Genomic DNA, 72,089 nt, shown 5'->3' on the forward strand with positions numbered 1-72,089 from the left:
GTATGTAATATATCATTGCAGTACATAGTAAACATCTTAACAGATAGCTAATGTGTGTATTTAATTCAGTTCAGAATCAGGTTGCTATCATTGTATCTAATAGCATGCAGCCACTTTCTTTTTTTTAGTCTTCACTGTGATGTTAAAATCACCAAGGTAGATGCAAATAAGCAACAAAGTCAATCAATATGGAGAATGAAATACAGTATAATACATTCCTCAGCAGCAGGAGCACACTGTAACCTTGGTAGCAGAGATGACTGGGAGCTTTGGTCCCACAGGGCAGCTAGCTCAGAAAAATAGAAAATCTCCTTCTGCAGCTGCAGAAATGTCCACGGGGGCCGAGACTGCAGCAGGACGTGTCATACATCACATATGTTTCATGGCCTGCTTGGATTGGGTCTAAAACATTCAGCATGCTTGTACACTGTGTAGGACAATATATAGAAGCAGTGAATGTGAGTTTGTCTCCACTTAAGCAGAGATTCTGTTGCACATTAAGCATAATAATTAAACATCTCTCATGTAATGTTGTTTCAGATTTCTTTTTAGAGTCCACTTTGAGCTCAGATGTTTAGTTAAAGTGTACGATACTGTGGCCTGTTAATGTGGGAGCATGGACATCACCAGAGCAAGTGAGGGAAATAATGAGGCTGGTGAAGGCTTGGTGTCCTCTGCTGGTGGTTTAGCATAGGCCTAACTTTATTTTCAGCTTTGGAGTAGACCTCTGCTGGGAACTACTCAATTTGTCATTTCAATAAATCAGATTCACACAGCAGATCTGTAAATGAATAAAATTGCAGTTTATCACTGATGGTTTTAATTTATTCGAATTGTATTTAAAGGTCTCCTCCATACATGTATTAAGACTTACAAAAAATACTCTGCTTGGAACAATGTGTTTGTGTTTCAATCAATCAATCAATCAATCAATCAATCAATCTTTATTTGTATAGCGCCAAATCACAACAAAGTCATCTCAAGGCACTTCACACATAGAGCATAGAGTCTAAACCGTACTCTTCAGGTTTTAATTTTAAAGAGACCCAACATTCACACATGAGCAGCACCTGGCAACAGTGGCAATAAAAAACTCCCTTTTAACAGGAAGAAACCTCAGACAGAACCAGGCTCAAAGTGGGAGAACATCTGCCTCGACCGGTTGGGGTAGAGAGGAGAGAGAGGAAGAATGGAATCTGTCATCCAGACGTCTACAGCCCCAGATTACCTGTGAGACGAGAAAGCACAGACAACTCCAGGGAAGAAGTTTAGGTTATTGAATGCATTAATAGTACATGAATGTTATTGGATATAGATGGATGGATAGAGTTTCCACAAAAAAGAAATATTGTCACATTATGGTTCTTATAATGGTACCTACTCCTTCTCCCTATTATTTTTTTTAAAACATATTTTTGAGTGCAAAGGGACTTTAAATACATGCACTATATTAAAGAAATAAAAGTAATGGTCCCCCTAGTATTTGGGGAGCATTGTTTTTATTTCTTTAATATAACAGCCTCCACTCCTCTAGTTTCAGGCTTCCCACCAGATGTTGGAAACTGGCTTCCGCATAAAAGTGAGAACAAACTTGTCTTTATTGAGCCAGTTTTGTGCATAGCAGCAATGTCATGTTGAAACAGGAACACAGCAAATGCAAACTTTTGCCACAAATCACAAAGAATAACCCCAAACCAAAGGCTTTCATATGAAGTAATGTATTGTGCCATTGATCAGCATCACATGGCAAAGCACCTGTGACTGACAATGCCACTGTTGTTGCATTGAAATCATTCTGTGGTTCTAGATACTTACGGGGTATTCACTTTATTTTTGATTGTTTTGTCAGCAGTCGGGTGAAAGAGGCTTTCCTCACTTATAGATATATAATTAATTAATAAGAATTAATATTAGATATTAAAAATATCTCCTTCAAATGTGCTTTCAATGTTCAGTGATGGAGGACTGTATCCACAGTGAGTCCACACAGTCATTTAAAGTAGATGATCAGCTTCTATTGAGCTTCATCAGTGTGAGTTAATATCAAGTGATATCTGACACATTTACAGACTTTTTAGCATCAGATTCCAAGAGGGTCCAGCTGTAGCCACTTTGGTGCCCCCTGCACTACATTACCCCACCATTACTGCATCATCATCACTCGTTCACTCTACGGTAAAAATATGAACAAATATTCGACACCAGAATGATTTTTAAGACAGAAACACAGATTTGTATTTTTTAGAAATAAAATGGCTTCTCAAACAAATAAACCATGTATCAAAGAATAAATAAATTGTTAAATATGACCAACTACCTTTACTGGTTATTATATCCAAGCCACTGGCACTTGGTTATCAATAGATGAACGTACACTTTCCACAATGTCATGTGCCTGGAATATTTGAGACTGTTCTCAGGGGTTTTCAGTATGTCACTGCAATGTTTCTGGTCATTAAGTCCATTACTGATTAGTTTGTAGTTTTTTAATAAGAACAGCTTGCAGCAGAGGAGGTAAAGAGGTAAAAATAAAGAAATACATCTTGGAATATACAACCCAGCTTGTCTTGATTGTCTTTCCATTCACACATTTTCTGTCAAAGTAGTGTTGATGGGAACTTCTCCCATCCTCTCCTTTTGGAAATGTAGTCTTATTTGACCTGCTATGGCCCTCTGCTGAATGACTCTGTTCTCACCATGTCAGACAGGGCTTGTCAGTCAGAAGGATCTATAGATGTTGCCTTTATGGACTCACATAGTTCAGGAAAAGTTCCAGTTGATGGATTGTCGGCAGGCTGTAGAGGAGTAGCAGTGTATGTTCTCCTTATATATGCTTCCTTTAGGAAATATTATTCGGAAACACTCAATAAATTTTCATTGTTATGCAGATGACACTCAATTATACCTATCAATAAAGCCTAATGAAATCAACCAGTTAACTAAACTACAAACATGCATCAAGGACATAAAGGCCTGGATGACCTGTAACTTCCTGCTGTTAAACTCAGAAAAAACTGAAGTTATTGTGCTTGGCCCTAAACACCTCAGAAACACATTATCCAATGATATAACTACTCTGGATGGCATTACTTTGGCCTCCAGTACTACTGTAAGGAACCTAGGAGTTATATTTGACCAGGATCTGTCCTTTAATTGCCACATAAAACAAATTTCAAGGTCTGCCTATTTTCATCTGCGTAACATTTCAAAAATCAGACATATTCTGTCTCAAAATGATGCTGAAAAACTAATCCATGCATTTGTTACTTCTAGGCTGGATTATTGTAATTCATTATTATCAGGCTGCCCTAACAAGTCTCTAAAGACTCTCCAGCTGGTCCAGAATGCAGCTGCACGCGTTCTGACAAAAACTAGAAAGAGAGATCACATTACTCCTATTTTAGCTTCACTGCATTGGCTTCCTGTTAAATCAAGAATAGAATTTAAAATCCTTCTCCTCACTTTTAAAGCTCTTACTGGTCAGGCTCCATCATACCTTAAAGAGCTCATAGTACCTTATGTACCTACCAGAACACTGCGCTCCCAGAACGCAGGCCTACTTGTGGTACCTAGTATCTCTAAAAGTAGAATGGGAGGCAGAGCCTTCAGTTATCAGGCTCCTCTCCTGTGGAACCATCTCCCAGATTCGGTCCGGAGGGCAGACACCCTCTCTACTTTTAAGAGTAGGCTTAAAACTTTCCTTTTTGATAAAGCTTATAGTTAGCAAGCTCCTAGTTTATGCTGCTATAGGCTTAGACTGCCGGGGGACTCCTACCTCCATGATGCACTGAGCTCCTCTCTCCTCCTCTCTCTCTCTCTCTATCCATCCATCTATATCCAATAACATTCATGAACTATTAATGCATTCAGTAACCTAAACTTCTTCCCCGGAGTTGTCTGTGCTTTCTCATCTCACAGGCAATCTGGGCCTGTAGACGTCCGGATGACAGATTCCAGTCCCGGACCTTCTAGCTTCAATGTTTATTTTCAATGTGCTACTCTCTCTCTCTCCTATTCTTCCTCTCTCTCCCCTCTACCCCAACCGGTCGAGGCAGATGGCCGCCCACTTTGAGCCTGGTTCTGCCTGAGGTTTCTTCCCGTTAAAAGGGAGTTTTTTCTTGCCATTGTCGCTAAATGCTTGCTCATGTGGGAATGTTGGGTCTCTTTATAAATTAAAACTTGAAGAGTACGGTTTAGAACCTGCTCTATGTGTAAAGTGCCTTGAGATAACTTTGTTGTGATTTGGCGCTATACAAATAAAGATTGATTGATTGATTGATATGTTGTGCTTATTGTTCCTTCACCTGCAGGTAAGTCTAAACATACATACAAATAAAGTTATTATTCCTTCAGTAAGGATATAAAATGATTCATACATTACAATACATCAGGCAATAAACACAATTGAAGCATAAATGAACGGTTGACCAGTAATGTTCAATAACATCAATGAAAAAGGTCAAGAGTCCAGGTTTAAATGATTTTTAGTGATAAGTGGTTCTAGGTTTAATGTGTCCTGTCCACATCATCAATTCATATAGTTGGTTCCTGTCTAATATTGCTAATTGTTAAGTTAGCCATGTTCCCTTTAATAATACATATATACAATATATTTGATTGTATATGTATTCAAACATACAGTACTGTACATCCATACTGTTACCTACATTACCTGAGTGTATCTGGACAGTTATAGAGCAGATATTAGTTTATTACAGGGAAGCAACTGCTACAGCCTGGTGCACCAGCTGTAAGGAAGCTCAAACTTAACATCAATTATTAATACATTGTGATTTATGCATTATTAAAATAAAATTGGTTGCACCACAGAGATAAGTTACAACTTAACTAAATAATTACACACATGACCCTAGGGTAGGTGTGAATCATAAAATGTCACAGAACTCACTAATGGTAAAATGACAGTCTAATGTTACACACACAATGACATTTAATGTTAACTTTAGACAACATACCTCTATACTGGGCTTTCATTTGCTCTTCCTTTTCTCTCTGTTTTCTTCCTTGCCCACCTGAAGGCCTTTTCTTATTAAATAAAGTGTGAATATCTGCCTCTTGACATCTCGTCACAGACTTGGGCTATCATGCACATCATCCTTCTTTGTCAGTGAGCACAGTACAGGTGCAGAGCAGGGCTGATGATAAATTGGAAAGAACAGGAGTGCAAAGAGCATTTGTTAAATGTTTTATTATTTTCTTCTTTTTTTTTTTTTTACCTGGAAGCAGAAAATGAGGAAAGGCACCAGCGAATTTTGATTTATATACTTCAGACTTTATTTTATTTTTTCCTTTGAGGGCATCAATGCCCTCTGGGTGACCGCCTCTATGGCCTGTGCCTTTAGCCAACATGTGTTGTGTCAAAACCTGCTCCCCTGTCAATATGTTTGTCTTTACTTCAACATGCACCCAACCTTATCCCTAACCCCAACCTGTCTTATTCTGAGGTGCTTAACCCCAAATCAACCAGTTATCTCTGCTAAACCCGACCATAATCAGAACTGTTGAGGTGGTGCTATGGAAAAAAATTCAGGAAGGGAACAGGAGGGGAACATTATTTGAGGGAGGAACAGACTTTGACACAACACCAGCCCTGGAGGGACTTTGGCACTAAAAAGACTGCAACGTTGTAACTAGATAACTTTGTATTAGCTTAAGATACATTTTTAAATACATTTCCCTCAGAGGAAGGATTTTGTCCCCAAATCACCTTCTTTGGTGTCCTTTAGGGGTCCTGACTTTTGTTTTAACACAGACTTCAAAATTGTTAACATGTCCTTTAATTGAAACTCTTTCCATGATTCAGTACCAATCACTTAGTCACAATCCTCTTGAGTTTACATTGAATGGAGATATATTGTTTCAAAGAGTCACTGATAATGACCAACAGGAGAACTGTGTGTTACTTTGTGCTGTCAGGCAGTAAAAACATTCCTCACTACCACATTTTACTTCCCCAACTACACAATCTATCAGTCAGAAAAGTACGATCAGTAGAAATGTTCTTTTCCCCATCTATCGTGTTATTATTCAATCACCACTGACATGGTGGTAAACAAACTACCGTGGGAAATTCCTACATCATCAGGTGAGTCAGTCAGGTGACACAGACACATGCAAACAGAACATTTCCTCATTCCTTCTGACTCGCCTCAGACAGATCAGTCCAACTACAGCAGCTAGATAAAAACACATGTTGAGATGTGACGTTTAAATCTGTAAACTAGTAGTGGTTGTAGGTATTAGAAACATGTCATTTCACACTTAATACTAGTTTTCTTTTGTTTCTCTGAATATGGCAATTGCAAATGTATTCTATAATGCTAGGTTATCATGTACTATACAGACCTACTGGGCCAACTTCATATATATATAACTGTAACTTCCTGCCAGAATCAGAATCAGTTTTGCAATGTCTTAGATGGATAGATAGATAGATAGATAGATAGATAGATAGATAGATAGATAGATAGATAGATAGATAGATAGATAGATAGATAGATAGGTAGATAGATAGATAGATAGATAGATAGATAGATAGATAGATAGATAGATAGATAGATAGATAGATAGATAAACAGATAGATAGATAGATAGATAGATAGATAGATAGATAGATAGATAGATAAACAGATAGATAGATAGATAGATAGATTGATAGATAGATAGATAGATAGATAGATAGATAGATAGATAGATAGATAGATAGATAGATAGATAGATAGATAGACAGACTATACTCCAACAGTGTTACAGCATTATATCAATGACGTAGTGAAGCACAGTAGTTGAGTAACTGTAGTGAGTTACCTTCTACCAAATGCGCATTTACTCTACAGTGATATATGAGGTACTTTTTTTTATTCCTGCATGTTGTCTTTTAGATGCTTTATAATAAGGTTGCAAAACACATGCTTGAGTAATGCTAACCAAATGTATTGTGATGATTTTATGAATTAATAGGATACCTTCCTGTTGCTCACCATTAAGAAATGATTAGTTCATCATGACTTAATATCATTAGTTAATGCTTAATGGAACATCATTTAATGAATACTGATTTCCATTTACTTTGCACATTCATTTATATGCCACCAAATGAGTTAGATTTGAGAGAAGAGCATTACAGATCATTTCTCTGAAGAAATATCAATCAATGTTTTAACCAAATGAGCTGGTCAGATGCCAACATTAATTAATGCATTAAGTCATCATTATTACATCATGCATTACTTGTGTTTTGTGACCTTATTAGAGAGTCTTGCAGGATTTTCTATAATATATTCTCTGTCAGACGCATGCTGGTGGTTTTGTCTCGCATTGTTACAGCATGTTCACTTTGCAGGAAATGTTCAGAAACTCAGTTAGACCTCAGTGGGTCTTTAGGTTTTTGCAGCAGTCAGCACTTTCCCATGAGAGGGGTTTCCAGTGTGGGCGGGGCCAGGCTGCGGAAACACAAAGCAGGAAGTAAGAGTCCGCTGTAGTTTCGGAGTTTTTTTTGTTTTTTTTTGACAAACATGTTCCAGTCTGCTGTATAGAAACGCAGGGCATGTGAGTGAGGCTGGATCACTGAATGAAACTCCACGCTGCGTGCTGAACAGGACAAAGTTAGTCTGTGTGTGTGTGTGTGTGTGTGTGTGTGTGTGTGTGTGTGTGTGTGTGTGTGTGTGTGTGTGTGTGTGTGTGTGTGTGTGTGTGTGTGATGTCAGAAGCCGTGCTGTTGGATCTCATTCACGGCTTCTGTCCAACATGCTGCGCGTCCCTGCTGGAGGAACGCGCAGCAGAGCCGCGTGTGTTCCTGCTGTGTGGACATGATCATCAGAACAACAACAGCTTTACTGACGCGTCTGTGCTCTCGGGCAGCAGCGTGCAGGTGCTGGACTCCAGCTCCACCGCGGAGTGTTTGTACCGGTTCAAGCAGATTGTGGACGGGCTGAACCTGAGCTTGGTCACGGTCCTCACGTCCCCGCAGGGCAGACAGGTGCTAAGTTTGTACCAGGACCTGCTTTTTACAGCCGTGTACACTTTTGACTACACAGTGAAGTCAGTTGACAGCACCTGTCCGAGCTGCAGAAGCCTAGCCCACAGAGATCTACCTGGTGAAAGAGTCCATGAAGAAGTGTGTGCGTTCCTGCAGCAGCTGCCTGCTCTACAGGGTGACGTCAGGACTCTGGCGTCATCACTGATTCCAGGTGGGTTTAAAGGTCCAGTGTGTGGGATTTAGTGGAAGCATTCAAATTCAAATTCAAAATTCAAAATTACTTTATTTATCCCCGAAAGGAAATTCAATTAGTCTGTTAGCTCTTCTGTAAATTATTGAAGAATTAAACAGCCTGATGGCTGTAGGAGCGAACCCAGATAGCAAAGAGTCATTGAAACAATGTTAAATCAACATTATTTTGTCAACGTTAAGTCATTGAAACAACGTTGAACTCTGATGTTGATTCAACATCATTTTGAACCCAAAATTAATATTGAAACAACGTTGATTTTCTAACTAAAGATCAACGGAATTTCAATGGTATTTCAACTAACACAAATGTTGAAACAATGTTGAAATTTCAACCTAACTATAGATCAACGTGCTTTCAATGATATTTCAATATTAAATATAATAATATTAAACCACAATTACTAAATATGCCTATATAAAAATAGGCTAATAATACAAATTCTGCTTTATCTACAGTCAGGGTGTTATAGACATAGGCCTAAATATGATAGGCCTTATTAAACAGGTTTTTATCTAATAGCAAATTACAAATCCACACAAAATATTTTTTTAAACAAACATTCATTTATTTAATCAATAAATTTCACCAAATTTCAAAGCTTTTAAGGGCGTCCAATCCCTCCTGGCTGGTCTAGGGTGTAATGCAGCCATTTCTGATCTGCCTGAGAAAAGGCAAATTCGTTTGCAGTCCCCATTTGTAGTGTCAGGGCGTCTAAAACAGAAAACACAAGCAAAACACAAACTGTCAGTTAAATAGCTATTACATGCTATTGTGCAAGTGTGCAGATTAAAATATTAAAAAGGAACACAAATATGGCATAACATACTTGCTTACTTGATAAATGATGAGGATCAATGAACTGTAAAAAGGACAAAAAGAGGTTAAGTAAACAGCAATTTAACTCACAACCAACCACAGTCCTGATAACATTACAGCAAAGATAAGAGTGTTTCTGTAACCATAGAAACACACAGTGTGTATATGTCAGAGTGGATTTGGTGTGACTGAATCTGCTGTTACAGTGCATCTATTGTGACTTTATCTTTATCTTATAATATTCAATAAGTAAATGCTCACATCAGAAGAAAAGTTAACGTATCTTTTGTAATGGCTCTGTAATTAATAAAATGGCTGCAAATTGGTCATATTGCTTTTAAATTGATCGAAAATATGGGCTGTATGTATCCTCGACCGCTGATCCTAGATAACATTGTCCTCATCTACAGTTAACAAGGCAGGCTATCTTAGAGAGCTAATGCTAACGCTAACGCTAATGCTAATGATAACGCTAACGCTAACGCTAATGCTAATGATAACGCTAATGATAACGCTAATGCAGGGCTCTCAAGTTTTGAAGTGAGTTCAGAGTGAGATTTTACCAGCGGCAGCGGGGATTTGGTTGAGCTGGGGATGGATGTCTGACAAATGACGCATAACGCATAAATTCATTCAAACAAAACTATTTATTGACTTCAGATTAAACTTTGTGAGCATTTTACTGCGTGTGTGTGTGTGTGTGTGTGTGTGTTACAGGGATGTCACGGTTATAAATCTTCTTGGCACAATTATTGTCAAAGAAATAATCACGGTGTTAAGATTATCACAATTATTATGCAGTAATTAATTTCACAACAGTATGAATACGTAAAATCAAATATAGTCAAAATATAATTACATTACTCCTTGTATATATTATCTAATATGACCAATTCTTAATCCCCAGGGGAAATGTTTGAAATATTCAGATCATAAATTGTCATGTATACCAAATGTTTGCATTTATTTTAATCGTATTTTGTTTTGCTTTTTTTTTTTATTAATAAATGACACGTTAACATTTAAATTCCCACCAATTCAATGCTACGTTAGTTAAATGGACCAGTATCTGTGCATTTACCTTTATTTTTGCACACATCTGCCGATATGGTTCCAACATCATCTTTTTGTGAAAGTAACAGTATTTAAGAATCTTTACGATTAATTAATTGTGACGTTTAATACCACAATTAATTGTGAAGACAAGTAATCGTGACATCTCTAGTGTGTTATTTTAGTGCATGTGTGCGTGTGTGTGTTGTTTATTGTATGTGTTTGTGGCTTTCTTTGAGGCCTTCAGGACGGGGGTTGGTGGCTCCCACTTGAAACATTGTGGTTCCACACCAGCCATTTTTACTGTCATGACTGATGACAGAGTGCCATCAAGTGCCAGACTGTTTCAAATGCAAAAATTACTACTATGCATTGTCTGGATAAAATACAATGAAATATTTGTCTCACACACACACACACACACAAACACACACACACACACACACACACCAGAGATGGAAATTAACTTTTTTGTAAATTTAAAAATCTACCTTCCACTACCAGCCACTTTTATACTCAAGGATTGATGTGTGCATAACAACCTAGAAACTTTTTTTTGTGCAAGACATGAACATAGTATTCCCCCATCAGTACTTGTTACCATAACGTTAGCTCATTTACATTATTATGCCATACCAATAAGGCTAGGGGGGATCTTAATCTTGCCTTGACTTTAGTTCATGTAAACTCCGACAAAAAAAATAGCTCCTCCTGCCTACCTTTCTTCTTGCACCTGAAAAATACTTTTTACTGGATCTAAATAGATTTGTAGAACCCAGATCTGACTGGAATAAATTAACCTAATCTGCTGCTAGCTGCTAACTACTAGGCTAACTTCCATCCCTGACACACACACACACACACACACACACACACACACACACACACACACACACACACACACACACACACACACACACACACACACACACACACACGCTCCCACTGCTCTGCCTGGACAAAATATTCATAGACAGTATAAAAGAGACTATTCCACAGCAACAAATAAATGATGACGTGACTTACTGTAATCATTTGGGTCTTTCTGTCCTTATGAAACCACCTGCTTCATTTCGGCGAATGTCTGGATGTGTTTAGTCCGTCTCTCTTTTTTTTTTTTTTTACCGCGGAATATCAAAATACAGCAGTGCTACTTTCTGATTGGCTGTTCTGTAGATATAGATTTATTTGATTGGCTTGCGCGTGGCACGCGCACGCAGCTTCTGATCTCTCGGGGGAGGGGGAGCTTGGTTCCTACCTGTTGTTAAAGCGGTGCGGGTGCAACTTGGTGGACGTCACCGTGGTAATTTAAATGCGTGAGAAATGCAATGTGTGAGCGTGTGAACTGGTGGGAATGCGTGTGTCACACGCCAAATGCGTGAGACTTGAGAGCCCTGCTAATGCTAAGGTTATGCATACACTTCATCAATATTTTAACATTCTGTTTATTTTTAGCTAACAGTACCACGAAATAAACCGGTACACAAATGCTTGCTTTATAACTTCTGAGTGTTTATGAAGCGCTTGAATGAACTTGCTGTGGTGCTGCAACAAGTGTGTATTATTCATTTATAAATTAATCGTAGAAGTTCTGACAGCACTCGACTGACTGCATATGCTGCACTATGTAAATAAACTATAATGTTACACGTTTACGAACATCAATTGGGTACAATTCAGCATTCAAACATTAGATAAATGTAGATAAATGTATGCTTACCTGATATGGATTCAGAAATTAGATGTGCGGAGTGCAGAAACGTTGGTCTAACACACGACGGTCTCCCGGTCAACTATAAATCAATGACTTTTCAATCATCTTTCCCGGTCAACTATAAATCAATGACTTTTCAATCATCTTTCCCGGTCAACTATAAATCAATGACTTTTCAATCATATTTCCAGGTCAACTATAAATCAATGACTTTTCAATCATCTTTCCCGGTCAACTATAAATTGATGGTTTTTCAACAACATGTAATTTCCCGGTCAACTCTAAATCAATGACTTTTCAACATCAGTATCATCACATTGTCAACCAGGAATCGATGCTCAATCAATTATAACCATAACTGTAAATCAATGTTATTTCAATGTCGCTGTTATCAACGTTGGGTTTCATCGCTATTGTAACAGTGATTCAACATTGATTTAGCATTGATATTTCAATATCAACCATTCTGATGATTCAGATGGAAAATCAACATTGTTTCAATGACTCTTTGCTATCTGGGAAGGATCTTTTAAATCTCTCTGTTCTGCAACGGAGAGAGAGGAGCTGTCCACTGCTGTTTTTTTGGTCCATAAAGGTGTTGTGTAGCGGATGATCCGGGTATTTCAAGATTAGAAGAGCAGGATAGGACGTCACTGACACAAATGACTTTCTATTATGAATTTTTGATCCATTTTATATTTCCTTGAGTCGAGAAAAGTGATTTTATCATCTGTGACGTCATCAGAGTGTTAACTCATGGGCAGGTGGTGGAAACTCACTGGGCCAGCGGTGGAAACTCACTGGGCCACTTAACACGGAAGCAAACCCAGAGGCTAGAAATGTTAGTGTATGCCAGGCGTGGAGTCCCGGTCCTCTGAAATGATGCCAACGCAGAAGTAACTTAGAACTGCATTCTATCAAAAGGCCACCAGGGGGCGACCGTTTTGGTGTCAAAAGGACTTCCGTCTCTATACAAGTCAATGGAGAATTCACCAACTTCTCACTTGATTTCTAACCTCAGTAAACGTTTTCAAAATGTGTTTATGGTCTCAATCGCTAGTTTAAAGCCTTCTTCAATGCAGTATGAGTCCCTGATTTTATATGTGACGATAAAGCAGGGTATGCTTTAGGGCGTGGCTACGTGGTGATTGACAGGTTGATTGGTTCACAGGTTCAGGAGGGCGCCTCATGCTCCTCCTGATGCCCATATAAGTAGAATCCATGTTTTTATTTTTCCCAGCATGCACCTGAAATTTTCAAGATGGTGCTGCCCAGATCTGAAACTATTGGCTTCCGAGCAGCAGTGTACAAACCAATGGGTGATGTCACGGATGTTACGTCCATTTCTTCTATACAGTCTATGGTGTATGCACCAGCCAAGCAATTCTTATTGGACTGAACGTGCGCCACGTTTGGTCCGGTATCCAGCTCTCGTAATACATTCATGGCTCGTTCCCTGTGTAGATATAAAGGGCTCAGTCTAATATTAGAAAAACACAAAGATTCTTATTTTCAGGGGATTATACAACAGGTCTGTTGGAACACATTGTTGTTCCCCAATTGTTGAGCTCTAGTGGATGGAACAGACAACAGCCACATGCTAATAGTGGTATTGGCAATGCATAAGCCAGTGTATACAGTGTGTGGTACATACTGTTAATAATAGACTAAATTTGAGCATGAAAAATAATGTGAATAATAAGGTTTGAAATTTGAATTGGATTATAGAGGTAGATTGACAGCACTATTATACACTAATTAAAATACACTCATTGATATTTTATTCCATTTAGCCAAGTCCATTCCACTAGATTTCACACACTGTACCTTTAATGAAAAGACACACTATTTATACAGCTTCCTTACCACCAACATTGATTATTTGGCTCATGAAGCCTAGCAGACATTTTTATTTCATGAACTTTGAGTCATAAATCAGAACAAGTAATGAACAGTATTTGACAGGGTGGTGCTGTAAAAGTGCAATTATGCTCAGTCAGCTCACACCTTTATAAGCAGTGTCAGAAGTATTCAGATCCTTTACTGCAGTAAAAATGCAAATACAGCAATGTACAAATAATAATTAAAGTATTACAGTAAAAGTACTGCAGTATTATGAGTGATGTAGTATGCAGTATTACAGTAAAAGTACTGCAGTATTATGAGTGATGTAGTATGCAGTATTACAGTAAAAGTACTGCAGTATTATGAGTGATGTAGTATGCAGTATTACAGTAAAAGTACTGCAGTATTTTAAAAGCTTGTTATATTATCCATTGTGTCAAATCTTCATTTGAAAAGTAACTAAAGCTGTCAAATAAATGTAGTGGAGTACAATATTTCCCTCTGAGATGTAGAAAGTAGCATCACATGGAAATACTTGAGTTAAGTACAATTACCTCTAAAATGTACTTAAATAGAATACTTGAGTAAATGTATGAATACACGTTAAATACGTCTGTTACAACCCAGCTCGTTAAATGAAGGAAGTAACATAAAAACCAGATGTTAAGGTTTAAAAGAAAATCATTTATTAACCAAGGGTAACTCACACCCCTACACAGAGGGAAGTTTACAGAAACAAATACAAGGGCCGATTGATGCTGCTCAAACAAACAAAAGAATATAACCAAGAGGACTCCTAAAACAGAGCTAACAAATCTGTCTAACGTAATAAGAGTAAAAGAGGAACAAAACCTACCTAAACCTCTAGTAAAGATTCATCAAAAAAGATGAGCAGCACCCCTACTCCTAGTGGAACTAACACAAAGAAACAATTGATGTGTGTGTCAACAATAACTAAACCTGACCCATATTCAAACAATTCCCAGCAAAAAACACAGTATAGTGCAGCAGTAAGGCGAGGCAGACAGGCCACAAAGATCCAGCCGCCCTGAGTGAAAGGCTGCAGATCTTTTAAAAGGTCGGACTCTGATTGATGGATGGGGATTGGAGCACACCGAAGGAAGCCGCACCAATCAGGAACCAAGGATGGAGCTGGAGCCAGGGCCGGAGGCTGGCTAGGCAGGAGAGGAGGGCTCCAAACAAAAGGAAGAGAGAGAACACATACACACACCATACACACACATGCAGGGCCGTAACAACGTCTATGTTCAAATTTCTGATGAGCAAGTTACCATGAAATTGCCAGTTTTGAAAATGAATGTAAAGAAAACCAGAAATCACTTGCTGATAATTTCTCTCTCTCTCTCTCTCTCTCTCTCTCTCTCTCTCTCTCTCTCTCTCTCTCTCTCTCTCTCTCTCTCTCTCTCTCTCTCAGACTGTTTCGGTCATGGCTTCAGTACTCGTACAGGTGGAGTGTCCTACATTCCCACCCTGTCCTCCTTGAATCTGTTCAGCAGCAGCAGGAGGAGAGAGTCCGGGGCTGTGGTGCAGGAAAACAGACGTCGACTGGCCCTCCATGCTGGTTTTCACCCTCAACCACTTCACTTTGTCAAGGTACAGAACTGTCTTCACATGAGTTATCCTGCACAACACGAAATCAAACTGCAGCAGGGTCAAACTACATGGTACAGTACAGCACTGCTGCTTCACACGCTGCATACATCCATCTGAGTCAGTTGATTCTTCCTCTACTGTTATTTTTTCATTATACAGTGCATGCAGAAAGTATTTAGACCCCTTCACTTTTTTCATGTTTTGTTATGTTGCATTATATACTAAAAACATGTCATCTCATTAAACCAAAGTAAAAACTGAAATATCACATAGATTTTTGACCTTTAGTCAGTACTTAGTAGGGATGCACTGTATTGTTTACATTGTTTAGTTTCAGTTTGTTTATTGATGCGGATATATGCACATATTTGTATCCACCTTGCAGAGGATTCTATTAGTCATGTGATCATAGAAGTATGATCAAGAAAGACAATATATGAAGGAAGAACACAAGAAGATTGGAGTTCAGTAACTCACCATTTAAACTTTAATGAAGCTGCCAAGTGTGTTGAGTAGCATAGTTTTCTTTGAGTTTATTAAACAGACAGGATTAATGGGGTGAGAGGTTAGAGGAGGCTAGCTGGCTATGCTTCCCTAAGCTAACGCTCTGCAGGCCTCCCAGCTAGTCCCAGCTCTCCATGTGGATCCATATCAAAATGATCAGGCATCCCCAGTACTTAGTTGAAGCTTCTTTGGCAGCGATTACAGCCTCAAGTCTTCTTACAGTAGGTATGACGCAACAAGCTTTTGTAAAACCCACAAAAGTTCAAAATTGTCCAACCAGTGTGTGAGGAAGTGGGCAAAAGACAATAGACTGTAGCTCTTTGTAAGAAAATACAATATTTTATAAATTATAATAAATAAAAAAAGCTTAAAACCAGACCAAAGCCAAGGGAGTCAAGAGTGAGTTGGTAGAGGAGACTAAGGTGTGTGTGGATAGGTGCGCTCAGCTTGTCATCCTGGCGTGTAATAGAGCCAAAGAGCCTTACTAAATGTTACTAAATGACAGAATTGAGCTGATTAAAACCCTAACCCTAACCCATGAAAATGTTGCTTTCCATATGTTTTGAAACATGGTCAGGAGCTTTTGTCTTGTTAATCCTGTAAGGACTTTGCAGCTCAGAGCCTCCTGCACTAACCTCTTTAATGTGTTTGCTTGTTTGTTGCAGGTGAACCACGCCAGTGATGTCTGGGTTATGGGAAAAGCCGAGCCAGAGAGCTATGATGCGATTGTAACCAATCGGAGTGAAGTGGTTTTAGCAGCTCCAGGGGCAGACTGCATGCCAGTCCTGTTTGCTGATCCGGTGTCAATGGTCATCGGAGCGGCTCACGCAGGTAGATGTTTCATTCATTTATTTTCATAAAGCGTGATCCTGTGTTTTGAAATGAGATGACAGTTAAGCCTGTGGGCATACTGATTACCAGTAATAAAAGGATGAAAAAACGAATGCATTTTAATTGTGAGAAAGAATATTTTATTTCAAAATGAAGAATATTATTATTTCATACTGTATGTGAAATCAAACATAGATGTAATGTTGCAGAATTCAGCCTCCATGCTCCCTTGTAGTACATTTATTTATCCTGACAAACTGCTTGTTTTCTACTTGCCTTCAGGCTGGAAAGGAACCCTGATGGGGGTTGCTACGGCAACGGTAGAGGCCATGGTGACAGAGTTTGGTTGCCAGGTGAGCAACATCATTGTGGCCATTGGACCATCAGTGGGGGCTTGTTGTTTCACTCTGGGGAGAGAGCAGGCACTCGACTTCCATCGCATCCATCCAGACTGTGTTCCTGATCCACAGTCAGCCAGACCACATGTAAACATCCGCCTCGCCAACAGGTACAGCTGAGCACAATAAAATATTATATATAATATTATTTATAGTCAGGTTTTACCTAATATTTAATATTGAAATGTGAAAAAAAACTGCCATTCCTATACAACACTTTCTATCCAGACTGAAATATCTCAACAACTATTGGATGAAATTTAGTACAAATGACTCGTAATGTATCCGATGGTCCTCTGAGTTTCTATTTCCACTCATCCAACACTCAGGGCTGGGTGTTGAACCTCAGTATCTTTCAAAACAGGTCTTTAGCACCAAATATCAAAAACTACCCACAAGTGCTGCTACTAAAATAATTGTCATTATCAATTCATCTGAGTTTATTCTCCATTAATCATTTTGTCTATAAAATATCAGAAAATACTTGAGAGACAGATAATCCTGTCACAGTTTCCAAGAACCAAAGGCGATGTATTAACATTGCTTGTTTTTCAAACCAACAGACCCAGAGATATATCATTTAATGAAGCATAGCGTTAGTTCATGCAGGACAGGGAAGTCATATGGCCCAGCTGTAATCAGCTGACAGCCACTGATTGAATCAGCACACCTTATCAGTCACATACCAATCACAGCCATTCTCACAGCAAGGATATCCCTTTAAATATGACTCCCACCTACGTTGATCTAGCTTCACCATTGCTCACACTGTTGCTGGCAAAGCTTGCCTCCACCTTTCTGGTTCAGGGTCCCATCATGGCTCTAGAGTCAATCTGCAATTCATGTCTTGCTTTCCGAGGGGGTTTTGCATTGCGCTCCCTGTTTTTAGCTCAGCATGCTGCTGGCTAATCCAGGGAGCATCTTAGAGTGGAACCTTCAACAGAAACTGTAATAAATGGTTTAATCTATGACGAGAGTGTTCCTGACTGAACTATCATATATGATAAAGAAGAACATCACATAAAAGGTGGAATGAGAGAATATTTGGCATTTTTGTTGGAAAATGACTAAAACAATCAATTGAAACAGTTGTAGATTTTTTTGACTGTTGATGGACTAATGAATGAATCTACTCATTTCAGTTCTGCTGTTAAGTATTGAAAGTTAGCATTGAGTGCTTAAACAGGTAGTTATTCTAGATAGTTCAAAACATTAAATGTAGTTTGACTTTTCTCTCAGACATTTATGATCAGATAAAAAACATTCTCATCTTTGGAGTAAATATAAGGCTACAGCCAGCATCTGGTTAGCTTAGCATGTGTTCTATAAATGAATGATTAAATGGAAGTGTGGTCTAATCAATCACTTTAAAACATATAGAATGAAAGGAAAACTTCAAAAAGGACAAACCAAGCTGGCACCCCGAACTGAAATACAAATGATTTAATTTACTTTTTAATGTTTGTCACTTTCACTAAGGTTGTGAAACTGAATTAGCTTACTTAAGGGTTGCATTGTTTATTACAACAAACAATACAAAATGAGATTAAAACATTGTATCTGTTCATGTCTACAAATTACAATGTTATACCACTAAATAGTTCTCCCAATTACGTTTCATTGGCAAATACAATCACCACCTGGATTATGTTTACAGGCAACAGTTTTTGAACAAATAAAGGTCTACATATATAGCACACTGAAGTCAGTACTGAGAGAGCTACTGTAGAGAGAATGAATGAGCTGTATCAGTGGCTGAAGTAACCTTGGAACATCTGGCCCAGGTTCCAATCAGTCAATTGCAGAGCGAGGAGAGACACAGGTTAGTAACAGATCACACCATCCCCCTACCCCAATTAAGACAGGGTTCTAACAGGATCACTGCAAAACTAATTATGTAACAACACCACAATTAATCAAAAAAACAAAAAACAATCCCTCACTGTAATTAACCCACTGTGGCTGACTAACCAACCCCATTTGGAACGAAGAGCTTGAGCAGCAGCTGGAGGATTTAGCAGCCGGTGACAGATCCTATCTAGCAGAGCTAGATGAAAGCAGAGTGTGGACAGGTGTTGGACATGGCACTGAACCAGCTAACAAACTGCCCAGATTGCACAAAGACTCACAAACAACCCAAAGGAGAGAAGCTACTACAGCCTAACAGGGAAATCTCTGTGAATGGCATATCAGGAGGGTAACTCTTAACTGAACTGCAGATGACAATAAAACACCAGGTCAGAAACCATTGCTTCCTGCAAAAAACACATGATGTATCTCCCAAAAAGCAAAGACCCAAAACAGCCGTGGTGACAAACACGCAGCCTAAAAGCGAGCATGGACCAAATCACCTCATCAGCTGCACAACCACACCATGGCCTCTACCGCTACCTGAGGCACAAAACAAACTAACCCTAATGGATAAACCCCCTTTTGTTATGACCTGGACACACCAAAAAGATATTTCATTCAAACTAAATTAAGCCAAATATGTAAAGGGTGTGGAAATCAGTAATTAATAGTGTGTGAGTGTGTGTGTGTGTGTGTGTGTGTGTGTGTGTGTGTGTGTGTGTGTGTGTTGTGTAGGTGCATAAAAGCAAAACACTAAACTAAAGTAACATAACCAAACCAAATGGGTGCCTGTGGGGGAGAGTAAGAGCTGCAGCAGTGGCTTAGGTTACAGGCTAATTGTGTACTGTAATGTTTTTTTTTATACAGCAATAAAGTTACATTGTCTTCTGTGTTGCTCATTAAATCAAACATTTCATTTCCCACAACAGAATTCTCCTGGAACAAGGTGGGATCCTGCCTGAGCACATCCATGACGACATGATGACAGACAGGTTTTGTGTGACGCCCTGCACCTCTTGTCACCCCGAGGCCTTCTTCTCCCACGTCAGAGACGGGATCAACTTCGGCACCCAGGTGGGCTTCCTGTGGATCAAGAAAAACTGGAAAACAGAGCCAACCCTCAGCAGACAAGATGGTGTGGAACTGACAGAATGAGCGGTCGTCACAGATATCATCTATCTGTGTTTTTGGGACTTTATCCTTATCCTCCTTCATTTAATGAATAGGTCAAAATGCCTGAAAACAGCAAATCAACAGAGAAAATAAATCCCTTTTACATTTTATATATATATAATATACATATTCATAGTCAAATATTGAATATAGCCTCTCCTGATGAATAATGACTGCTAAATCTGTACTCTTTGTTGCTCAATTAGTATTTTGTGTTCTACTGTTTCAAAGCATATTAATTTGAATGTAAAATCAATCTTACCTGCACTGTTAAAAGTTCCAGCTGAGTGGATTTTTTTTAACAAGTGCAATTAAGATCAGCAGCTGTTGTCAATGTGACTTTAATAAGTTGTCAAGTTGCAGGCAGGAGCCCAAGCGATGGCTGCTGTCGCTTTATCAGACTAATGATAAGCTATGTGGTCGAGTGCTTGAATGTTTCTCTTGAAAAAGGGATCACAATCTCAACTACCTGATTAAATAAAGTTTTAAAAAATGATGATGTACATAAAGCATGTGCCTCAGTCCACTCATGCTTCCACTGAAGAGCTGAAAACATCAGATCTGTGTGGAGCGATGAGGGGACTGTTTAATGGCAGTAACTGGAGAATTACAGTCACCATCTGTTAATGATGCCGTTTACTTGACCAAAATGTAACTATTTCATAAATTCACTACAATTGTTGACATCAAACAGGAGTCCATTCCTTTGTTTTGAGATTGAGGACCGTCTCACCAGCTATGTGGGAGGCTGGCAGGCTGGTGAAGAAGCAGAACTTTATTGGTACACATTCCCTGCATTGATTGGTGCTCTGCAGATAGAACCTCAAAGAACCAAGCCAGACAATGACTTTAGAGATACAAACCATTTCTTGTGTTCATATTTTAGGGACATTAATGAATAAATGTACAGTCAAATTCACATAAAATGTTGATAACTCATAGAATATGGTCATGTAAACCGTATGCTATAATATACATCAATCAGCCATGACAATAAATCCAGCTGCCTAACATTGTTTAGGTCCCCCTTGTGCCACCAAAACGGCTCTGACCCAATGAAGGATGGATGCCACAGGACCTCTGAAGGTGTCCTCTGGTTTCTGGCACAAAGATGTTAGCAGCAGGAACTTTAAGTCCTATAAGTTGTAATGGGTTGAACTTGATTTTCCAGTACATCCCACAAATACTCTGAACAAAGAGTTTGGAGGCTAAGTAAATACCTTGAACTCCTTGTCAATGGGATTCAATTTCAATTTTATTCATATAGCGCCAAATCACAACATGGCACTTTTCCCATGGAGCAGGTCTAGACTGTACTCTGTAATTTAAAGAGACCCAACAGAGACGGCAGCAAGGGAAAAACTCCCCTTTAACGGGAAGAAACATCAAGCAGAACCGAACTCTAGGTGGGCGACCATCTGCCTCAACCGGTTGGGTTGAGAGAGAAAGAGAGAGAGAATGTGTGAGAGAGAGGAGTTCCTCCCACACTGTGGCAGGGCACATTATCTTGCTGAAAGAGTCCTGCCATCAGGCAATACCACTGCCATGAAGTGGTGTACCTGGTCTGCAACAATGTGTAGGGAGGTGGTACGTGTCAAAGTAACATCCACATGTTGCCAGGACCCAAGGTTTCCCAACAGAACATGACCAGAACATCACACTATAGCCACGGGCTTGCCTTCTTCCCATACTGCAGCCTTGTGCCATTTCTTCCCCAGGTAAATGATGCACATGCACCAAATCATCCACACAGACCAGGCCCCTTCTTCCATTGCTCCGTGGTTGAGTTCTGATGCTCATGTGCCCATTGTAGGCTTTCTGTGGTGGGCAGTGTTCAGCTTGGGCACTCTGACTGGTCCACAGCTATGCAGCCCACACACAGCAAGCTGCAATCTACTGACACCTGTCTGTCATAGCCAGCATGAACTTTTTCAGCAGTTTGTGTTACAATAGTTCTTCTGTGGGATTGCACCAGATGGGCTTGCCTTTGCTCCCCACTTGGATCAATGAGCCTTGAGCACCCATCACTCTTTCGCAAGTTCGCAGGTTCTCCTTCCTTGGACCACATTTGGTAGGTACTGACCCCTGTAAACCAGGAAGACCCCACAACACTTGTTGTTTTGGAGATGCTTTGACCGAGTCTTCTAATCAATAATTCACTTTGCCTGTCAGTGGTTTTAATGTTGGGAATGATTGGTGTGTACATTTTTATAGAAAATATTCAAACGTATCAATAAATGTAAAGTCTCAGAACATGAGCTGTAGAAATATTCACATTTGGTTTAATATATTTATGTAATATATGATTTTAATACATGTGTGACTTGTGTTAGTTATAAATAAGACAAACAGATGGTATACAGACAGAATTTATTTTGATAGACAAATGTCTCAGAATTGTGTTGATTTGTCTTTAAAAAGCAGCCCTTTATTTAAAACATAAATCCATACATAAAAACAACAATGCAAAGTGTTTCATAGACGGGACGATGTCTATGTTCCTGAACAGCCTTGGCACTGCAGAACAGGAACAGGAATCCCTTGAATATTTGTCCAAAGAAATATCTTCAGTGTGCATGAACTGAATTCCACCAATGTTGACTTTTCAGATTTTATTTCAAACAAAATCCTCCAATCAGATTTCCTTCATTGTGTGCAACCTCAGTCATCATATTAAACATGTAAATAACCAATCTAATGAAAACACAATGTCCTACGCTTGAAAATGCCCTTTAAAACAATCAAAACTGAAGTGAGATGAAAGTACCTGTTCTCTACCTCAGTATGATGCAGTGACACAAAGCTCTACAGTACATGAATCATAACAGTGATGTAATACAAATGAACCAGCAGGGAATGTAGCTTCTGACATCCACCTTCCACATTACTGACAAACAGAAACATTTAAACAGAAACATCTTACAGAACATGGACACACATAAATGACAGACCTGATGCTAAACTGCAATTATGGGTTTTAACAAATAAATTACAACAACAACAACAACAACAACAAAAAACACCTCTGGCATCCAGTCACACATGTGTATTCTCTTTATTTCCATGCAGCCAAACAGAAATGTCCTTTAACATTAAGGCCGGTTCTTTTGGTTTAGTGCAAACACTGAGCAGCACTGTTTCATTCCAGAATACAACAATCAAGCTGCATGAGTTAATAAGCGCCACTAATGGTACACAGTTTCAGTCACTGGGCCACATGATGAGCCAAATATGTGGAGAATTTATAAATGAATGAATAGAGAATAAAACTAAATCAACCCTTTACTCCATCTAGTCTAATAATCAAAGTATGAAATCATTTGTTACCTTTGTTATGTCTGATTTGTCCTTTTTAGTCAGAGCATAAGAACACAATATTTGACTTCAATAAAAGTAGTAATATCCCATGCTCAAACTAATCTACTACAAATGATAGTCCTGCACTGGACATGTGGTCAAGTGTGTTGTGCAAAGGTATAAAAAGTAAATGCTGGAAAATGGTCCATTAGTGTCCTACTGTTACATATTGCTGATGCATTAATATGTAAGTAGGATTTGACTGTAGTAGAGTTTATTTGATCTACGGTTGGGTTGTTTACAGCACCTATGAAAAGTATTCAGTCCCTCTGACATTGAAAGGCATTTGTTTAGATCACAACACCTTTCAATGTCAAAGTGAAGTGACATATAACTGCATGTTTTATAAGATCTTACATTCATTTGTAAGTGTAGCTACCAAATAGATGAATTGGAGTGGAACTTGTTTAAAATGAAGAATAAATGTTGGAAGTCCTGTCAGCACCCTCTAGAGGCTGCAATGTTCCCTACACAGCACACAGCTTAGCTCCAGTACAGCCCACTTACTGTTCCTTCACTACCTTTGTGTGTCTGGTGCATTCAGGGTGAGCTACACAATCAAATGATGTGATACAAGTTTGTTTCATCACTTAGTATAGAAATATTCCTCACACACTGTATTCACATTCTTCTATTCACTGTGGCAGAGTGGGCCGTGTTGCTAGCAGAGTAAATGGCTCTATTATGTTAGTGAAAAAGAAAAGATAACAGTGTTTCTTACAACTTGTTACATCTTATCTTCAATCTCAACTATCTCTGCAAGCAACACAAGTGATAGAAGACAACTCAAAGTGACTGAGATGGAGACAGGTTATGAATGTGCTCAGTATATTTTACCACTGACTGCCAATTAGATTTCAAAAGTGTTGGTGTAATTGTGTCACTACAGGAGAGTGAGGGGATGATCCAAAATATTGTGATAAATCCTCCGGCAATCATAATTAGTGTCAGATTATCTCACAGAAGTCTGGCCAAAGGCTTTTGAGTTTCATTGACCTGATAGTCAACATCTAAACACTTAAACATCTTCTCTAGGAGCGCCTTGGTAGTCCAGTGGTTACTGTGCATGCCACATAATGGCAGCCTCCCCCTCGCTCTCTCTACCCCTTTTTTCCTGTTACCCAAAAATAAATCTCAAAAAAACAAAACAACTAAAAAACATCCTTCTCTAAAAGCCATATACTGAATATTCATACAGATTTGTACTGTTCAGAAGCTACAGACATACAGTATGACCAACTTCAACAGAAACATTAGAACAGAGTCAGAAAACACCTGGAACTGTGGAACAACATCATATTTCAGCAAAGAAGATGACGTGTGTGTGTGAAAATAAAATGTCATGGTCCTCTTGTGTTTCAGATTATTTTGTCACACAAACAGGAATTTTTTTAAATGTTACACTGATATGAAAAAAGATGAATATCAATAGCAGCTGCCTGCCATCATACTGTAAGCTGTACTGACAGTGTGTGAAGTAGCAGGAAAACATTTTTACCTGGTAACATATCAGCACTTGAATCATCTCTCCACTCCGTAATCACAAAAAAAAAGACATTGTTCCATCGTACTCAGTCTGTATGCAAAGTTATTAAAATGACAATTGGTTTAAAAGAAAACTTCAAACTCTTTTATACAAATTATAGTTTCATATTTTGGCTACTGACATAATGAAGACAACATAAAACAGCTGAAATGAAACTCTGGCATCATGCTGAGTGAACACAAACATAATCATAGCTCAGCCATAAAGCTGGAAAAACTGCAGAGAAAGAACTCACTTAGTGTTCAAGTCTTTGTAGAAACCAAAAATTTCCTTCAATATAGACAAATACAACATTCATCTTAAATACACCCAAAAATGATTTAAATGATATATTTACACTCTGTTTAAATAAGCCTTTTTGATATTAAGCACCATTGGATTTCTGCTGGTGCTGTCCTTCAGTGTAGTTTCCCCCACATCACTGCAGCACCAACATCAAGTTTGTCAGTTGGACAACATGTGGATAAAGTTCCCACTGGTTTCAAGTGCAAGCAACCGTAAAAGCAGCCAAACTACAGCATCCATCACTCCAACATAGATGTAGCCAGTCTCCTGATGGTGTAGGAGGATGGTGACCTCCAGTGGTGTCCAGACAGAAAACATTGTACTTTTGGTTTTCAGGTATCTGCTGCTGACACTTCTGCCATCAACTTAGTCTGCGGCGCTCAAAGCATTTAAAGTTGACAGTAACTTGCCTTTTCAAGAAATAATGTCCTTATTACTTGCCATACATTACAAGTCTCAGCAGCTGAGGTCTCTGAGCCTGGTAGTTCTCATATAGGACTATCATACTACACACCCCAGTCTGCACAGACACTTTATAGAAGCCAGACATTACAGTTGCTCATGTGCTCCTAACATTTGTAACAGAGAAATGGAGTGTGTGTGTTCAGTGCAGCCATGGAGGATTTCTCCATGAGCACAACAGTGCTTAGGGTCCAAACAATGGATGATGACGGAAAATGAGTTTAAACTTCACTGGTGTAAGCCCATGTTCACATAGAAATGTTCTGTTTATGAACTACAAAATATAAAGAGAAATACTGTATCTTAGAGTTCTGATTACAGGGTTTGGTGGGCAACAAAGATGAGTCCTGTGTGTCTTGCTTTGTTTTCAGACATGGTTGAACTAACCACTAACAGACTCACTCTTTGTTGACCTGTGATGTTTAAGCCATGAAGGTTTGTGAGCTTGTGGGAAATGGGGTTTGTTAAAGGCTACTAGACCCAGAAATATTGACTAAACAACAAAATGACTGGAGATTGTTTGATGAAAAACGATGGTCCATATCTAAACATATGGATTGAACCATAACATGCTGTACAGTAAGGTTATGTTTCAAGCCTGGATATCTACTCAGTGTCGTGACAAATGTCAGTGAGATTCTGAGATTGTGGTTTCCACCTGAGCTGCACATACTTCACCAGAGGAGGTTAAATAAAATGGGATGATGTCACACAAAAGGCTTTGACAGCTTCCTCCATTTTGGATTCTACAGGTTTGTGTTCACAGGTCAGCACCGTCAAGACAGCTTGCAGTTGGTCTGTGCACACTTATTTCTCCCCTACATCACTACAATTCCACTGGAATGAAGATGTATCTGTGTAACACGCTGGTGTGACCAGGCCTTTAATCAGTAAGTAGTACAGCACTGACCAATGCTTTGTATGTGTTCTATTAGTTTTAACCCTGTTTTTTATATTCATCATAAAAAGAAGTCACTAAGAACGTACATATTTTCCACATTCTTCTTGTAACTAACTTTATTAATGCTCTGTGTGACTTAAATGTCAGGAGTTTGAGAGATGGTTATTACTAAAAACCAAAAACTATCCTCATGGCTAGAAGGAAAAGAGGAGAAAATGAACATCTAAATCTTTAACACTGCTGCAGTACCACAGCAAATATTCCTCCAAACACTAAATGTGATGTCCTCCAGTATTGGCTCAGCTCCAACTTCCTGTTTGGTCACTGAGATCTATAAACAATCTTTATAGGGGGGAACACTGTAGTTATAAAGACAAAACTATCTTCCTTTTTCAGCATGATGGCTACACTATCATCATCATAACCATCATCATCATCATCAAACTATGTCTTGTTCACGTCTTCATTGGTGGAAATCAGAAAACCTAACAGTGTGCAATGATTGACAGCAAGCAGGCGTTCCCTCACATGTGTGCATCTTCCTCATCTGAACAGTCTGTCACTCCATCTTGAGCAAGTGCAGCAGGTGTTCTGATAATGTCATAACACATTTAATCCTAGAGCAGACTGCACAACATTTGCCATGATTTTAGTCCCCCTTATTTATTTTACATCTGGGACAAAAGCCCTCGAGTTGGAATCTGTGCTGTGCCTGTCATGTCATATTTCATAGCTGCGAGAACTAAGATGTGCTTGTTGTTAGTCTGGATGCTTTCCATTCAGAAAATTCTGCTTCCTCCTTTCCTTGCTCCTCTGTCCTCCAGCCCATGACCCGGAAATCCATCCTATTCAATTCCATGTCCTGTCAGGATGTTCTAGTCCCTTACATGAGGAGTCAGTAACCACAGGTAAATCTTATGTGGACATTTTTGTAATGGCAACAGTCCTTATCCTAAATCTGTTTAGTGATTGGTCAGCTGATCTGATGGGCCAGTGAAAGGAGCAGGAGGCTGCTGTGGAAGCAGCTTAATTGTAATGTTACTGCAATACAGCAGGTTGGGGAAGAAAGCCTGTGGAAACAGAAATACCAGCACTAACTGTGGCTCTATTGTTTATCATGTTTGTTCATAAAATACATGATTAGATGTGTGTTTAAATTTGAACTATGTGAAGGAGTATCAGAGACTATGATACGAAAATAATGACAATTTGACATATTTTGAGAAAAAAAGAAGGAATATTACTGGAGTACAGATGCAATTTCAAGAGGTTAAGGTTATGGTTTAGTTGTAATATTTCAAGAATAAAGTTGAAAATGTAAAAAAAGTGATATTTCCACCAAAAAAAAAGTAATGTGTCAAAAATATACTCTGTGGTAGTAAACAGATGAGAGCAGTCTGAGTGGTGCTAATAACCTGAAGTTACAGGTTTCACCAATAACCTCATGTTATTATCAGAGAAAGCCAGTTCCATGATGCATGAGTGAATACATGAATGTGTCCTGAAGCAGCAGCTGGAGTACAGCTGAGCCACGAGCGCAGTCATGGCATCAGGAAATGACTGTAGCTCAATGAGCTTTCTAACATTTAACTTGTATTTATGCTGTGCTTTCTGCTCTTGCTCTGAGCTCTGCTGATCTGGAAGTATCAGACTGACACAGCGACACAACCATCCCACAGACACGTCTCTCAATGATAAAGTTGAGTTAAACAGCTGTGTGCTGCTTTTTAAAATCAGAGAAGGGGAAGACAGTAACAAGACACATCTTCCAAACCAACCATGAGTCCTCATCCATAATATTTCTCTTCAAATAAACTGCTTGAAAACACAAATCTCACCTTTGTGCAGGTGACTGTCTCCAATAAACTGCAAAACACAGTTTTTTTACTAGCCATCCAGTGGCAAGCATCCTGCAGAATGGAGACACACACAGCGAGGTACCTAAGCCACTGACACACTGCAGTCCAAGTACACCTTTATACAAGCTTAAATAACTGCCGGCTACAGAAGCCTGTGGACTGTCAGCAGATGCTAAAACATGCTCATGTAATACAATCAACCTATGAGCATCACATTTGACACTCCACGATCAAAGCAACATATTCTACTATGGCTTTTTTTATTAAAATATTATGATGTACTTCTCTTAATATAATGGCTTCATTCTGGAAATCAGTGGCTTTTATTCTTTTGTTGTAGAATAAGATTTAAAGATTTAAAATGTCTATCTAAATATTTCTCCAACACAGCCACACAGTTGTAGTTATTAGTTATCAGACTGAAAACGAGGCTGCATGGAGCCTGATGAATAACACTCTTTACATCCTCACTTTGAGCAGTTAAGATGCAGGTGAGGGAAGTGAGGAAGCATGTTAGGCCATATGGAAAGCATCCTGAATTCTTGCTAGATTTAGTCAAAGATCACAACCATTCACCTCGCCCAAGACCAGCCGTTTAGTTTGTGCACCCCCATGTGAACATGACACCAGTGACTCACTATTCCTTATAGTCTGCAGTAGCTGTGAGTGAACTGTACGAGGATTTGACACAATAGAAACACTACAATGTATGTGTTTACTATGATTGGGTTTATATTTATTTCTCAAATTCCATGTTTTTTTCAATTTTTTTCTGTTAAATGTTTGTGTTATGTAAAGCACATTGAGTTGCCACTGTGTATGAAATGCGCTATATAAATAAAACTGCCTTGCCTTGCCTTACAACCCAGCAATAACTCCTACTACTGCAACGCTTGTAATGTCAGTTAAGTGAAGTGATTCAACTGGCCACGTCATGCATGACTGAATTATACTGGAAAGTGTTCTACATGTAACATCACCAGGCCATGAAACACCAACTACTAGGATGAGCATAAAGCTTATTCTCTCTGACACAATGTAACATGGACAAAGATAGGCTTAGAAGCAGGCCTGTCTTACTGGATTCTAAGCTGTTTCTTACTGTATGTTGTTACCATCCTCAGTTTGTACAAACTTTAAATTTAAAAACGCCTGTAAACATTTTTCGGTATAAGTGTAGCCTATGTTAATGTAGAACTTTATCTATTTGATCCCCCAAAAACTGCTATTGTTTGTCTTTGTAGAAAAGTTCACTTATCAGCAGAGGACACTGACCGAAAAAACACCTGATTTATAAATAAAGCTGGCGAGGAAACAGTGAAGACTGTCCCCTCCCTTATATTGAGCTGCCACAGATTTATCTCTTTTGTCTTAATTAATGCAATAGACCCAATGTGATCACTGGGAGGAATCTGCTCAGAGCAAAGGAAGCAATGACTTTAAACTGATGACCTGTCAGCAGGAGGTCAGGACACTGATTCCACCACTTTCATCCCTGTCTGCCTCTAAAAACAGGAAATGCAGCTCAGGGAAGTGTTATGTTTATATTTCACATTACAGGTTTTCTGGGTAAAAAGGTCCTTTGAACGTTTAAAAATGTAAACAGTTACCTCCTGCTGCCACTGGGAGCCACCAGCCTGCAGAGAGACTGTTGTTTCAGCTTGAAGGTAGTTTGTAGTTTTACAGCTGGCTTCTATAATACCTAACCATCATCAACAGTCCAAGAATTCTGTGCGTTCCTACCAGGCATTCCACTTCCTGTACCGCTTTTGCATCCCCCCTGGTTTTTTATCTGGGTTGATGGGAGACGGCAGGTAGCTGTAGTGTCAGGGAGCAGGTTGATCCACAGTCAGTCCCTTATCATCTTCAAGTGTGATTTAGCCAGAAGAAATCCGTGATCAGCAATTCAGCTGGAGAGAAATCTTCTTTACTCATGTGTTGATTTGATCCCACGTTGATTTGATTTGATTTCTGCAGTTGTGAATTCTGGGAAGAAAACTGCTGCAGCACAGGCCAGAGAGCACAGACAGTGTACAGTCTGCTGTCTGTTAAACCAGGGGACTGATGTTCCACACCATCTGTGGTTTGAGCACATGCTCCATGTTGCACTAATTCACACCTGAATGAGGCTTCAGCAAAAAGATTCCTGACAGTGGTGAGAGATGAACATACAGTTGTTAATGAAAAACTGAATGAACTGAGGAATGGAAGAGTGCAGGTCCTGAGGAAGGAGTGATGTAGTAAAAACTGGAAAGTAAAACTTACAGAGGACAGAGGGGGGAAACAAAGGATGGAAGGAGGGGAAGAAAGGTCTGCAGCTCAATTCCACACAGGGCTACAGATGAGTGTTATCAACTCTTGTCGACTTTTTCTTTTTTACATATTGTCCAACTACCTTGGCGTGTGTGTGTGTGTCTGTGTGTGTGTCTGTGTATCAGCTGCAGTGGCAGAGCAGAAGTCCAGCCATTAGGGGAAGCAGGTTGAGTAGTAGGAGCCACAGAGTAATGACCAGACCTGGAGAACTGGAGCATGGGTCTGAAACAAACAAACAAACCAACAAATGGATATGAACACCTGCCAGGAGACTTGTATTTCCCAACTACATCAACCAACCACCCACGCTGAATATTAAAGCCACTACCTTGGGTAATCTAATAGCCATGAGATCCCAAGAAAAAAATAGTTATGTGGGTTTGTTTGTTTTCTTAAGTCAAAATCAAATTTGCATTCTCCTGTTTTTGTGAAAAGAAATATAACTTTGTGGAAATTGGAGTGGAGTATTGTATGGTGTCATGGAGTGATGTTAACTGTGTGTGGTACAAAAAACTCCTTCATGTCTCCCTGGTGAACAAGTATTAGTAGAATCAGAAATATTGTGGGTGTAACCAAAGCCTGATATTGTATTCTTCTGTGCCTTTGTTGTCCAAGAACTATTAAGAGTAAAACATGTCACACTACTGTACTGAGTGACATATTCCTTCACCAGGAGTTTTGTCACAGTAATAGTAGCACAGTAGTAGTACTAACAGAGTCTACAGAAAGTAGCTCCAAGTAGAGGCAAGGACACACATGGCAGCTGTTGACCTGATAGTGGAAATGATTTGGGTGTAAGGACAGATGGGACCAAGTTGGAGTGAATCTGTGTCAGTCTGTGTTGACAGTCAGCAGATCAAACTGTTTAGTGTGTGAGGTTTGTGGTGTTGAGAACACTGGACAACTTAAAATAGAGGTACAGAAGATTGAACTGTAAAGAGAATGAATGTCTCTACAACATCAAAGCGCTGCATAGCTGTGCAAAACCTTCATTTTGGTTCATTTAACAAAGTTTCAACACAGGCTGCACTGTGTATTCACATTTATGTTTTTAGTACAAGCACATGGTTGCCTCCGTGTTTGTTTTGGTACAAAACACACAATATTTGGCATTGTTCTCATGAGATTTGCTGGATTATCTCTCCTATCTACTAACTTTTCCAGTAGAGAAAAACTTTGAAAGCATCAGCACATGTATAGCGAAGAGGGATGATACTGACCAATGGGGTTACTCCTGGAAGTGTTGACGGGTGGGAGCTGGTAGGGGAGAGGGCAGTTGTCACAGAAGTCAGAGCAGGCGGGGCAGATTAAGACGCCGTTGTAAACCCAGTCGCTTACTCGGACGCTTACGCTCAGCAGCTGACCTTTACGGAAGCAGTAGAAGGAGCGATCCTGAACGTACACCGTGAGGCCCTGAGCTGAGCATGACACCTGCAACAAGTATGAAACACACACTCAACACATTTATAGACATGATTCGTGTGTGTGTGTTGCATGTGTTACTCTTTATACTGTATACATTTATTAATCCTGTCCATACACTAAATATTTCAGAATTAAATACCTCCAACACTGATGACTAGACTTTAAAATAAACATTTTCAACCCTGGTTTGATATTAAGGGGGGAGACTGTTAATACCAAATGTTTCCATTAGGTGCTGTGTGTGGCTCAGTCACTCCCAAGTAAACCACTGACCCTGTTTACACCTGGCATTAACTCAGATGATCCAATCACAAGTGGACAGCGCTAAATGCAAGTGTAAATGACCACAAAGATGCATTGTGATCGGGTCACTCAAACCACCTGCCCAAGTAATGCTCCTTCCGTGCAATATAAAAACTGAATTGACTCTTCTTCTCCACGTGCAATATTCTTGTTTTTATTGATTGATTTTATTTTATTTATTTATTTATGTATGTATGATCTGTGATTGAGTGTGATGTGAATCCGCTATTTGTGGCACCTAACAGAGCAGCACTTTTAATGTTGTTGTATTGTTCACAATATAATGACAATAAAGACACTTTGACTTTGAGGTGGTCTGAGACACATTTGACCACATATGTTTTGAAGCATCCTGATGCGTCCCTGCAAGGATGTAAGAGAAAAATACCTCATCAATGCAGGACATGGAGATTGTTTTGGCATAGATGTATGTGGTTGCATTATTCCTAACAGTTGGAAATGTATATTAATTCTTGAAACATTTTTTATTAGCTCTTTAGCCCGCATTAAAAACTAATATGGCACTTGTCTGACATGATAACTGTGAGCAGGGCACTTTGACCTTCTAGCAGAAGTGACAGCAGTAAATGGTCATAAGCAGTGGCGTGCACAGACATTTTGGGGGGCAGGTGCTCAGTGAAAAATAAGGGCACTTTGTGCGGCATGTGGAACTGCCGGCTGCCTTATTATAGCAGTGTGAGACACAAACAAACATTACGGGCACATGTTGAATGTAACTGTATATTTATTTATGTCAATATGTTAATATCAATTGGACTATAGCACTGATCAGTCAATCACTGTTGTCTTATTTCTCTGGAATATACACACATGGAGGTTTTTAGTTTTTTTTTTTTTTCCTGTCAGAACAAAAGAAGTGTACAAAGTGTCATTTTGTGTGGAGTGAAGAGTGAGCATTACCATTCTCTAAAGCAGCATCCTCCTCTGTGCTCATCACGTCATATCTATTATTGATTTGGGCTAGCGTCGCTATAGCTTGGCAACTGAGGCTTAGGGGGAAAACAATACACTCGACTCGATTCATTTATGTGTTACCTGGCTGGTGGGGCAGGGGAGGAGGTGTGTGTGGGCTGAAGCTGTGCACTGCTGCAGCATATTGGGGCATTATTATCACACGCTTTTAATCGTCGAGCATTTATAGATGATCATGTCAACATGGGCCACATACAGTACGCTGTTAAAACAAAGAAAAAGAAAACAAACTTTCAAAGGGGCACTTGCTTGGTCCAGAGGGAAAAGGGCAGGTGCTATAGCACCACCTAGTGTCTATCTGTGCAAACCAAGTGGTAAGCTTGAGACACACGATAGAGACAGGTATGAACAGCAATGTCTCTTATCTGTCTACTTGTGATCAGATCACTCAAGAGGCATAGTAATGCATCTCCACATGTTTTGATGTCTCTGGCAGCACCACAGTCAGGACAACTGAGTGACACATGTTGTTTATTATTGTGCTATGGTGCTGTGTGTAGTCACTGTGTTTCAATAATGATCCACATAAGAGTGTAAACTGTTGAGAATTGTATTGACAGTACCTTGTAGCATCCAGAGCCCCAGTCAGGGAAAGTCATCTTCCTGGTGCACTGCTCCATAACAAAGGCTGACTTCTGATACAGACACACAGAGTCTGGTCCATACTGCTCTGCCCCATAATTCCTCCACCAGTCTGAGTACACATACAGAGATATTCACACTATTCATACAGACAACACTGGTAAGCTGTTAGTAATAGTATTAGCAGTAGTTCAGCACAGATTTAACTGCAAAATGCCCCCAAACTCCTCTACTGAGTTATAGTGATGATGTTGACAGTAAAGGTGTCAGTATAATTCAGTGCTCCCACAGTTTCTGAAACTTCAGAAACTGAAAATATATGTAGTATGAACGAGTTTGTTAGAGCATACTGGCACCTTAACGATGCTGGAGATAATAACAATGATAGTAACAGTAGTGTCAGTGTTACCTGGCTGATTCTCAGACACTCTACAGAAGGAGTTTCTTTGATACTCTCCACTCAGGTGCCAGCTGAACTCCTGGCTGAAGGGACAGTAGTCAGCGATCTCCACAGCGCCCCCAAAGAATGATAGCTGATCAGCAGCCACATCTGGGATCTGCTCAAAATACTGACACACAAACACATAGAATCACATATAGTGTCAGACCACAGTACTGCACTTGACTATGACATACAATAGTAAAGCACATACAATTAGTTAATAGTAGGGCTGTCAATCGATTCAAATATTTAATTGCGATTAATTGCATGATTGTCATGAGTTAACTATTCACGAATCACGAATTTGAATTTTTTTCTAAATGTATGTTCATCAGTTATGATATCAGTTAGGAACTAGTTACATTCGCTCCCCTGTTCACACACACACACACACACACACACACACACACACACACACACACACACACACACACACTCACACACACACACACACACACACACACACACACACACACACACACACACACACACACACACACACACACACACACACACACACACACACGCCAAAAAGGCCTTGACCAGAAAATGGCTTAAGAAGGACAAACCAACAATAAATGAATGGATTGATATAATCTATAATATATACGTGATGGAGAGGATCACATTTAAACAAGACACCAAATTGATATTTTCGAAGTAAATTGGTCAAAATGCCTATCTTATGTGTCAAGTATAAGACCTGATTTTATATAATTGGTCTACCATTAGTAAGGTCATACCCTCCAAATTTAAAAGGATTTTCCTCTTTCCCAAGTGCAGAATCTTTATGTGTTTCAGTTTAGATGTATGTTCCCATGCAAAAACAAAGATGTAGTAAACAAAGACGCATGCTGTACAAGTAGGAGTGGGTATGGTGTGTATATGTGAATATGTGTCTATACGGGAGTACTATGTGTAAACTGACTGAGCTGTCGAGATAAGTAAGGGTGTGGATACATGTGTCTATGTATGCATACTGTATTTATGTTGATACTGCTGTCTTATTTAACACTCGGATCCTCCCCATGTTATGTGTTTTGTGCCCAGTTGGCGCTTGTATGTTGTTTTGTACCAAAAGAAAAACGAATAAAAAGTAAATTACAAAAAAAAAAGATCTGTGTTGCAGAGGCAATAAATGTATTATTTCCAACAGAGCTGCCCCACACAGACAGACAGACAGACAGACAGACAGACAGACAGACAGACAGACAGACAGACAGACAGACAGACAGACAGACAGACAGACAGACAGACAGACAGACAGACAGACAGACAGACAGACAGACAGACTACATAAGCAGAGTACTGTAGTGAATCACATCAAGAGGTAACAATTTTAAAAGGTCACACTGTAGAGTGTGTCAGCTCATATAAATATCTCGGAACTGTCATCAACAACAAACTGAACTTTGAGGCAAACTGCGAATTTGTGTGTAAAAAGGGATCAGCGCCTGTTCTGTTTGAGAAAACTGTCCACTTTTAACCTTGACAGGACCATGCTGACCTTGCTTTTATAGAATCGGTCAAAAACAAAAATAGTTTACACCAAATCGTGAAATGGTCGAGCAAACTGATTGGAGAGTCTCAGCTTTATCCAGAATCCCTGTACAGCAGATAATTACAGAGGATAGCTGGCTCTATTTTAAAAGATAACTCCCACCCTCTTAATGGAGAGTTTGAACTGCTCCCATCAGGACGGATGTTTATGGTACCTGCTTGGATACAAAAACAGCTTTGTACCATCAGCCATCAGTGCTATTAACAAGTGAAAGAAACTGCTACATTTAACATGATTTATGTTTACATGTTTTGTATTGTTTCTTTTATTTTGTTTTTACTAATGGCACATATTTTATCTCTTAACTTGGTTTTATGTATCTTATGTCTTTTATCGACTTTTTCTTTTTCTTATTTCTTTTGCTTTTTCTTTTTTATTCTTGTATCTGGCTTTCTTGGGACAGTTCTCCTTTTGTCCTTTTAGTCTGAGCACTGTCGTCACTTTGTCTAACGTGTTCTTGTCCTGTACTGTCTGTCTGTGTGCGTAACAACATGAGATGACTCACTCACTGTAAAACTAATTTACCTAAGGGTACAACAAATGATCTGAATCTGAATCTGAACATAAAAATACTTTTTTTAAATGGCTTTAAAGGTTTTATGAGGAAGGAAAGGCTGTTATAACCGTGTCCAAACCATCCTGCCACAACATATCAACACAACCATAGTACACATGACAGAATATGATAGGAAACTCTGCTTTGCCTCTTCCCCTGATATGTCACCTCGCATATGATTTCTTCATGGGGGTTCATATTTGGTTGTGTGTGCCGAGGCTCTCATGCACACACAGAATGGTAGCCTATGCCTGTGAGTGTGTGTGTGTGTGTGTGTTTGTGTATACCTGGTATTCTAGTGGCAGCTCCTGTGGGTACTTCTGCAGGTTGCAGACAGCCACAGCCAGCTGGTCCTGTCTGCACGTCAGCTGAAGAGGAGAGGCTCGCACTGTGTTGCAGTATGGCGTCACAGCATGCCGTCTGCAACAACAAATGCACCACAGAACACTTACTTACAGTATATTATATAGTATATTTCTGTGCTGGTAATTTCAGATTATTCAAATTAAAGAATTAAATGGGGGTTTTTTCGACGGTTAAAGAGAAAAAAGGAAACTGGACATAAAAAGATAAAAAAAATAATATAATACTGTTCTCCCTGCGCGTTATGTACTTCGTGTATGTTATCACAGTTAAACGGTCAGCCAAACTCAGATATAAAACTTGAGCCAGGATCAGAGCGTCTTGCTCCCTTTATTCCTTTCTTTTAGGTGAAATACCACGAGTGAAACTGCAAATATATTTGCACGCAACGCACACTTTACATTAGCTCTCAAATGACTTTTATCACAACTTCCCAGTCAATAAACATCACACGTTACAATACTAAACTTAACATTACATATTCATCTTCATTAGTATCAAATATAAGATTATCAAACTTACAGCCATTGCTTTCGTGAGCACGAGAAAAGAAGATTCATTGAGTGACCGGCCGTCTTTCTTACAGCTGGTTGCTACGTTACCGCAAGTATAAACAGTTATGTAGCCTTCAAAATAAAATTCCAGATCGCTATACATCTATAACTGAGTGTGTGTGTGTGTGTGTGTGTGTTTCTTATGCAGAATTTCTTACCATAAATTTAATATAATACATTAATTAAATCATTTCAAATACCTTAACTCATAAAAATTATTCTGAGAGCAGAACAAAGACATACACAAAAATGTACTGAAAATCAAGCTTTTGATGAAAATCTATAAAACAGCGATTCTTGATTGCTGGTTAATGAAACAAGCTTTTCAAAATGAATAAATCTGGTCTCCAGGACGCATGCTCACAATCTGAGCCATGACACTGGAACTGCACATATTTCTACTATTGAGAGGAGAGCTCTGCAGACCCCTGTCATAGCTCAGCATGAGCCACAAGCAACACTTTCACTTTCACTAGGAACTACAAAGTGCAAAAAACACCTCATCAGAAGAGTTTAACACAAAGAGTATTATTGTGACCTCTGCCTCTGTTTGTCCATCCAGAACTTGCAACTCTTCATGACAAAGTCACAGCCGAGGCCCCGGCCCCAGTCCAACCTCTGGGCTAGGCTGTAGTTGGCTCTGTACCAGCCACTATCCTCCATGATTGCCAGTGTCAGACGAGAAAACACACGGTTCTGGGTGTGGGAGCCCGTCATCGCCTCATTCTGAGGAGGAAAAAAGCAAAGACTGAAGAAAATTAAACACAAAAGGAGAAACTAAAATTGTTCACTTCTCATAGAGAAAGTGTGATTACCTCCAGAAGTCTCTTCTCCCAGTGATTGAGTTCAGTTCCAGTCCCTCCCTGGTTTTCCAGCTCCATTCCCTCCAAGATGGGGCAATTGAAATGTCTCCTTGCCTCTTCCTGCAGGCACACAGAAGAATATACAGCTCCGTCAGTGATTGACAGTGAGTGTAATAAGAACTAAAATACAGGTACTGAAGGTGACAGTCTCCATCTTTTCCCTCTGAACTGTTTCCTCTATCATGTTAGGGTGAAATCTCTGCTCTGTTAAATTACTGATGGGCACAGCACACAATAGCTCATGGTCCAATTAAGCTCTAATTTAAAGTTCTTCTCATATGGAGTACTTCTCCAGATGTACTGCAGCTTAGAAATGAACCTTCTGTTGCCTGTAGTCCAGCTGGCTTATGTGCTCATGTGTATCCACCTCTGAACTGACTGGGAGACAAACAGCTTCTTACCACAACACGAGGTGTGACAAGGACGTGCACTTGGTGGCGGACCATCACCCCTCCTCTGATGTCCCACAGCCTGCTGACACACCTGATCACTGCCTCACTCCACTGGTACAGACCCAGGCTGACACACACACACAGACACACACAGTTTAATATAAGAGGTATAAGACTGCACAGTAGAAGGTTAGCTGTGTGCAGAGTTTTGGACTTTTTCATTCTTTAGATAATTATTCTGTCACTTTTCATGCATATTAATAAGTGTGCAACACTATGAAGGTTTTCAAGGAGAGACTGACTGGATTTCTCATGTAGTTTGAAGAAACACTGTCCCAACAACTTCCTTTTGCGCATACCGATACCCTGATACAGAAATTTCACTTAGATACACGCAGCTTTAAACTCTAACTCCTGTGTCCCCAACCAGAGAAGCTGTGATGGAATACAGTAGGTGGCTTCTAATGGTGTGAGAATTCCATGCAAATAGTTGAATATTGTACGTATCCCTAGGTAACCATGGACAAAGTTGAATATTGTACGTATCCCTAGGTAACCATGGACATAGTTGAATATTGTACGTATCCCTAGGTAACCATGGAAAAAGTTGAATATTATACGTATCCCTAGGTAACCATGCACATAGTTGAATATTGTACGTATCAATAGGTAACCATGCACATAGTTGAATATTGTACGTATCAATAGGTAACCATGCACATAGTTGAATATTGTACGTATCAATAGGTAACCATGCACATAGTTGAATATTGTACGTATCCCTAGGTAACCATGCACATAGTTGAATATTGTACGTATCCCTAGGTAACCATGCACATAGTTGAATATTGTACGTATCAATAGGTAACCATGCACATAGTTGAATATTGCACGTATCCCTAGGTAACCATGCACATAGTTGAATATTGCACGTATCCCTAGGTAACCATGCACATAGTTGAATATTGTACGTATCCCTAGGTAACCATGCACATAGTTGAATATTGTACGTATCAATAGGTAACCATGCACATAGTTGAATATTGCACGTATCCCTAGGTAACCATGCACATAGTTGAATATTGCACGTATCCCTAGGTAACCATGGACATAGTTGAATATTGCACGTATCCCTAGGTAACCATTCACATAGTTGAATATTGCACGTATTCCTAAGTAAACATGGACAGGTTAAGGCATGAGGTAAAGAAGAAAAAACGTACAATAAATAAGCTACATTAAAACTGTTCAAGTAAAACCTATTAAAATCCTTTAAAAATACTAGAACATGAGTTATAATAAATAATAATAGATAATAAGTGATAAAAAGTAGATAAAAATTATCTTTTTAAGCTGCAAGTATATTTTGCTTCTCGGGAAATGTTAATTTCAGAGTCTTGACCAACCAAAAAGAAATCTTTCTATCTTCCATCAATCTTTTTATGAAATGGATCTATTGATGTTGGTCATTTAATTCTAATGAGGGAAATATAATGGGGGAAGGGTCTTCTCTACATGGGACATTATGAAACCATCATAAATCATGATAACACTTAAAATGACTCTTAACCAGCTGTCTGTAGAGAGGTGATAGATGTTTGTTTCTTCTCTCATCATTTTGGTTTCCTTTAGTGTAAAGCATCACAACTGGAAGTGAATGTAAAGTGAAAGCTGTTTCCAAACAACACAAACTGTATTCACCTCTCGTTGAAGGCAGGCAAGCCACTGGCGAAGCGAGGAGTCAGAGGCTTACCCTCATCGTCATGGTAGAAGGCAAATAGGCCTGCTGAAAACCCCTGGTGGGCAGAGGAGAAATCACACACACAGCATAGCTGAGTCAATACATTCAGGCTCTATTCACACCGCAAATAAAACAAATCACATCTTTAAGACAGTGCCTCCTTTATTATTTGCAAGTGGTCAAATCAGAACTTTGTGTCTCAACTAAGGCTGTCACAATATCAGATTTTGACTGCATGGTTATCATGGCCAAAAGAATTCATAATAACAATATTATCATATCTGAGTTTATTATAGACTTTTTATTTTTCTTGAATGGCCAATATAGCCGTTAATATTCCAGAATTATGTAATTATGTTATGTTTTACTTTTGACCTGCCAAGGGACTACAGATGTAAATTAGCTATAAGCTCACTCTGGTACAATACATCAAATGGCAACATTTATGTTTAATATTGTACAACGTTGCAGCAGATTTACCAGCAGGCGAAGAAGAAGTCAATAAATAACTTCTGGGCTACGGAAATTGGAAAAATTAAATATCAAAAATGAATTTGGCCCTGGGGCGTTTTGATAATTTTCTTTTTTTGACCTGAGCCTAAAATCAAAAGTCCTAAAAGGAAAGCATAAGTTCCTTTTTGTATCACATTAATAAACTAATAATGAAATAACAAGCCATTTTTTAAATTTGTATTGTGGATTCTCAAATGAATATCAAATGAATGAATGATACATGGACCCATATGGTACGAAGCGCCCCTGAACGGAGCCTTCGTGGGGTCACATGGTAACAAAACCCCCCTCCAAAAACCAATGTGTAAATCCATCATGTTTTTTTTTTTTTTTTGCTGTCCAGACTTCAAAATCAATCTGGATACAATCCAGATATTCCAAAAAAAAAAAAAAGATTTGGTCTGGCTGTCTGAATAAGGTGCTACATCCACAGAAATCGTGGTTAAAAATCTGATTTATGCATTGACTTGTAGAATTGAAGTGGTTTATTGCAAAAAACCCAAGGAATCCACCGTACATCTCATATTTATACACATCTCAGATGTCATCAGCCAGAACACAATCATCAAATACATTCTGTTGTGAACATTGTTAAGGCTCAGTCACAACAGAAATATAAACAGTGAAATGTAACTTTTTTGAAAGACATGATGTGCAATCCTGAGAACAAGGTGCCAGTACACAGAAGATAAAATGAAGCTCAGAGTCACTGTGACTGACTACAGCTAGCATGTTCCCCAGCTGAGAGGCATGTTACCTGTTAGCTCTACAGCTACAGTCATTTTCCAAGTAACTCTGCAAAGTGGTCACAATGTCAGCAAACTGCTACATTAAGATATTTCACAAAGTATTTGTTATTAAGACACACTTTAAAAGACTGTGAACCTATCCTTTAAATCTAGTGAGCTTAGGTTCCAATACAGCTTTAATTATTAATGGTTTCAGCCATGCAGCTTCAGCTTCACAGAATTGAAAGAAGTGTGTTGTTGTACTAACCAGAGCGTGGATGATCTCGTGTTTAACAGTGGAGAGCATCCCTTCAAACTCCTGAGGCTGAGAGGAGATCATGGCAGGACACAGGTTGGCATAGCCTGCTATAGGTCTAAGTCACACACACACACACAAAATCACAGGGTAAATGAAGACATCTTGCCCTAAAAATAAGTCATATAGTTATTGAGGCTGAATATAAATAATTACAGCATTAGACGTATCATGTTCATTCTTATGCAGATGATATAGAGTTATATCTTCCCTACTGTCAACTCTACTGATTCTTGTTATTTGGTTGCCTATAAGGCCTGCTTTGAGTAAAGTAAGTGTTTGATGTCTGTCTCCAGCTCTCCAGCCCTCTGCCGGGAACTCGGGAATAGTTTTTGGTTCAAATCTGAACTTTGAAAATCAAATACAGGGGGTTATTCGGTCATGTTTTTTTAATGATTTAAAAAGTATTTCTAAAATCATTAAATGGATTGGCTCCCCTGCTGTATTTCTGATCTACAATGCCTGTACATACAAGAGCACACACTGAGCTCACAAGAAGAAGCTTGTCTGGCTCTTTAAGTCAACATTTGCCACCAGTGACCAGCTACCTATGATACTATTTTTTTAATCAGTAAAACACAAGTGAGTTAAATGGCTTTTAACTCACTTGTGTGATTTTCGATCTCTATCTATTATCTTATTTATTCTGCCATCTAATTTATTATCTTATTTATTTTATTTACTCTGCCATCTCATTTATCATTTTACTTTTCACTGTTTTATATTATAAGTTTCTCATGTCCTTTGCTAAAGAGTAACTACAACCAAAATGTTTGTTGAGGAATATATAATTCATTTATTAGTTGTCTCACATAGAATAAAACAACACTAGTCAGTGTGTCAACTACTAGTCACATACACTCACTTGCAGTGTGTATGTATATCAGTTTATTGTGTAAACCTAGATAGATTCAGTCTCATAAAACAGCGTGTTCAACAAGGTTTATATTTATTTGTATCTGTTTTTGGAATGTTTTAAATTATTTTATGGTCAGTTTAGATGCTTTAGAGGCTTTGTGGTGTTACTGAACTATAATACTGTCCATCCCATTCATATGAATTAGGATACATCACCAAGCCAGAGTAATAGTTGAGGAAACACCCTCTGAACAGCTAACACATATAACAACATGCAGATGATGTGCTGTTCTCCCCACCTGTCCAGCTGTGCCTCCAGCTGGCAGTAAGCGGCATAGGCCACTATGTTCTCCTGTCCACAGCGCTCAGTGGTGATACCGCTGACGTAGAGCACAAAGTCAGACCCTTCCACCCCAGGGCCATCTGGGGGGCCCAAGGGGCCACATGACTTCCCTGACTCACTGCACACCTTACATTGCTAGGAGAGAAATACACAAGAAAGGAGTGAGTAAAGGGACAAAAAGACCAAAATCTGAGGGTAAAACTCCCCTGCAGGAAGAAAAGACAAACCCATGGCAGCATATTAATAAATATGTCAAATACTCCAGGAACTCTACATTTATTCATTCCTTCTAAAGAAAAGTTTGTAGATTCTTAGCCGCACATGGTCAGCATTAAGTACAGATAGCAGAAGGAGACGTTTCACTACTATTATTAGCCTCTGTCCAGTGTGTGCAATAACCATAATGAGATTAACATCCTGACAATAACCTTCTTCATCTACCTTTATCCTTTCAACCTTCCACTCTGCCCTCCATTCCTTGTTCCTTATCAGTACATCCTACCACCTGGCTTCTTATTTAGGTATTTCTTCTTTTTAGGCAGGAGAAAGACTCGCAATGATGGATTATTTTTGATTGATCAAACTCTGTGGGGTTTATAATAAGTTTTAAAAGAGTTTAGAGAAATTTCTGCTTCACTGAAGCCACTGGTCAATTGCAAAGTCTGTCACTCTATGTATTAGAAGCATTTTCATAATAAATTAACTCTTAAATGTATTTATTCACATGCTACCAAAATTAAGTCACATATTGTTTAAAGATACAAATTGAAATATGTTTAAAATTGGCAATGTAATATTTACCATAATACAGTATATAACAAAACTGGGTACACCTCTGGTCAATATGACTAAAATGTTCATTACAAATCTTTTACATTTTATACAATTTTATTATAAAAGAAGAATGAATACAATCTATTTGAAAAACAATATTGACTAAACTATAATGAAAGGTCCATGTTTAAGAACTGCAACGTAAGTCAGCACACCCTTCATTACTGAGACTCCAGATTGGATCCTACTGTGCATGGATGATACCAGTCTACAACTAATCTGTGGAGATACGTTGTGCAATTCTTCACAGAAGATTACTTTCAGCTGCTCTTTGCTGGAGTTTTGTTACTCTACATTACATTTATTTTAAAATACTCTAAAGGTGTTTTCTATTGAATTCAGGTCAGGGGATATACTTGGCCAGCTAGTTTTCACTTAAAAAAAAGAAAAGAAAGAATGTTATGATTTTTTCAGTGTGTTTGGGATCACTGTCATGATGGAACATTCCTTTCCTTCTTGATGACACTGGGAGTCATCTTTTTATTCAGTATTTAGGTTCACAAACTTGCATTCATAGTCTACAAATTTCCATGGCCCAAACCACACATGCTGGAACACATTTGATCCAAGCTCTTTTATTTCAGTTTCATCTGACTAAAAAACACGTCGCCAGTGTTCGTTAAGCTGCTCTTTAGGTTCTTTGGCAAAATTTAATCTGGCAGTTTTGTTGCAGTATTATGAGCAAAGGTTTCTAATTTGGACATTGTCTGTAGAGGTTGACTTCAGGCAATGTCCTTCACACTGTCTGAGCAGTCACTGAAAACTTTCACAGATAACACTTTTGCCAGGTCAAAAGCACTTGCCCATGTGTTTTCTAATGCAAGGTTGTATAAATAGTGAATTGTGCGTGCCGTCATTTTTCAAGGATGGTCACTGCTCTGTTCTGTTATTGGTAGTGTGTGTCTCCCTGAACCTCCTAACCACTGATGTTACTGTGTTTTGGCTTCTGTTCACCAGCCTACTGATGAACTTGTACCCTCTCCCATCTTTATGAAGTCTCACAATCTGGTTTCTTACTTGTTCTGGCATTCCTTACATGTGGAGCTGTGCTACATGAGACACAACCCAGACTAAAACTGAGAATGTTGTGGTGTTCACAGGTTCTTTTATAATCTTATTCAGGCAAGTATTCTGAAGTCAAATTTTAAATCACTTCTGTGGTCACTCCCTTTTGTTGCATTGATGTGTTGGGACCAACCACATAGTCAGACAAAGGCTGGGTAAACATGTGGCTCAGGAGGTAGAGCGGTCATCCTCCAATTGGAAGATTGGCGGTTCGATTCCCGACTCCTCCTGTCCACATGTCGATGTGTCCTTGGGCAAGACACTTAACCCCAAATTGCTCCCGTTGCTGCACCAACGGTGTGTGAATGAGAATGAATGGTCATTTATCGCTGTTACGGCCTTAAGCCGTATGTATTGTTTCTTCCCTTCCTGTCTGTGTGTGTGTGTGTGTGTGTCCACCCCACAGTTTGCAGTAGATCCAGGGAGCTGATGACTGACAGCTGGGTCTGAATCAGGCTGATTGGTGTGGGGCGGCTCCCGTGAGAGTGATGAAAATAAAGAGCAGGTGTGCGCTGCCAACGGGGGTAGACACCTTGGATCATTATTATACTGTTGTTCTGTGCACGAGGTCGTGTGTTGGGTTACCCAGAGTTGGGCCAGATTGAGGTAAATACCTGTAGCTGCATTGTTTTCTACTGTGATATCTTTTGCTAGGTTTAGGGGTGCTGATCCTGTGTATTTCGGTTTTCGTTTGAGCCAGGGTAGGTAGTTAGGTTTTAGTTTAGTATTAAACTCGAACCCCATACGAGCTGGGGTTCGTAACAATCGCCTCCTCTGATATTGTTCTGTAGGAACGAATGTTGGTGATTGCTGTTTGTTTATGTGAGGTTGGGCCTGTGGAAACTGAATTGCCCCTCGGGGATAAATAAAGCTGAATCTGAATCCTCCTGATGTCCAGGTTGGCACCCTGTGTGGTAGCCCCGTCATCAGTGTATGAATGTGTATGAGATGTAATGTAAAAGTGCTTTGAGTGGTCGTAACAACTAGAAAAGCACTATATAAGAAAGAGATTATAACTTTGGTTCTGTTTCTTTATACAAGCAGTTCTCTGTACAATACCATACGTGTACTGTGTGCTGAACTCATCTTGTACAAGATATTAAAATACTAGTTTGTGATTTAAATTCGTTTACTGGACTCGTGATTTTCTCTCACCCTTAATTAAGGAAATCTCCAAAACATGTGTTTTAAGCCTGCTTTATTACTAATTTGTTGTGATTGGATGGACCGCCGAGTCCATTTTGCTGTTATACTCAGAGGAGTATTTAAGTTAGCTGTCTGTTTAGTTGTGTTCACCACACTACTGTTTGTGTTGTCCCACTCGGGAATGATGATGCGTTTGTGCCATCGCGGGGTGGAAAGTAAGTTACTTTATCAGTTAAAGAGTCACACAGCGTGTGTACAGAATATACGTGCAATCTATATATGCGCTCTCTGTGGACAAAGTAACCACTGCTCTTCCTCGCTATAGTGGGACTCAGCCGAGACGGCTTTTCCTCCTTTTCTCTCTCCTCTCCTGCTACCAACACATCTACACACTGACACATCCACTCCACACACCAATCCGTCCCTTTTTCGCACATCTGGCGGTCAGATAGCGTGGTACACAGCACCCCTTACCACATATAGCTGCTGTTTTGTGTGTTTAGCATTAGGTGGTAGATTAGTGTTTGTTAATTAATCAGTTATTGACTTTGTTAATTATTGTGTTGGTTAATAAATACTATTATAGCATTAAAGAGAAGTCCTCTTGTCATTATTGTGCAGAGTTATTATGATAAGTTTCACCATTCACTTGTGGGTGCTGACATCCCAGATGTTAGCTGCTGCAAGTGAACACATTTATGAGACATTTATAATTATATTTGATAAATAAAAAATTATAGCTAATAAACAAACGTGCTCCTAAACCGATCTCCAACAGATGTGTTTTGAGGCCTAATCTACTTAAACAGCTGCAATCAGTCTTATAAACCTCTGTTGTATTTAACTTTCAGGATGTGAAAACAAAAGATGTCAACTTGACTGCCTGTATGCAGAACTCAGGTAATGACTGGTGTGCATTGCTGTGAACAAAAGCTGTAGTCTACTGCTCTGAAAAGTATGCCCTGAAACTGCTGATCCTGCTGTTACTCTCCACTGTCTATTGTGGACTATTTTAACAAACATGTGACTCTTGATTAAAAGTTGTAAAATGCACATATGTCAACGAATGTGTTTGCTTGCAACTTTACTCTTCTCCCTCCTCAGCCGACTCATTCCATTCCTTGGTCAACAAACTGCTCATTATCTGAGGTATGCTTTTAGAAACTAGATCACTTGAATTGCCACTAAGAACTACTAAGTTACTATTAAAGATGGAATTATTCATGCATTTAGTGATTTTTGACCACAGTAGAGCACACAGACACCAAAACAATGAAACATTCAGTGAAACATCGTTATAACTAATGTGTAACAAGATGAAACTTGTTTCCAAAAGCTACAAAAGTTAAGGCTGAAGTTTGTATTACATTATCAATTACGTGTGTTCAATGGCCCTTGCTGACCTGCAGGTGGTGCTGTGGAACAATGACAGGGCCACACCGGGTGACATCTGCACAGGCATCCTGACAGTAGCGATGAGGGTCATCTCTCTTCCTCAGGTACTGATTGGTTGCACATTGTCTGACATGACACAGTCAACAAGGTAAGTAAATTTAACCAACGTTAATTTACTTCTGCATTGTAGATAAAGAACTTTTTTTTTTTTTTTTGGTGAAATAATATGGGTAGAAACTTGCATCTTTACATAATGCCAAATGTTAGAACAGCTACAGAATGGAAACACAGTAAAAGCTTCTTAATATCTACTTCTTCGTCCAGCAAAGGCAAAGGCTTATGGGCTGACCACACCTAAAACAATACTTATAATGATAATGATAAGAGCATCCTCACTTATGAAAGATGACGTTCTGTAAACAGTGCGAAGAACGTGCTGTGTGCTCACGCTGTGTCAGCAGCTAATGGACACTTACAACTTGTCACTGCTGTATGTTGCACAGAGAGAAAAACAAAGCCCGAAGTGGATGGGTTCACAGGTGGGTGCTGATTCAGTGTCAATTATTTCAGGACACTATAATTGCTGTGATGTTTCAATATTTACAGACCAAACTGCACTGACCAATGGTAGCAGACACTAAAGCACTGAAGTTCACAGAGGACCAGCTCTTACTGTGCTGCAGCAGGGACATACTGTGTGAGCAAGGCACTGAAGCTTAAAAGGATCACTAACTTGGTCATTTTACATTATAATGTAGAAGAAAGTTCCAGCATCATTGTATAATTTAAAGAAATCACTCCGGGTCTCACTCTGTTCCAACTTAAAGTGCATCAGTCTGTGGTGAGAAAGGAGCAAAACTGCATTAGAATAAATAAATAAAGCCATGAGTCAGTGTCAGAATAAGGATTATGTATGCAGGTGTTGAAGATTTACTGGAAATGTCAGACTAGATGGTATTGCTACCATTCATCAAATCGCTCTCAATGATATTGTTTGCCAGTATAGCTGTACTGTAGTTATAGTTGTGTTTTGGACTCCATCCACTTGAATTAGAACGATTTATAAAATATTTGTAATTATCCTTATAGTAATTGTTGTTGGTGTGGACAGCCCTTAAATCCCAAGATCTGAGCATTCTAAGACTTTAGCCAGTCTTTTCTGTATGGTACCGGTCTAGTAAAGATATGAAAGAATAATAAGAAATAAAAGAAAAACAACTGTTTGAGACATCCAATATCACAGTTAGGACAGGTTCACAGTTTTCTATGTCTCTCTTAAAACAATAGCTACCCAAATTAATACTGAAATGTTTTTTTCTTGCCAGAATCATTTCTCCTGTTCACACTGACCATTCTGTGTTAAAGTGCTAATATGAAGCTTCAGCCATCTATATGAGTCAAATCTTCATCTTCTATGTTTCAACGTTACAGTGTTTTTAGTACCAAAGTCTTTTTGTTACTATACTTCCACCACAGCTCAACAGGGAAACACTAAGAGGGAATTTGGTGCTAAAAAGACTGTAAATGTGTCAGATATCACTTGATATGACTAACTCACACTGATGAAGCTCAATAGAAGCTGATCATCTACTTTATAATGACTGTGTGGACTCACTGTGGATTTTGTCTTCCATCACTTCCATTGAAAGCACATTTGAAGGAGATCTTTTAATAGTCAGTATGAACAGGAGGAATGATTAAAGAGAGGAAAAACTCTTTCACTGTTTGGTTAATACACATTTGTGAACTTGTACTTTAAAAAGGTCCACCACTACTCTTACATTAAAATGCATTTATTATTAAGCACTAAGGGAGAGGCAGTAGTGTCACACATCATACACACATATTGGCTCCTGGATGGATCAATTGATCTGTATAAGCAGTGTACATGGATGAAAGCAGACAGTGTAGTGGATTTATACGTTATGATGAGACAGGCCACATACCTGCTGAGCAACACAGGCCCCACCCTGTGCCTCACACTGAAGGCCCTCTGCAGGTAGTCAATAGCCTGGGGGAAAAGCTTGTCCTGAGGAAGACACACACACACACACACACACACACACATTAGCACTATTTCAGTCTTTTGCACCTCTAACCACACACAGCATCACTGATAGGTAAGAACTTCAAACACTGGCATTTAGCAAAAACAAAATTATCAGCCAAGTTGCTCTTTTTCTCTACAATAACAACAAGCATCATGTCAATATTAAAACCTTCCAAACTGCTTTTCTAAATAAGTCGATACAGGTTGGCTCTCAGCAGCCACTTTTACCTACAAATGATGTTATGTACATGTCCTAAACTGAGATTGAAGGTGAGCACAGAGAAACTTTCCTCCTTTAGCAAATGAATGAGAAACCCAACTCTGCATATCATTCTGTACAGTGAAGAGAACAACATCCAACTGAAGGACCAAGAAAAACACATTTTTGAGTGTAGACCTATTTGATTATGGTTTATCTAGACAGTGTTGTTTTTATTGTAAGTTTGGATTGTCAACCCTTATTTCACTTATTTTCTGATCTTTGTGTGGCTTGTTGAGCTTTTTTTTGTATAACTGTAATTTTGAACTGCTGTTTTATTGTTGCTGTTATTGTGTGGACATGAGGAAGACTGCTAATCATTTTGTGGAGGCTAATATAAAGAGTAACGAATCAGAGGATGTCACACACTCCGTCTGTTTGTGTCTCCACAGATCTACTTCTTTAATTTTTGCACATTTTTATTCTCGTTAATTATCATGGTGAGTGGTAAATTCAAATTCAAGCTCCAAAACATCTGTTCAGCAGTCTGTAGGTGACTTCACAGGTGCTACAGTCAACAAGCAATGGTCCATCTTATTATAGGTTTTCATTTCATTTACTAAAAAGTGATCTACACATCAAGTTCTTAAATGTCCTCACCTTTACCAGTCTCCTCTTGTCTGCAGGAAGCCTGAGAAGAAAGAGCACAACCACTTGACACAGAAAACAACATGTACCCAGTGTAGACAAAAAGTGAGTACAACTCACACCTGAATCATATGAATCAATAGACACATTAAAATCTCAGGCTCAAGTTTTTTTTTTTTTTTTTTAAAGGAGATTTGTAGAACTGTTGATTGCTACATTCAACCTTAACTGTCAAATGTCTGCTTGCTAAGGCTCCGAAACATTCATATTATCTTATAAGCTGCTGCATTACTCACTGGTCAACGCTGTAGTCATAAATGATTTTAATCTTCAGCTGGAGGTCATCAGGAGAGCTTCTTTTAGTCAAGCGCTCAGGCCTCAAGTAAACTTGATGGACAACCTAAGAGAGGACAGGGGAAATGATAAGCAACCAAACATCTTTCACCAGTAAAGACAATCAAACAAACAGGCTAGTTTTATTAATACGTTTTATTTATAACACACTTTACATTTGAAGCAAATCTCAAAGTGGTACAAGGTAAAAGCATCAATATAAAAACATCATAACATAAGAGCATAAAAGCAGCAACCAGCAACCAGCAAGGTAATTAAAAGTGAAAGGTTCTGCAAAAAAGAAATGTTTAAAGTCCTTTTTAAAAACTCTCAGCAGTCTGAGGCGCCCTCAGCTGGTCAGGAAGGGCATTCCATGGTGCTGAGTTTAGTCCTGGGGAGGAGGAGGAAACTAGAACTTGTAGAGTGGAGGGACTGAGTTGAGGTTAGTTAGGTGAGTAGTTTTTTTGGTTTTGTTTTTTTTTTTTTTTTTTTTTTTGGGGGGGGGGGGGGAATTGCCATAGATGCACTGGTGAGTCAGGAGGGACAGCTTGTATTGAATGAAGTGAATGGAGACTCCATGACAGGGGAATTGACGAAATGTATAAAATATGCTATTTTAAATTATGATGTAGTATTTATCATGCTTTTTGCAGATGATGTGGTCCTGTTGGCTTCATCAGACAGTGACCTCCAACTCTCACTGGATCAGCTCGCCGCCGAGATGAGAATCAGCACCTCCAAATCCGAGTCCATGGTCCTGACCCCTGGACCTCGGGGTCTTGTTCACGAGTGAGGGAAGGATGGAGCGGGAGATCGACAAGCGGATCGGTGCAGCGTCTGCAGTAATGCGGACTATGCATCGATCCGTCGTGGTGAAGAGGGAGCTGAGCCGAAAGGCAAAGCTCTCGATTTACCAGTCGATCTTCGTTCCTACACTCACCTATGGTCATGAGCTTTGGGTAGTGACCGAAAGAACATGATCGCGGGTACAAGCGGCCGAAATGAGCTTCCTCCGTAGGGTGGCTGGGCTCTCCCTTAGAGATAGGGTGAGGAGCTCGGAATAGAGCCGCTGCTCCTCCGCGTTGAGAGGAGCCAGATGAGGTGGCTCGGGTATCTAGTTAGGATGCCTCCCGGACGCCTCCCTGGTGAGGTGTTCAGGGCACGTCCCACTGGTAGGAGACCCCGGGGAAGACCCAGGACACGCTGGAGAGACTATGTCTCTCAGTTGGCCTGGGAACGCCTCGGGATTACCTGGGAAGAGCTGGACGAAGTGGCTGGGGAGAGTGAAGTCTGGGCTTCCCTGCTTAGGCTGCTGCCCCCGCGACCCGACCCCGGATAAGCGGAAGAAGAAGACGGTACGGTATTTATCATAATAGTACATTTTCTGGAATTCAATCGAGGCGTTTTAAAGAATATTGCAAGGGACTATGATTGGCTCTGTGCATGCTCTTAGCTTGTGTAGGCTGTCTGTATAGGCCCACAACACGGTGTTTCGTGTAAGAGTAAACAAAGCCTGACTGACTCCTCCACTGCCTCCATCATTTCTCCCTCTCCTCACCCCTCATTCCTATCAGACCACAGCTACCATTACAATGTTACCACCTCAAGCCCCACAAAGCTGTAAATACATTTGAATAATTGCTGCAGAGGCTTCAAAACCCCCAAAAAAGGTGTTCAGTACATTGAAAAAAAAAAAAAATTTTAATATAAAATGTTCCACTCAGTGCATATTTTGAATTTTTGCCATTTTATCTAATCAAAACCTTTTGTAATATCAGCAACGTGATACAGAACAATTCTCACATTTTTAATATGTCATGTTTGCAAAGATGCCTGAGTGTCATATGTTGTTGCCAAGGAAACACAGGCAGAATGAATGAAACACTCCTCATATACCTTCTCTTGCAGCTTCAATGTGTTGGGCAAAGGCTGTACATTACATGTATTGCACTGACCGTACATTACGGTTATTGTAAATACTGTACATTACATTTATTGCACACTGTACATTAAGGTTATTGCAGATACTGGACATTAAGGTTAGTGTATAGACTTGACATTACAGTTATTGCAGGTTGTTGCAGATAGACTACTGTATATTACGGTTATTACATAGACATTAATTGCAGTCAGTGTGTATTCCGTCGCTGCATAGACTGTACATTACGGTTGTTGTCTTTAGACACAGCTTACTCGGAAAAAAACAAGGGAGCCTCATGTTAGCCCGTTAGCTTTCTAGCTAACTACACCATCATTCAAATCACTGTCACCAAATCCGAATTGAGTGGAAAATTGAACTTGCTGAAGAATTTCCCATTTGATGTAACACACACATTAATATTGCATGTCATACTGGACATTGGGTATGGTTCACGTTAGTGTCAAGCTTCATATTTAATGTAACGTTGCTGTTACATGGATACCGTAAAGCTATTATCCAGTGCAATACCAACGTTGATTAGCCACCACAGCTAGCATGCTAACTCTAGCTATCTTAGCCCTCACGCTGGTTCTCAGCAGAGCACACACAGGCTCACCTCACTGGGAGAGGGGACTCGGTGTTTGCACGTCCCATGACAACTCACTAACACAACAAGGAGGGAGAAGATGAGGGCCGGGCCGAGGAACCAGGACACGGGCGGCTTGCCATCCCCGCTTAGCCTCGGCTCCATCCTCCTACCAGCCCGAAGACCTGGGCTCGGCAGCCCGCAGTAAACAGAACCTCCGCCGGTCCGGTCCCCGCTGTGCTCGTTTCATTCATCGCTTGCTGGGTAAATCAGAACATGTTAACATTCCGGAAAAACAGGCGACGTTAAAATATGAAGAAAAGGGATAGCAGTGCTGGCCGGGAAAAAACCCAAACTAAATCAGTGGCTGACAGCTGCAGGTCCTGGTTTGTTGCTGACGGTCAGCTGGGAGGAGTAGCGGTGCTGCGAAGATCGTCAGTCTCCAAAACGATGAGTTCTCAAAGAAATATATGTTGTACATTCTCGGTTTAGAGACGAGGCACAGCACTCCAAAGATTTTCTCTTTCATATGAACAGTCACTCTGAAAATTATATTTTGTACCGAAAACTAAAATGTGCATGTGTGTTTGACATGGCTGGATTACCCCGGTAGGAGGCAGAGATTAGCTGTGTATTGTATCAAACCAAATACTCACATCTATTGTCTTTTAATTTTTTTGGTCGACAAAAACAAAAAGGTATTTCAGCTAGAAGCCATCATCAGTATATAAACACAGAGGGAATGGACATTTATATAACCTGTTGAGGTTCAAACAATAATCACTAAAGAGCACACAAATCAATATTCATAGAGCACCAAATCACAACAAGTTATCTCAAGGTACTTTTCACAAGCAGGTCTAGATTGTAGTTTTATTTCTCTGTAGAATAAGATCCATCCGCCCAGATATGGCCTCTTCTAATTAAGGTGTGACCACAATAATCAGTAAAAACAAGAACTAGTATCATGAGCTAAAAAGGCAATGAATGTTTAAATCTGAAAAACCAAGACCAGAAAACATAGCAAGAGGTTATATCAAGAGAATGATACAATCCAGATTAATAAATGGAGATAAGTGAAAAAAAAATGCCACAAAACATAGTAAATAAATAACTTAAATATGCATACATTCACATTCCATCTATAGAAAATGGTAATAAAATTAGCTTATGCCTAAAACTTCCCAAAAGCACTAACACGTTAATCTTCATACATAGAAGGCTCTATTTTGTAGAGAATCTGAAAAAATCTATGTGTCAGTAGTGGGGACACATAGCATGTAAAAGGAAATAGACCTGTTTTACAAGATGCCATAAAAATATGCAATTGAAAAAAATGTCAAGAATACATCCGTGTAAAGTATCTAAATATAGTGAGGACAAATAGCATTTCTAATCTAATAAAGAGCTTTATGATCCTGTTAAATAGTTTAAATCCTTTCAACATTATACAGAAAAATACAGAAAAAGAAAAAAGTGTAAAGACAAAATACATATAGTAAGGATAAATAGCATGTAATTAAATTAGCAAAGTAATTAAATCTAACTGTCAGCTAGCTTGAATTCTATCAAGAGAGCACCGTAAAATATGCGCACACAATGTCAAAAATAAATAACAATAAATGTATCAACACAATCTGAATATGGAATCCTGATATAGAGTCCCTGATAGATTATGAGAAGCAACCCATCAGCAGTTCTTTGTTCAAGCGCTTTGGGCTTTCAGTTAGTATGGATCTAATCTGTCCCTATCACCACCCCTTTTACAAGGACTCACTATTTCTATACCTTTTAAGTTTAAGGGAGCATACATCATGGCCAGCTGAATTGAAGTGTCTGACCCAGTGGCGATTTTAGACCCCTAAATTTGATCTCAGCATGCACCCCTAAAAATAGGTAAATTATTATTGTATTTTTTCCCCTTAAAAATGATTTTATACAGCCTTAATTATTGTGTGAGCCTGTCTGTTAGAGATGCTACAGGTTCAAATTGTTTTATTTGAACAGGTTTAATATACTTTGGATAGTTCTGTCATTAATATTACCTTTCCCTCAGGGTTCATTAAGTATTTCAGGGTTCTCTCTGTAGAAATCTGTGATTGTTTATTCTGAACCATTATTATACATTATAGTAGACCACTTTACTATTTATTGATGTAATTCATGTTAACCAGTGAAATAAGTAATTTAGCAGGGGGTTTGAACACTTGCAGGGCATTGTATGTCAAATTGTCATTAGGAGCTGAGCCCCCCTAAAGGTCTGATCCTAGAATCTGCCCTGGTCTGACCACAGACTTTACTTTTATGTTCAGGAATTATAGTTTTTAACTCTTGTTTAGTTTTACCTATGCTAACCCATAAGGCCAATTCAAAAAAAATAGACCATATATATATATATATATATATATATATATATATATATATATATATATATATATATATATATATATATATATATATATAAATTATATATATATATATATATAATTTTTTTTTTTACCAGTATAATGATATTAAAAAAATAACACACACATCTCCTCTAACCATAGCACTACACCACGTACACCTGAACCATGGGAAATGACTATCTGACAAAAATAATCCTGAGGAGGTACATAACAAATAGCCCTGACCAAGTTGTCCCTTTGACAAAGATTTTCCAATCTTTGCTAGACTGTGCCAGTGTTTGATAACACACACACACACACACACACACACACACACACACACACACACACACACACACACACACACACACACACACACACACACACACACACACACACACACACACACACACACACACACACACACACCATTGTTGTTTTAGTCCACAATTTCAATGATACAAGGACATTTTATTGCCATCTCATCACATTTACACTTTCTTTCCAGTTCAATGCTGGATGTGATAACATGAAATTGCCCCTCCCAGGGTTTTGATGAGAAAGTAGCTTGACATGAACAAAGAATTTAAAAAATGAAGAACTGAAAATGTAATGTTTACATTAGTATGAAAACAATATGCAATACAATAAAATGATGGGTACCTTTGCAGAGGCCATCAAGAGAGGTGAAGTTAAAAATTAGACAACAAACCGGAGACAAGTTATAGACAAATTGAACACATTTGTCAGAGGATGGAGGACCTATTTTAAAATGTTATTAATTAATAAGGTCATTTGTAACCTACAGTACTGTGCAAAAGCTTAGGCCACCATTAGATTTATTGTTTTAGCAATGCTATAATGACCATATATAATTATTTCTCACTCTCTCCATTAGAATACAACCAGAAAAAAACAGGAAATGTGTATGCAGTATTAAAAAACAGAAGAAAAAAAGATCCGAAAAAACAGCTTCTATAGGCTAAAGTGGCAAGTATTTAGTGTGACCTCCCCTTACACTGGAGCAGTGGCAGATGGTTCTCTTAAACCTAAATGGAATGGAACCCTAATTAATGTCACTGCTAACATCTGTATTTCTTCTGCTATTTCATGTCAAAATGACTGCTGTGAAAAAGGTGAATAGCACCAGGTTTGAGCATTACATACACATGTTGTTTAACTCATTGGAAGCTTGCTAATGTGTAAGAACAACTTTCAATCACAGCATTCTATTCAAAATGCCAAAGATCACAGAATTTGACAGACATCAAATCAGAATTTTTCATCAGCAAGGCCACTCTCAATCTTCAGTCAACTTCAGGACAATCTCCCCAAGAGTTCAACATGTAGTGCCAAGGGAGGTCACACTAAATACTGACTTATGCCTATAGAAGCCATTTTGTTCTGAAAATGGTGTTTTGTTTTTTTAATTTTGTGTACATATTTCCTGTATTTTGTTTGTGTCTTAATAAAGAGACTGAAAAATAAATATGGATGGTCATTAAAACTTTGTTAAAACAACAAAGCTAATTGTGGCCTAAGAGTTTTGCATAGTATTGTATATCAGAAGATCTATTCATATACTCTCAGTCCATCAAATCAATGAACAAAGGTTTGCAGCACTTCTCCCTTCCTAACTGACGCTGGTTCCCACACTCCTGAGACAGCCAAACAAAAAAAACTAAATAAAAAACCTTGAGAGAGACACATCTGATTAGTTAATCAATTAGACCAGCTCTGTTGGCTAACTGACTAATGAATGGCAGCCCTGTCTCTGATCAGCTTAATTCTTCTTTTCATCTATCCCTCTTTGATTCTGGTCATAAGGACCAAATACAATCTAGTTGCAGTTGAGACTGAAATAGTGAATATCCTGTTTAGAGTAAGCAAGTCTAGTCAAGTTAAAGTATGTACTGATGAAACAATTATCTAATGGGATGACCAACAGAACATCTATCAACCACAAGACAGAGTCTACAGCCACAGACAAGAGTCTACAGCCACGCTAGTGAGGCTGTACTCATAATCCAGAGTAAAGAGCAAATACAGTCTGACCTGGCAATGGCACCAGATCAAGTCAGAGGATCACCAAAGTCAGTGGATTAATGTTGGGGACTGTGAGTGTCTGTGCATAGTTTTGAGCCAATTGATATATTCATGGTTGTAAATTGGTTGCACATTTCCAGGTCTATATTTTGGGACCCAGTCACAACTATAAAATCAAAAAAAATTCTCAAGGTCTAAGAGCAGAACTACGTTCTGGTTTGAAATAAGTTGCAATAATTATCTTAGGCAGAACATTGTTTTCCATTTAGTAATTATCCTCATAATTATCATTTGCAGGCAATTACTGATTCCTCTCAGGGAGAAGACATGTACATTTAGTTTTCCCAGTTTCAAGATTTGTTTTTCTTTAAAAAAAAAAAGGGGCAACATGAAACTTTCACTTTCAGTGTGTTTGCATTTTGTTCAAATCCCACCCCCAGCTGCCAGTGATAACACATCTTTAAGAGAAAACAAAACCATGTCAACTAAGTTTGACAAGACAAAAAAGTAATTATGTGCCACTTTAGTCAGTTATTTTAGTTGTGCACAACCAGAGTCATCTTTGGAGCTTAGTATGGAGCCCATAAAAGGTCATTGTACACACAGATTCCTATCTGGTGCGCACCTGATACTATCACATAAGCACAAGAAAATATGTCATGCAAACAGGATATCTGATGCACAAAGGAGTCCACCCAGTGCATCCTGGCCTGCTGTGTTTCTGTGTGGAAATGACAGTACAGGTAGCAGACTTCATTATAAGGACATAACATTTTTGTTTAAAGTCATCACTGTTGTATTATATAAATGTTCTCTTGCAGTCTGTTTCAGTGCAAAGGATACACCAGTTTTGATTAGACAGTTACCATGGCAGAGCAGGTTAACTTTAGAGGATTGGATCACAACCTGTTCACCCAGATCACCAGAATAAAAGTCATCATTTCAACAGAATCCCGACATGGACAAAAGTTCTGAGTTTATAATAATGTGACATGTAAAAAAGAGCAATATATCATTATATAGTTCAGTAGAAGCATGTTATTGTTCCAAGCTATTTCCACTCAGAGAGATTGTTAATGATATTAAACACATAATGATGATTTTATCTGCATTTTAATTGTGCAAAGTTGATTTTATTCTGAGAGTGACAGCTGACTCTCTGTTTCCATCGCTGCAGCTCAGAATAACCTGTGTGATCATTTGAAATAAAAATGAAAGATTGTCTTTTATTAGAAAAAGAACACACTGTTAATTGGCTCCCATGAATATAAATGCAACGTGTGGGTCAGACAGACCTTATCCTGAGCCATGGGGTGGCTGTGGCTCAGTGTATGAATAGGTGAATGTGACATGTAGTGTAAAATAACGGAGTGGTCAAAACGACTAGAAAAGTGCTATATATGTACAGTCCATTTACCATTTACCATCAATTATGAGATACTTTTCCACACTTTGCTTTGGTAGCAGAACCAGTCTTGGTACACAGTACAGTACTTCCAAGTTGTTGTTTTTGTATTTATGTTTTATCGATCAGTTTAAGATTAGCAAAATGTAACATTTAATTTCCTAAGAACATGGCAGTGGTGCGATGTTATTGGTTGGCATGTGTACATAATGGTGTCAACTTTCAAGGAAAGCCGTCATGTCCTAATAATGAGGTCCAAGGTTAAAATATAGCTCAACTAACTCCTGTACTGTCATTTCCACACAGAAACATAGCAGGCTGAAATACACTGGGTGGTCTCCTGTGTGCACCAGATATCTTGGGCACAACACAGACTTTCTCATGAGCACGGGAACGTTTCTCATGCCCGCAGGATAGTATCTGGTGTGTACCAGAAACTTAAATTTTTTTTTTTACTCATGTACCCTTGGAGACTCCATATATTATGCAAGTCTTTAAAGTTGATGCCAGGGGTTTTATTTGTGAGCAGATTATTCAGTCAGACCAACATGCTCATATATTTGTGTTCAGAGATCAGTTTGAAGCAGCAGCTGGACTGAGTTCCTTCATCATAAAATCTGGGTGTTTCTCCTCAGTTTTGTCTGTGTTGTGGTCCCTGACTTTTTGAGACCCAAATGAGAAAATCAGTCATGTCTGGTAAGCCCAGGCATATTAAAAAGTACTGGTACTCTGGTAACCACCAGAATGCATGTCCAGTTTTGAATCCCAACCCAAAACTTAAAATACTTTCCTGTAAAGTTTTGGCTGTTTTTACCTTCTCTTTCATTGCTTCTTCTCTGACATTGGAAATGAAGTTTGAATTATTGTTAAGCAAAAAACTGTGAGCTTGTCAAAGGACACCAAGTCATCAGGAAGGTGACATTGTTGTGCAAACTTATGCACATTTCTCAAGGGAAAACAAAACAAGTCCCATCATGTGATGTCCATCATATCATGTCACATCACACCAGGCCATGTCCTGACATATCCTGTTCCATTCCATTCATGGCAGTGAAAGCTCAAATTGTGAAAAACAATGTAGGAAACATGATGGAAAAGGACAGGAATAGTATGGAACCAAATGTCAAGGTTGGTCAGTGGGTTTCTTTCTAAATCCAGCGACCGACTGATGACTTTTTGTAATCAAAGGACCAGATATTTCCTATAATGGTTGTTCATCTCATGGTTGTTGTATTGATGATTCAACTAGCAGATTTTCTTGCAGGTCCAAGTCATAGAAGAGCTCAAACATACTCAATTCATTTAATCTCTTCACCACATTCAATCTCATTTCATCACATCATTATAAACATGTTTATATTTCTCCATGTGTTGAATCATTTCATATTAAAGTATAGCAATTTCTATTAATCTCACATTGTATAGATTTACATGTTTGACTTAATGTAATATCGCATCATGTCCTCACATAAATGGACATTTTGCATCTTATCTGACCAAAGTTTGGAATAGTGACGGATGGTAAAGCAGAGTCCAAAATCATGAATCCATTAGAAAAAAACAAACTTTATTACAAAATGAGCAACATAGTTTGGCAATACTGGGTTTTCCATCCAATAGTGGTTTTCCATATTTTGTGCTTCACTCTGGATGGAGAAGTATGTTTAGTCACTGGATCCTTTAGTGTAATGAGTAATCTTCTTTTTATTTTTACATCTTGGTTACAACAATAACACGGCATATAATTATATGCGTGCATGTGTGTGTGTGTGTGTGTGTGTGTGTGTGTGTGTGTGTGTGTGTGTGTGTGTGTGTGTGTGTGTGTGTGTGTGTGTGTATGCGATTTGTTTCATGAGGCTTTGGCAGGGATTTTGTGATTGAAGGACCAACGTGTGCCATTGTTTTTAATTGTTCCTCATGTGTAAATGTAACAAACACACGTGCTACTTCCACAGGGCAGAAGGACGCTCTCTCTCCTATTTATTCATACAAGCACATTATAGAAATGATAATCACAGTAGCTATTAAAACATAATCCAACAACAAAATGGAGACCAGCTCCTGGAAAATGAGAACATTTTTAACCAACCAAACTGTTTGGCTGTGCATATCTGCCAGCAGAACTATGACTCATGTCCTCAGTTGAGAAGATTTCAGGTGAGGTCTGTTCCCAGTACAACCCCAGTGACTGACGCTTCACTCTCTGATTGGGACACAAGGGAGTCAGTCATTTAAAGCATAAAGTAAGTCTATGGCTATTTCTGTTCTCCTTGGTCTTCAGGTGAAATATTCAGGATATTGCAGAGAGAAAACATTTAGCTTTATAATATCACTGCCTGTCTGCTGCTTGACACTGTCAGATCATTACAGACCAGAAAGTTCCTCAAAAACAAAAACCACCATGGAGAAAACAGACTATTAACCAACTCAGAAGAAATGAGATCATCAGAAATGGAGAAAAAATAAACTTCAGGTCTTCCATGACATTTTAAAAGAACCCCTTAAGAATAAAATGCAGCAATCTTATTTCTCTGAACTCATAAATACATCTTTTTACAATCCAAGGATTCTTTTTTTTCAACCGTTGGCCCAAGTCCTAACTACTACTCTGATCACCTGAGCGTTACTAAATGCAGTGAATTTTCTGCCCATTTTAGAGATACAATTGTGGCCATCAAAATGAGTATTATTCAGAATAGGCTGGAAAATTCAGATGCACTATGCACTTTTATTTTACATCAGTGGATGTGGAAATAATCGGAAAAGTTCTCTGTGAGTTAAAATCCTCCATCTGTCCAGTCTGGATTCAGGGCCCATCACAGTACAGAAACAGCCTTGGTCAAAGATGTCCATGACCTTAGAATGAACACTGATGAAAAAATCTCTCTGTGTTTTTCCTGTTAGCATTCAATACTGTGGTATTGAATGCTAACAGTAATGTGAAATGTAATGTTCTGATAGGCAGACTAGAACACTGGGTGTGTCTCTATGTTCTTTGGGGCCCTGGATGACTGGTCTAATGATACAATACACTTGACACGTGATGTCCCTCATGGTTCTTTCTTAGGCCCAATTCTATTCAGTCTGCACTACCACTCTGTAGTGTTATCAGAAATCACAGCATTCATTTTCTTTAACTATGCATACAAAACCCAGCTGTATATCTCTAGAGGTCCAAATGATTACAGTTCCGTCAATAACTTGACCACATGCATCTCTGACTTACTGGAGTCTATAGATGACTCAAAACTTCTTACAGCTGAATCAAGCTAAGAGAAAAACGGTTTGACCACATAAAATCATTTTCACACCTAGGAACAGGTCAAGCACCTTGGTGTTATCATTGAGCCTCACCAAAATGGTTAGGAATTTGAAACATAACTGAAGTGTTCTTTTATCATTTCAGGAATCATGCCAGAGTCAGACTATTTCTCTCCCAGGCAGACTAAGAAAGGTTATTGTAACTCTCTTCTATTTGCTGTTTCTCATAGTCCATTCAGACCAACTCTGTATTTTGACCTGATGATGGCACTAGATGGATTACCCAATTTTTAAAAACATTATCATAATTCCTCCTGAGGGGAACATGAATATCTGTACTACAATTTGAGAACAGTCCATCCAATAGTTATATTTCAGTCTGGACCAAAATGGTGGATCACCCGACTAACTGACGGACTGAAATACGACCATCCCCAGAGCCTTGCCAATAGCTTGGAATAGCTCAGAATGCAAAATCACAGCACAACATTGATTTGATAAAGGTCATTTCTGAGCATTGCATTTTCATTTTTTGTACAAAAACTCGAGACAAAGTCAGGGGATCACCCACTGAAACTGCCATCCACAGAACCAGGCCTTCAGTACAGCAAATAATGGTACACTCCATAAAACCAGCAAATATACTAATACGGAGGGTGAAGTCCTCTGCTCACACCATAGAACCAGTGAGAACCAGGGAATCATGGGATACCTCTGTACTGCCTCTTTTTGTTTCCTGCTGAGGAACCTGGAAGGAGAAAGAAGAGGAGGATGAGGGAGCAGTGGTGGAGAGGGAATGAGGGGAAACAGGAACGCTTTGAATCTGGCTATTGTCCAGTATCTCTGACTCCTTTTCTTTCTCTCCCTCTTCCTCTCTGTCAGCTTCTTGCGTCAGTTCCTCTTCCTCTCCTTCCTCGTGGCCTCCACCTCCCTCATCTTCCTCCTCATCCTCTTGCTGCAGGACATTGAAGCGCTCCACCACACAGTGAGCTGTCAGTCTGGCCTCGGGGTCGTGGTCCCAGCACTCAGTGATGGTGGAGCAGAAGACACTCATCCCCTGGAGAAAAGAAGACTGGAGTTAGACAGCAAGACATTTGTGGACCTAATTTATCAGTAAGCAACTTATGGAAACCCAAAGTGGTCAATATACAAAAATGAGTGATGATTAAATAAATAATCACATGTATATTTTGTGTTGGATATGTAAATGAACCAATAATTCATGAAGTTATTATTGAGAAATGATTAAAACTCAACTTATTATCAAGAAATGTTATTTTCATTTTCAATTTTATTGGAGTTCATTTTTAATTCATTATGAAAAAATGTATTTACAAAATAAACATTTCTCTAATTTTGTAACAGGAGTTATACCAATAACACCTTTAGTTCATATCACATTTTATTTCATAATGTCATTTTTTAAAATCCAGCATCTCTTAACAAGCTTAACAACTGCTATCAAATTTAGCCAGTCGGCTGGCAACTGCTAGCTAGAGAAACAACTATGCCAAAGTATTTGTGAAACAACCAACTAGCTGTCATTGTTATTCTTTTAGTTAACATGAGCTAACTAACTCAATCTGTCCTGAGGGAAATTATGAAATTACATGTGAATTGAAATAAGTGTCATTCTGAAAAATGCCATTATGAAATAGTTTCTTGGAATGAAAATGATGTGATATAATGAAAATAAAAACTTTAGTGAGGTTTGTTTGAATAATTTGTAAAATTATCTCACAATTAATGAATGAATTTATATATTTTACACAATTTATGAAGTCATTTATATAGCCAGTTTGAGTCTTTGAGCTCCAGAAGTCCCTCTGGCTACTAAATGCTTTTAAGAAATCCTTCATTCCAAGTGCTGCCAGCATCCTGAACACAGCAGAGTGACTGATAAGATCCAAGCTACACATATGAACTGTTTTTAATGTGGAATAGGACCTTTTATGTTGTCTCATGTGTTTGGTGAGCTGTAGTTGAATTTCCACCTTGGTAGACAATAAAGCTTTACTGTATTCTGTTCTATTAATATATTTTATACAACGTATTATTGAAGATTGAGGTGTTCAGAAAAAAAACATGACAGTCTTTTCGTGTTGTCTGGGTTTACAGTCTGAATTGTCTCTTCTGACAATTTCACTTCTTTGTGACTGTCTCTGACCTGGTGTTGTGTCCATGCTGAAGGGATGTCAGGACGTCCTCGGTCTCTCAGCACTAAGTCTCTCATACTGTCCACACAGGGCTGCTCACACACCTTGGAGCCAAATGCTGGTTCATAGTTCTTCACCTCTGCATCAACACACACATATGCACAGTTTAGGCTCACATACTATATGTGTTCCATTACTACTGCAGAAACTCATATGTTTCACATAGGATAAACTTGAGATAACCCATATCTGAAGGGGCTGAAGCAACTGCAGCATTGCAGCATTTTAACTTGTTTACGCTCATTGTTTGGATTTGGATTTTCAGGTGTGCAGCTTTACTCTTTTGGTTCACTCTCATAACTCTTGTCAGAGTCAACTTTAGCCATAGCACACAGCTTTTTCAGTACAAAAGCAAAGGGTACACTACCTGCTCAGCACCAAACTGCAAACAGACAGTTATTAACTAGCTGGTGAACATACAGTAATAGGAAGACAAAGTAGCTCCTACCTCCAATGACATGGCAGCGGGAAGACATTTCCCAGAGGACCAGAGCCATTGAGTAAACATCTATCTGTTTAAAGGCCTCAAGGTCCTCCAGGTTCACCCTGGACTCAAGTACCTCAGGAGCCATGTAGCGAGCTGTCCCCACCTGGATAAGATTAGACCAATCACATGATGACCAGAACACCAGATGCAGGTTCTGCTTTGTAATGTATTCAACAATTTGCTGCATTGCATTGCGTTGGTCTTTTTTTGTTGTCTCTGTGTGTGTTTCTTTGCACTCTACCTGTCCACTGTTGGCATAGTCGTCGACAGTAAGCGAGAGGTCCAGTCTCAATGCCAGACCAAAGTCACACAGAGCACACTCCTCGTTGCCCTTTACCACAATGTTACTGCTCTTTAGGTCCCGATGGGCAACTGGCACCTACAGAAACACAGGCAAAACCAACAAGCACAATCAAAAAGCCTGACTTCACAATGGAACTTGTGAATCATTCACTATAAAATGATAAGAGATGCAATAAAAATCTTATCAATAGTTTTGCAGCATAGACAAACTGACAGCACTGGCAAAGAACAAGCTTGCAGAACACAAAAACATGTTTTGTCACATTTTGTTCTCATTGAAAGTGATGTGGGTGTTGTGTTGCTCTTTTCTGACCAACTGTTTGGGCTGGAGAGGGATATTGAATTTCTTAATGTTAAGGCCCGGTCACACCACCAATTTGGTCGCAAAACAGTCAGTGATCAACCTAATGAGCTTGCTTACTGACAGTTAGCTCTGAGAGGTTTTTTCACTTTTTTTTTGTCTAGTCTCAATCTATTGATTGTAATGATGATTAACACTGAAAACTAAATGCCACGGGGAGTAAAGGACTCTTTGCGGAGAAAATAGAAAAGAAACTTGGAAGGCTACTGATACAGCCATAGATGCACTTATTTACAAAATATATTATCACTGTAAGAAGATAAAATGTGTGTGCTGGAAGTCTCACATGGCATCTGACTGGCTTTATTTGAAAGTAACATAGAAATCCAGGACAAATTTGAAAAATTGTCAACATGAACACTTTGCTTTGTTACCACTGGTTTGGAAAGGGTTTAAACATTGTGTGAACTGTTGTTGGGTTAAGAATGTGTTAAAACACATATTGGAATTGTGATTATTTAAAGAGGAATGGAATATTCCTGTGCATTGGATGTCACAATTAATCACCTTGCCACTCACTCATTAAGTTATTCTTCTGTTGAAACATAGAGTACATGTACTGTATGTATGACAGAATGCTTTGACACTACAGGCCATGACGCAGCTGTGACATTTGCATATGGAATAAGAATGCACCTAAACTTGTGGTTGAGTAAATGAATGACATGAAGCTGTTGGTTGATTTTCAAGTGTGTGAAATTATATCAATACCGTGATATGAGACTAGATATCGTCTTAGATTTTGGATATCGTAATATCGCAATATGTCATCAGAGTTGTCTTTTCATGGTTTTAAAGCTGCGTTACAGTAATATATGTGATTTTCTGAAATTAACAGATTGTTCTAGCTGTTCTTTTATGTGCCTTTTACCCACTTTGTCATTATATCTACATTACTGATGATTATTTATCAAACATTTCATAGTGTAAATATTTTGTTAAAGCATCAACAGCCATCTCTATAATAATGTTGCAATATCGATATCGAGGTATTTGGTCTAAAATATTGTGATATTTGATTTTGTCCATATCGCCCAGCCCCAGTCTCAATACAACAGAACAGATTAAATTAACATGCTTGAAAAAGGTAAATCTAAAAGTAAGATCAAATTGACAGAAATAAGCAATTGAGGCACAATCTAATCAGCAAAGGAATGCAAGACATGCTAAATTGAAACAAATGTCAATAAAGTAAAATAATATTGAGTCATTAATGTTGGATTATGCTAATGTTAACATTGTTGAACAGGCTCATGATATTGTCCATGATTTGTTAAAGGCATTTTCTGAATTACAGTATTCTGTTAAAAAGTTGCTCCAAGAGGGGAAAAGGGATTCTGATCACAGTGGCTGATATTTATCCAAAGTTGGAATGGTGAAAAAAATGTGAATGGATACGAGAAGCTACTATGATTGCTAGTCACATCCCAGACATGTATATTCTAATCAAAGAGTACGGTAAAGACCTGCTCTATGTGTAAAGTCCCTTGACTTGACTTTTATTGTGATTTGGCGCTATATAAATTGATTGATTGTTTGATTGATATCAGTTGCATGGGTTTATTTATATTATATGTCAAAGCCACTTTTTTAAGTTAATAGTTTACACTTTAACAGTGTCGATAATCAGTACATCAGTCAATACATCAGTCTTCCATTCTGCTTGCTCATTGAGAAAAAACCCAAATTAATGAAACTCAATTCCACATTTTCACTGCTACTTTAGACCCAGGCAGATTATCTCGTTCTCTCTCTCTCTCTCTCTCTCTCTCTCTCTCTCTCTCTCTCTCTCTCTCTCTCTCTCTCTCTCTCTCTCTCTCTCTCTCTCTCTTTCTTTCTCTCTCTCTCTCTCTCTCTCTCTCTCTCTCTCTCTCTCAAAAAGTGGATTTGCAGAGACTGGGTTTACCTTGGGAATACCACTCGGTGTTGTGTCACTATGGAGATGAGCTAACCCCCGAGCGATGCTGCCTGCCATGGCAACAAGTTCCTTCCAGCTCAATATGTTTGCAGTGAGGAAGTCCTGCAGGTTCCCGAGGCTGTGATAGGCCAAAACCAACCAGTACTTCCTGAGGGCTTGGCTGGGTGGGCCCCTCTCTTCAGCTGCAAGGAATCGAACCACGTTGTCATGCACCAGCTTGGGATCAGAGAAGATGGAGCACTCATTTCTCCACGAGGCATACTCTACAGCTGGAAACATCTTCACTGCCACAGTTTCATAATTGTTAAGTTCACCCTTCTCGCCATGCAGCAGACGCGCCTTCCACACTTCAGCAAAGCGCCCCTTCCCCACCAGGACCTCCAGTTTGATCGGCAGTGGTTCAAAAAGCCGACCCTGCCAGTGTGTCATGTCATTGATGATGTCATTGTTGAGAGATGGCACCTTGGCATTATACTCCTCTCTGTCAGCTGCAGTACTCATTACACTTCCACCTACTCCAACCTCTTGCTGTGCCGCCAGACCTCCACATGGATGATCCAAAGCCCGGTAGTGCTCTGGGGTGCGTTTGGTGGGCCAGTCAGGGCGTGCAGGAGGGCCAGGTTTGCCAGGGTGGTGTGTGCGGTAGTAGTAGAAAGCAGCGGTGGTGATTAAGGCCACCAGGACAGGAGGAACCAAACTAACCATCACCACCGGGATCACATCTTTACTCTGCAGCTTGGAGAAGCCTGAAGAAGTGGAAAGATAAACAGAATCCATTAATGCATCCATCCATTCACCTACGTATCTGCACAAACATTTTTACTTTATTCACCATATTTCATCTACTCATCCATCCAACCATATTTACCTCAATTTACTAATCCAGTTAGCTAACTTTCCTAAGAGTAACTGCCATTTAATCCATCCTGTGACAACCAGGGCCTGCCAGCAACCACTCTACACACCCCCGGAAACACCCATGCAGTACTAACTGTTTCATGTCTGGTTCACGCTAGCATTCAACCATCTTGCTTTATCTTCCATCACATCCCTTATGGAGATCGGCAGTGCAGAGGTGAGAGGTCTGTCTGAACAATATGCTTATTGTGTAACAATGACAATGAGGCTGTTTAATCCCTCATTACCCCTATTTCCCAACCGGCCACACTGTCGTTCTGTCTTGTTGGATGTTACATATCGTTGATAGTTTAATTTGTGAGAAGTAAGGGTGGACTGCCAGTTTTGTTTACCGTGTTTTCTCTTGTTTTACTTAGATAAGGAGGTAAGATTTGTCATTTGTTTTCTTAGGGCTATTTTTCTTACTTTTTAGATAGGATTGTTTTATTTGTTATTTTGGCCTTGGTCCACCCTGAAGTTTATATTATATATCTATAAGTTTAGTTATTAATTTGTATAAATAAATATTTTCTTATACCCAAACCAAATTTGGCTTGTGGCTATTTGGGATTTGGGGAAGACGGGGGCTCATTCACGTTATGCCCTAGGCACCCCTGGACTGGGGCATAAGAGTCGGCCACCACCAGCTACATTTTTCACTCCTCTACCACCATCACATCACCTTGTTTATTTACTTCAAAACTCCATTGCTACCTGTCTAACTCACCAAATTTGCCAGCAGATCAGTATGACCTGACTGATTGACTTCTGTAAGAACTGATTTGTTTTTTTAATTGAAGAATTCTTATTGGATTATCACTTGAACAGGTTTTGGTTTTGTTGGACTGATTTAAAGTTATCCAGAGACTGTGAGAGTTTAGGGTTTATGCATAACTTTTGCACATACATAATTATTATTGCCTTAAGAATTCTATTATTATTTCTTGGGTTTATGATGGGTTTGAGTGTGTTGCTTAGTGTTGCTGTTGCTTATTAAGCCTGCATCCTGTGTGAGTTTGATTCATATATGAAAAAAATATTCTGACAAATCTTAAATGCCAGGATACAGATCTGGTGGCAACTTCTAAAAAAGTCAAACTGTCATAATTAACCGACCGTCGACCTGCCCTTTGTGAAAAGTGCCTTGAAATAACCTCTGTTGTGAATTTGTTGAAATAAAATTGAATGGAATGAAATGGAATCTTCTCACCATCTGTTTAAATGTATCTCTCCATTTACTATTATCTGTCATCCATCCAACCATTCATTCATCCATCCATTCCATTATTTGTTCATTCATCTATCTACTCACCATTGGCTCCCTTGTCAAAGATGAGTTTATCATTACATTCGTGTTCGCCCTGGCAGCCACAGACCATCATGGCTCCATCCTCTGCAGGCTGTGAAACCATGTGACACTCCCTGGAGGTGAAGTTCAGCAGGAGGCCAGGGTCTACGCCCTCTAGTGGCAGAGTGGGATTGTGACACATTGTGTGCACCGTCATGGTGTCGTTGGTCTTCCTCCTGGATGAGCATAAGAACATAAATCTAAATCTATAAAAATAAAATAACCTGTGCGGGTTCACCATGACTTAAATAACTGTTAACACTAAAGGAACATCAATAGTCTGTTTTTATTTCTGACTAAGACTGACCACTAAATATACACCTTTGCTTTATAGCTTAGCCCTCTCTTCAGCACCACAGCCTGATAGCAGTCAGTCTTGTGATCCTGCTATCATCACTCCCCAAGATACTTGAAATCCTCTACAGGATGTTGGTCCCACTTCACCCAAACTTAACAATTTACATTGTTCCAAGGGAAGACCATTCTCCCTCACATTACATTCAACCCACTCCAGTGCACATCCAAGGTCATGTTCAAAGAAGTCCATCATCTCCCAAGAACAGAGGTGCCAGTGACCTCAGCTACAACTTAATACAATTCTACCAATACAAGTTATGAGTACATTCAGTCACTTTTGCATTATGTTCCTGATATCACCACATTAACATAAACAGAAAAATATGGAAATGAACAGATCAGTCTATATTAATGTGTCTTTATGTTATTAGGCTACATAACAGTTTGAAATGTTATTATATCAAAGTCTGAATTACATCATTCACTGTATCTCCCTGTCTATGAAGTTATTCTATTCATTGTGAGAAGTGAGAAAGTGTTTTAAATTGCTTTGAGTTAAGATGATTTTGTCGCTGTACAGTCAGGTAGGTGTGTTGAGGACTTGGAGGTACAACCTTCAAAGGGGGGGAAGGACACCATCAAATGCTGTGATAATCATTTCCAGTAAGTGCACAACAGCAATGCTTGATTGGAGACACTATCCTGTTAAAATTAACTTGCTATGCAATTTAGTACATAGTATACACAGTGTACTACATGAAAGTGTACTATTGGAAGTATTCAAATTGAGACACAGCGTGAGACTTCTTGTTGCTGCGAGTCTACAGATGGCCTGAGCAGCTCAAAGATTATCCTTGTCAACTTTGACCTGATTAAGCCAGCCTTTTCCCATCCTCTCTCTTCTGTCAGTTCCCTCTTATCATTTGCTTCCTCTAGCAAGCTGGAAGGGTCAGGCAGGCTGGCGTGAACAGGAAATGAGAGGGGTGCAGCAAGGGGGGATCCCCATGTAGTACTGTTATCCAAACAAAAGCACATATTAGCAGAAGAAAGCGATACCAGTGGATTTTACGAGGGTTTGACAGGTTTCAAGTTCCAGACAAGTCACGCTCACTGTAGTGCAAACAACAAGCCTTTGAAATTGAACAAGCAAAAGAAGAAATTGCTGTTACATGCTTTTTCTGCAACAGTAGCAAATTGAGTGAAATTACTTCAGGATGTTTCATAATGCTGATCAACAACATATTAAAGTAGCTTAGTCATACTGTGGTGTATTCTGCTGAATCATTGGGATTGTGCTGTAGAAAAACAATGTGTGTGTGAGTGCACGTTGATATTCCAACATTTTTATAGGACACTGAAGCACGCAGTGCACATTGTTTTTAAAACTATTCTAAGAGGATGATGTAGTCTTTCTGAAGCAAAGTGCAAAAAGTAAAACATTTTTCATAAAGATACGTTTTCTAAGCAAAAAATGTATCGTACCCAGTACCCACCCTAACCTCAGTTTTTAGCTACTTACGCCTATATATATATTTTTTAACATCTCTTTATTAATTTTCAACATTTTACACATAACACAACCTATATAAATAACTGAACTTAAAATTTTGTCTATGCAACTATGCAGTTTGTAGACAATATAACACGTCCTCAGTGACAAAGTAGGTTAAATGGTTTAA

At 39.1% G+C, this 72,089-nt stretch overlaps 3 protein-coding genes across 3 annotated transcripts in view; 1 reads left to right on the forward strand and 2 right to left on the reverse strand.

Moving 5' to 3' along the window:
• The first annotated feature begins 7,666 nt into the window (after positions 1 to 7,666).
• lacc1 (laccase (multicopper oxidoreductase) domain containing 1) lies at positions 7,667 to 20,758 on the forward strand. Its single transcript, XM_062431937.1, has 5 exons — positions 7,667 to 8,210; positions 15,116 to 15,294; positions 16,464 to 16,629; positions 16,912 to 17,137; positions 19,808 to 20,758. The coding sequence occupies exons 1-5, from the start codon at positions 7,721 to 7,723 to the stop codon at positions 20,031 to 20,033; spliced, it is 1,287 nt and encodes a 428-aa protein (XP_062287921.1). The 5' UTR covers positions 7,667 to 7,720; the 3' UTR covers positions 20,034 to 20,758.
• A 10,137-nt stretch (positions 20,759 to 30,895) lies between these two features.
• On the reverse strand, positions 30,896 to 53,793 carry lmln (leishmanolysin-like (metallopeptidase M8 family)). Its single transcript, XM_062431936.1, has 16 exons — positions 53,515 to 53,793; positions 50,941 to 51,044; positions 50,657 to 50,687; positions 49,694 to 49,776; positions 47,756 to 47,873; positions 43,264 to 43,442; positions 42,059 to 42,164; positions 40,510 to 40,604; positions 38,818 to 38,935; positions 38,369 to 38,476; positions 38,092 to 38,279; positions 36,924 to 37,056; positions 34,487 to 34,646; positions 34,059 to 34,189; positions 31,995 to 32,205; positions 30,896 to 30,996 (listed from the first exon to the last, which is right to left on the reverse strand). The coding sequence occupies exons 1-16, from the start codon at positions 53,647 to 53,649 to the stop codon at positions 30,896 to 30,898; spliced, it is 2,001 nt and encodes a 666-aa protein (XP_062287920.1). The 5' UTR covers positions 53,650 to 53,793.
• An 8,777-nt stretch (positions 53,794 to 62,570) lies between these two features.
• Positions 62,571 to 72,089, reverse strand: part of tgfbr2l (transforming growth factor beta receptor-like) — a 23,873-nt gene continuing 14,354 nt past the window's right edge. The window contains exons 3-8 of the mRNA XM_062431694.1: positions 70,078 to 70,289; positions 67,857 to 68,614; positions 65,528 to 65,665; positions 65,248 to 65,389; positions 64,751 to 64,878; positions 62,571 to 63,640 (exon numbers count right to left, since the gene is read on the reverse strand). Coding sequence (XP_062287678.1) covers positions 63,254 to 63,640; positions 64,751 to 64,878; positions 65,248 to 65,389; positions 65,528 to 65,665; positions 67,857 to 68,614; positions 70,078 to 70,289 — 1,765 coding nt within the window. The 3' untranslated portion in view covers positions 62,571 to 63,253. The remainder of the gene's footprint in view (positions 63,641 to 64,750; positions 64,879 to 65,247; positions 65,390 to 65,527; positions 65,666 to 67,856; positions 68,615 to 70,077; positions 70,290 to 72,089) is intronic.

The sequence above is a fragment of the Scomber scombrus genome, chromosome 13 (genome assembly GCF_963691925.1).
Source record: "Scomber scombrus chromosome 13, fScoSco1.1, whole genome shotgun sequence".
Taxonomy (NCBI): Eukaryota; Metazoa; Chordata; class Actinopteri; order Scombriformes; family Scombridae; genus Scomber; species Scomber scombrus.

Excerpts from the sequence above, each read along its gene's own strand:
- lacc1 (XM_062431937.1), top strand. The coding sequence starts at position 7,721 with ATGTCAGAAGCCGTGCTGTTGGATCTCATTCACGGCTTCTGTCCAACA. Across the intron at positions 8,211-15,115 it reads GGCGTCATCACTGATTCCAG|ACTGTTTCGGTCATGGCTTC; the intron begins GTGGGTTTAAAG and ends TCTCTCTCTCAG. Across the intron at positions 15,295-16,463 it reads AACCACTTCACTTTGTCAAG|GTGAACCACGCCAGTGATGT; the intron begins GTACAGAACTGT and ends TGTTTGTTGCAG.
- lmln (XM_062431936.1), bottom strand. The coding sequence starts at position 53,649 with ATGGAGCCGAGGCTAAGCGGGGATGGCAAGCCGCCCGTGTCCTGGTTC. Across the intron at positions 34,647-36,923 it reads AGCTGCCACTAGAATACCAG|TATTTTGAGCAGATCCCAGA; the intron begins GTATACACAAAC and ends TTTGTGTGTCAG. Across the intron at positions 32,206-34,058 it reads GGGGCTCTGGATGCTACAAG|GTGTCATGCTCAGCTCAGGG; the intron begins GTACTGTCAATA and ends TACTTGTTGCAG.